At 45.5% G+C, this 72,089-nt stretch overlaps 1 long non-coding RNA gene across 1 annotated transcript; it reads left to right on the forward strand.

Moving 5' to 3' along the window:
- Positions 1–14,177: 14,177 nt before the first annotated feature.
- On the forward strand, positions 14,178–51,102 carry LOC126539234 (uncharacterized). Its single transcript, XR_007601267.2, has 3 exons — positions 14,178–14,279; positions 22,537–22,603; positions 50,799–51,102. It is a non-coding gene; the product is annotated as an uncharacterized lncRNA (long non-coding RNA).
- The last annotated feature ends 20,987 nt before the right edge of the window (positions 51,103–72,089 follow it).

The following is a 72,089-nucleotide window of genomic DNA, read 5'->3' on the forward strand; positions in this document are numbered from 1 at the left end:
TCATTCCTGCTTTGTCATTCGACGCTCGTCATGCTGTCATTGTCATAGCATCGTCGTGATACAGTCGTCATGCATTCGTTGTCAGACCACCATACTGATACCGCCGTGGCCGATTATTCTTCGTTATTCAAGCATCGTGATATGGCTGTCATCATGCTGTCATTGTCACGCACTACTCCGACCGAGCGGTTCAAGTAGTCTACCGCATCGGCAGACTAGTTATGAGCAACTGGCTGCAATGCGGTCTACGCCGCTCCACTGTATTCATTCCAGCTTCGTGATATCTCACTCTCGTTATGCCGTCGTAATCACGCCTTCTAACCATAATCTGGGGGCCAAGTTGTCTGATAGCTTGGGACGCTCAGTGGGCGAACCATTGTGCTGTCGCACAAGCTCACATCACAGATTCCGTGCCCGAAACATTAAAGCGCTTATGTTCTGAAAAAGTTGCATCAATGTACCCGACCCATTATCAGTTCCATCATGTGGGAACAACGCTGAATCTTGTGATTTCTGGACAGCGTCCTGCCCATAGTTATTACCTGCAGATATTCCTACAGGACGTTCTTAATTATTGTTTCTCTAGTGTCAGCCCTGCCGGTTTCCACATCATTGTTGATGCTGGCATGTATTTTGTAATTAGCAGAATTTTCTCCTCATAGCCAACCAATTGTCATATTTCCGTAACAAATTGCACACGTTTAAGTTTTACCAGTCCTAATACGCACATGTTTGAGTTGGATGGATTAAGCCTGCAATGGCAGGGCAAGCTCTCTCAAGCGCAACAACCCCTAGTCGGAGCTATAAAAGTACCGCTCAGCTACATCTCTCTGACCGCTGCGTGGGATGCCAAATTGAGCTCCGATCGCATCATACCTGACGCGACAATGAGGCCATCTGTGCGCACTACACAAGCATGATCGAGTATTGGAGAACTTCGTCCACGCAGCGATCCCCACGTAAGGCGACTGACATTTATGAACGCATTAAATCCCGACATTTTTTAAGTTAGGGTACAACTAGTGGATGTTCTGCTGTCTAATCTAGCAGTCGTGCCCCCTCCCTATTCGTGGAAGACCCGTAGTTGGTGGGTGCTGATTGACATCCCCCTTTGTTGCTGCGCTTTGTCTCTTCCCTCCATTTATGAACCGTACGTGCCAAACGCGGGGGCACCCTGCGCGAGCAACTGTCAAATTGCTGCAACAACTTCCACACTTTTAAGCTCTATGACTCGTGATGAGCGCATGTTTCAGTTTCATGGATCATGCCTACAATGCCTGACAAGGCTCTTTCAAACGCGGGGAGCACGACAATCCTATGTTTCAGGCGTGTTCTGAGACTACGTCTGCTCCACTTCGCAGTAGGTGCTCGATCTCCGTCGTCCCCTTGGTTACCCAGAGTGTAATGTCGTCTGCCTATAGGGAGTGCGATAGGTTTCGTATTCCTTTGAGCAGCTGTGCTATGCGTTTGAGCTTGACATTGAAACGGAGGGGTGAGAGTACCAATCTTTGTGCCGTTTACCTGTTACCTAGTGTGAAAGGGTCGGATGTGAGCAATCCGAAGCGCATTTCCGCCGTTCTAGCGGATAGGAAGACTTTGATGTAGGTGTGGGTTCGCTCGCCTACTCCTAAATTTGAAAGGGCTTCCGTGATAGCCTGGTTCTTGACTTTGTCGAATGCTTTGGTTAAATCCCGAGCTAGGATTTCTTTGGTTCGTTTGCTGTGAACTGGGTATATGACCTCCACCGATAGTCTGCGCATGACATCTTGTGGGCTGAGGTGCTGTTTAAAGCCCAACATTGAGCTGGGGAAGAGTACGTGCTTCTCCATATGTTCTTGCAGGCGATAAAGAATCACATGTTTTAGCAATTTGCCCAAGTATGACGTGAGGTAGATAAGTCTCCAATTTTGTATTTTTAGACTCTTCCCTGGTTTCGGTATGCAGGTTGTCTTCGAGTGTTTCATGCCGCCGGCAGCTTGCATTTTTTCCAGCATTGGTTAAGAAGTATTGTGATAGCATTCATTGAATCCTCATCCAGGTTTCTCAAAGTTCGGTTTGTGATTCCGTCCCCTCCCGGGGCAGAGGATGTGCGAAATTGCTGTAGCGCCGCCCTCACCTCTGCCGTCGTTATTTCCTCGTCCATTCCTGGATTCTTGGGTCCTTTGTACTCGGGAAGCGTTTCCTTGTCGGACCGTATCTAAATATCTGCTCCTGAGTTCGTCGAGGAGTTCGTCGTCTTGAAGGGGGTGTTCGTGTATAATGCGGCCGACGTTCTTGTTGTGTGCCATCTTACAATTTGCGGAGTCTAGGAAGTACCTCAGTAGGTGCCACGTGTCTTTTAGGCCCAGTTTTCCATTCATATGGTCGCATGTTTGACCCATTGTTGTTTGACCAGCTCTTGTGCGTGGTGTTCTATTTCTTTAACTAGGCGAATAATTTTAAGCTTGAGTCTTCTGTTGTGTTTTTGTTTGAGCCATCTCTTTTGAAGGTTTTCGTGTACTTGCCACATGTGTAGTAGTGTGTCGTTTTTGCGTATGTTTCCGCTGTGACTGGTGTGCATTCGGTCTCGGTTTTGACGTCCTTGCCTAGCTGTTCAACCCATTTGTCGAGGTCATCTATGGTGGTGGGTTCATCTCGTGCTCTGATGAGTCTGAATTTGTCCCAGTCGGGGATCCTGATCTCTTTCCTCCCTTTCTTTTTAGTGATGTGGCCGGGTTAGTAGTTTCGATAATATAATGATTGCTGCCTAGGCTGCAGGCGGCGTTCCTCAATTTCTCTTCTCCCACGATCTTGCTGAGCGTGAGGTCGGGGCTGGTGTTCGTCTGCACACTGTTTCCTATTTGTGTGGGTTGCAGCGGATCGTTCAGAAAACTTAGGCCTTCGTCTTGGGTGTAATTCAATATTGCCGTGCCCTTCTTGTTGTTTATTTGGTAGCCCCAGGCTATGTTTCTGGCGTTAAAGTCGCCTACTTTTAATAGCGGGTTGTGTCCACAGAGCCTGAGTGTTTTGTTAACTGCCTCTATTATCGCGGGGGGGGGGGGGGGGCTATATGTCGGTGTGGAGGCGCTATATATCTTGAGAAGAAATAGGCTCGCTTGTCCACTCTTCTGTGGAATTACTTCCACGAGGAGGCAGTCCGCGACTTTCGTGTCTATTTCGTGTTCGACAGCGGTCAGGTTTCTGTGGACCAAGACTGCTGCACGCGGGTTTTGCGCTCCCGTTTTTTCATATGCTTCATAGTTTCTGAGTTTGACTTAAGTTAGTGCTTCTTGCAGTGCTGTGATGTCCGGAATTTCTGGCTTGCCCAAGTTTTGGATGAGGAGTTGTAGGTTCTCCCGCTTTGGGCGGAAGCCCCTGCAGTTCCAGTGCCAAATTTTGATTTCCTTAAGATTTTCCTCCATATTGGTTTGCTCTTTGTACCTGAGCGTTCATGAGACCGGATTTGGATAGGGAGATCGCTGCAAGTTCCTCAGCATGATCTGTGAGCTGAGTTTGTATCCTGGCTATGGTAGCCTCTGTTTGGCTTAGTCTGGTCTCTAGGGCGTCCATGCGCCCGTTTAGCTGCGTAGCTAACGCTCCAATTCGTTCCTTCATGTCTGCCCTTATTGTGTCTTCGATTGCTGCTATCTTCTCCTCCATGTGATCAAGTCGGGTGTTCTTGCCTAAGATTGGGTGAATTACATCATTTAGGGTGGGGCTTCCCGCGTCTTTGACCGTTTCGATTGTTCCCTGTTGAGACGGGGGGCTTCGTTGTGGTGATGAGGCACGGGAGGTTTTCTTCCCCTGTAGTTGGGTCTTCTGAAGCGGGCCTAACAGCTTTTGGTGCCAGTGAAATGGTCTCCGTTGCACAGGATGCATTTTTGAGTGCAGTCCGGCCTCTTTACCCGGGTGTTGCATCCCGCAGCGGTTGCATAGGTTGGTCTTTTCTATCGCGAAAATGTCAGCTCTATGCCTGGTCCGTCGGCAGTTAAAGCAGGCTTCTGTTTCGGCACGGAAACGGTAGCACAGGTATAGTCCTCCGAACAAACGGGTTTGGCTGGGTACCTTGTGGGTTCCAGTAAAGGTTATCAGTAACGATGACGTCTTGTCTAGCCTTCTTGCTTCTGCAATTTGCATCCTTTGTTGAGGTCCTGGATGTCTTCGACGATTTCCTTGTATGCTTGGTCTTCGAGCACGTTGTAGGAGATTCCCTAGATGTCTTCGTCCGGGGCCGCAATGTATGCATGGACAGGGTATATCTGGTCCATGATTCTGAGGTTTCGTGGACTCACGTATTTCTTGAATCTCCCTGCTGATGGAGAGCTCACGGTGAAAGAATTATTAGTTCGATTGACACGCACCTTGTCTCTCTTTCGAGCGGTAGCGATGTCCCTGTCGGACCCCTGGCATACCGTTCGCAGGAGGGTGGTGGCGGTTTGTGAACGGAGATCGAGGCCTTCTTTCGGTCGGAAAACCGCTTAATCATCCATGGCCGGGAGGCGTAGAAGCGTTCTCCTTCTGATTATTGGTCCGCCAGCGGCCGATTTCTATTTCTCGGCGGCCTTGTCGTTGCCGTCGTCGGGCGTGATGGATGACGCAAGTGGTGCCGCAGTCTTCTTATGGTGGATCAGGTCCTGGGCCTTGATGGCTAAGGTCCAGAGCTTTTCGGTGGTGTACTCTTCCGGGGAGATATCCTCCCCTTCCACAGTACACTCCATCCGGGTTCGGTGCCGGTGACGGCAGAGAGAGGCCCTAGTCGAGCTAGGCCTAGAGCAGGCCCAGCTCGACTACATGCGGCTTGGGGGAGAAGTGCATGAAATTGGGCTAGGAGCAGGTCTTGGCTCCAAAGAACGTCGCTGTTGGGTGCACAGCAACCTCACTGACCTCAGTGTGACACTCTCGGGCCCTCGCACTCCGTAATGTCGCCAAAAATTGGTCGAAACTCGGTAGCCCAAGCGAATCACGTCCGCTCTGCTCGGCGGCAAGATGGCGACTTCACTGCGGGAAGCAGCTTAGATTTTCAAGGAAGGTTAGCATTTCAGTCACTTGCTTCTTGCTGCAGGACAGTACTTTCGGTTCTCTGGGACAGGCGTGCGCAGAACACTGCTTAAGAATACGCTGCAGCGATTGCAAAAAGAAATATACATTGTAATGTTCGGAACAATTCGCAGTTTCAACGAGGCTAGCGCGCTTGTTTTCTCTCGTAGCGGTTACAAACGTCATCACTTGTGAGTCACACCTAAGCGATTGTTCGTTAGTTTTTAATTCATCTTCAGCAGCTATAGCAGCGAATAGGTCAAAATGGCTTTTAACTCATCCCTCGAGGAGTGAATGAAGAAGTCCTGGTATTAGTTATTTTTTCGCAGACGTTGACGCTTGTGAGGGCGAACGCCAGAAGAATTAGTCGGAGCCTTTCTGTGTAGCAGACGTCACTTACAGCGCATACGTAAGCCAAGGTACAAAAAAAAATGACGAAAACAAGCGCTGACTTCCAACTGATTTTTATATTGAGAAACAAACATACATATATTGAGAGACCAAGACAAAAGCGCCCCCTCAAAGCATCAACCCTACATGAGTATGCATTCAAAATTCATGGCCTAAGATGAACGAAAGCGCATGTGCGACCTCAGAAAAACAAGTTCTTTGTCTGTTAAAGCAATTGATGGCTTGCTTACTGAGTCATCATCGGCAATCGATGCTGCTTCAATGATGAGGCTGGTGCATTCATTAGAATGCCCAGCTAAGATAGTGGTTTCTGACGATTGATACCATGGAATACCAACTATCCCGTACACAAATCTTGCTTCAGTATATTTCTTAGTAGGCCAATATATATTCACTTGACTTTGATAGAATTTGAAGCATTCTTAGAACACCTATGCAAGTTTTTAGCCAGCTATGCATCTCATTTCAGTTTGAGCGGCATATTACGCAACAAAAGAGACCAACATGTCCGTGCAAGGCAAGCAATTTTTCGTGGTGGTAACCTTTGACGGGCGTGTATGTGTCCCGAGTCCGGGATAAATTCCGCCAGTTTTCGACAGTGATGAAGCTTGAAAGCAAGTCACGTCGATCAGCTCCAGCAGGGCGCTGCTATGGCGCCAAGTGAAACGTGACATTTGCTTTATTATTATGCACTCCTTATTTTATGTTTATTGCTGTAGCAAGCGACGAAGCTTTCTTATTTATGCATGCCTCCATTAACTTAACCTCTAGATATTTTCCATCACGTTTGTGTGAAAGCCCTTTCTGCATTTCGAATAAGTAATGTCTGTGACCTTTCATTTCTTGAGCTGCAGCGAATGTTTCCACACAGTGCAGTGACGGCCAAGAGACTAATTGGAGTAAGGAAATTGAAATAAAAAGTCTGTGGAGAGCGCCGCTCACATTTCCTCCAGGTACTCACGTCACGCTGTTCGTACGTGGCGAACGCGTTGAGCTGACGTAGACACGAGAGATAGGAACTACGTGCCCTCCCGTTCTTCGGAGCTCTCGTGACGTGCGTACCCTTTCCCTCCTACCCCCATCCTGCTCGCCGGAAAAGGATAGGATTCGAATGGCGAGGAGGACATTGTCCTAGCTGAAGGTAAAAAGGTATAAAAACGCGCCACCAGGGGAGACCCTCTGGTTCTGACGCCCGACTCCTAACCTGCCGGACTGCATTACGTGCCGCAGCAAGTGAGTAACCTCGTTTGCCTATCCCAGGCACCGAGGCAAGCCTATTTATTACTCATTACAGAAAGGACTTCCCTTTGACAGTGTTCTTGTTACTTAATTGTAACCTTGTTACAATTGGGGCCGCTGGTTGCCTTATTCGTTCGAACCCGACGTAGCTTCTATAGTTTCATGCCTTGATATCGAGAATGAATCTCACGGTGGTTGCTTAGCTACCGCAGGGACTTTGGTGCTTACATTAAATGAAGGGCACTAATGTTCTACATCACTCAATACACATAGAGTGGCGAAAGCGGATGAAAGGGCCACGCGTTTGTCATGACGCCGGTGACTAGAAGCCGCCAGGCCGATGTTTTCATTTCGTCTTCATAACTGAAGTCACCGCGAGATTTAGAAATAAATAAGGTCGGTGATAAACCCATTCAGCTTGGCTGTGGCACCCGCTTTGTCAGAAAACAAAGGCGTAACTGTACCGTATAAGGCAGAAAAAGAGGCCCTTGTGCAATGCAAACAGAAAAAAGAAAGGAACAGAGCTTCCTTAAGCAGGAATGAAAATAGAGAAGACATTCGAGATTTTTAGAAAAGCGCGAACATGCTGATTTTTGTAAGCAAAGTAATCTCCCATGTAGATGCTTTGAGCTCTCTTCTACTCTCTATGCGTTCTTTTATAAGCCCGTCTGTTTGCGTCCTCTAACTTTTATTTCACAAACATAACCCTTCCCATATTGCTAGCAAGGCGCACGAAAGGCGAAAGCAGCACCTATGGGTCACACCTGCTTCGATAGACATAGCTCGAAAACTGACTCGCAAGCGCGTCGGGACGTGGCTTTGCGACGTTGCCGTTTTGAGTTAGAAGGGAGAGCAAGAACTAACACATACAGCCAAGGGCGAGTGTTGCTCGAGTGTTGGCGAGGGTGAGTTGGATCCACAATTTCGAAATATTCCATTAGAAACTGACTGCTTAGGTAGTTCGAGTTGTGTGGTGCCAAGAAACCATGAAGGGTTACTGGTCACTCTGATTTAGTGAAATAACATCGCCGGCATAACACGCAGCGTTTTCTTCATACGATGGTGTGGTGTCTGACTCAGACCAGACGCAGGACATTGGAACACGCAAGAGCAGTATGTACATTCCCTTTATTCATCACAGTAAAGCCACTTATATTGAATGACGATATGTACACTGAAAGAAACGAAACTGATACAAAAAAGAAGGACACAACATCGCCTCGCGCTTGTGAATAGAACATAGTAATTTGTAACAACCAAAATAATTCGAACTAAACACTTATTGTTCAGGTAAAGAAAACCCAAATTTTTCGACAGGTCGGCGTACCCTAGTGCTGAGACGCAAAGGTTTCTCCAGAAATCCTCTAAAGGAGCCACCAATTATTCAATAAATTGAGCCCTTATTTCCGGCGATCGCAACATTTCATACTGTTCAGCGTCTGCGCACTTCTGTGCGGCTTTCAGCCGCTGCGATACCCGAGTGATCATGACGAGGCAATTGTTCCTATTGTTACCTATTGTTCTGTTGTCTGCGATTGGTTGCACGGAGCCCGAACTAGTTTAGACGCGTTCCAGCAACCACCGTCACTCATCAAAAAGCTACTTTTGTCTTTTCGGCCGACAATCTTGAAAGGTACCATGTAGTTTACCGAAGCTTTGCCAGCGCCTGCTGACTTGCGTACACGTACGAAGTACCCCACACAAAACGCTGGCCTTTCCGCATCTCGCCTCTTGTCCGGATACTGTTTTGCATACGTCTGCTTCGCCTTAACCCTAGCAGGAACATTTTTATTCGAACCGGCACGGACACCCGCTCTTGTCGGCAAACCCACTGTATTGAGTCTTGTCCTTGGCTGGCGCCCGTGAAGCAACTTGGCTGGTGACACACCTGTTGTCGCGTGCGGTGTCGATCTATATATGCCGAGATAGTCTACCACAGCAGCCTGGAGGGGCCGTTGTTCCAATCGGGCAACCAGCATGAAATCTTTCAGCACGTGACGAAAGCGTTCAATCGCACCGTTTCCTGGTGGATAGTACAGAGAAGAAAAACGATGCGCAATACCCCTCTCTCTCAAGAAGGTTTCAAACATTTGCGACTTAAACTGATGCCCATTATCTGTGACAACTTCTTCCGGATAGCCTTCTCGGCTGAACACAGTCTGCGAAAACATCGACCACACTCTGGGACGTCACTGCTGACGAAAAAGCAACCTCAGGCCACTTGGAATGATAATCGATCAGCGATATCATGTACCCACAGTTTGAAGGCGCACAATCAATCGGTCCCACTACATCAGTTGCTAACTTCTGCCATGGTAGCGCTGTAAACGTCACCGGCTGCAGTGGTGCAAACGACGGTTTAGCGGACTTGTCCACGGCCTGGCAGATATGACAAAAATGGATTGCTTCTTGAACCTGTTTATTCAAATGCGACCACCAGTAAAGATCACGTAATCTCTGCTTCGTACTCACAATTCCTGGGTGACCTTCGTGCGCAAAACCAACAAGGAGCGAGGATAATTCACTCGGAACAACTACCTGCTCACCGCGCATCAAAAGGCTATCAACGAAAGAAAGCTCTTGCCGCACGTTAAAGTTCGGCATTATTTCTGCTGACAAAGCTTTCCTAGGCGCCCAACCATGTACGTTGTGTACAACAACCTGTTGCAGTGTGCTGTCTGCCGCAGTGGCCACATGCAGCCGGTCCTTTGTTAGGCACTCTTACAACGGGCACAATTTCTTTCTGCATCGTCTGCTCCGAATCACAGTCAAGAGGTAGGCGTGGAAGCTCATCGGCCACGACATTCTGCGGTCTTTTTTGATATTCTCTGTCGAAATTAAAATACAAAGGTCGAGCAGACCATGTGGATATACGCCAAGGTCGGCGTCCTGTACCGGCAGCGGACAGTAACGTCACCAGTGCCTGATGGTCCGTACGCAACAAAAATTTTCAACCCCACAAGTAGACATGCCAGTGCTCGCACGCGAACAGACAAGCTGGGGCTCGCGTTCCCCAGCAAAGTATTTCCGCTCAGCAGGAGTCAGGGCCCGCAATGCAAAGGCCACCATGCATACGCTATGACCATCGCGTTGCTGAGGAACGGCTCGCAGACCCTTATCAGAAACATCTGTCGTTATAATTACGTCAAGGTCTGGGTTGAACATTTGTATGACTGGGCTCCAAGACAAAGCTGTCCTAAAAAGCTGGAAGCTACGCTCAGCCACATCATCCCATGTGAAATGTTGACCAGACCGCAGGAGCCTTCTGAGCGGCTCGACCAGATCAGCGAATCGCGGCACAAACCGAGCATAGTAACCAGCGAAACCCAAAAATGACCTCAAAGTGGGAACATTGTGAGGAGCAGGCACTTTGACAATAGCGTCAACCTTAGACTGCAACAGGTGTGAGCCCTTTTTAGCTCACCGTATGCCCTAAAAGGATAGTTCTGAAAAAGCAAATGTGCATTTCTGGTTGAGCTTCAAACCTGAATCACTGATGCGTTTTAGCACCTGGTGTAGATTCTTGTGGCGCTCCTCACGGGTCTTGCCCCACAGAATCACATCATCAATGTAACAAAGTATACCTTTACAATCCTTCAAAATATGGTGCATCATTCTCTGAAAGGCTGAAGGGGCACATGCAAAGCGAAAACACACTCTTGAAACGAAACAACCCTTCGTGTGTGATAAAGGTGATTAGTCCCCGACTTTCCAGAGTCAGTTCTAGCTGGTGGTATGACGACGCTAAGTCGAGCTTAGAGAAGCACGTTCCTCCGTCTAGTTCATGAACTAATTCCTCTGTTGGCGGGGGAGGGAAAGCATCGGCAATTGCCTTTATGTTTGGATGAGGAAGAGGAATGATCTCCAACAAGAACGGGAAATGAAACAGCTTGCATTCATTCAAAAAATATTATGCTCGGCACAAATGGAGTTTGGCAAGGCCATGAAGCTGATTAAGAAACGATAAGGTGAGGGAACTATTTTGGCCAGCGTCGTCCGTACTTGTTCAAAGGTTGCAGGTGCATCTGTGCACGCAGAGGTGTTTTTTTTTTTCAGGTACCTGGAAGACTCGACCGATATCCGCGCTGGTGGAATGATGGCTGAGGCTCTTTCCACTCTTGACACAGTATTCCGTACGCTTAATATCTTATCAGAATATTTCTGAATCAGCTTCTTTGTTTGTGGTGTAAAAGCCTTGCGAATTCGGATTCAGCCCCTCCCTATTGGTGTAGATTTGGGCTCCTGTGATGGGAACTAAGATGTGCTTGGTGTAGGCTCTGTCGGAGCAGAACAGTAACACATCATATGCAGCACCGATTAACCGAACGCATGTAGTGTTTGCTTTGATGTCTGGACCAATTATGCTGAACTGTAAACATGAACAAACATTCCTATCAGCTGCTGCAAACAAATGACATGCATGTCAAGACTAGCAAGCCAACACAGCATTTAACAAGCATATTTATTACTGAACCCGGTTTTGTTCACCTTGTGGGTGCAGCAAAATTCCTCACAATGGCCTTGTTGTAGCAGGCAGTAACTTGCCTTTAGTGCGTGGCGTGTGTTGCTTTGCACTGTGGCAATCTCTTTACTGCATGTCTGGAATAGACATTTTGACTGCACCAGAAATTGAAGAAACAAAATTTTGTAATATGAAATGCAAAAAGGTGTGACATATATACTGTAACGATTTGTGATTGCACAACACGTGCGGCTGTACACTGTCTATTCTACGGTTCTTAAGCAGCATGTTAAGTAAATATTGTTACTGTCCATAAAATTTATGTCGGCCTAACTACACTGCATGTCAACATCTTAAGTATTATTGGGATCACAAATGAGAATACGTGTGCGTTCATTTATACACTACATCACACAGCTGGTTCTACAAGCGAATGCATGAAAGACGTCAAGCTATCACAAATGATGCATTCTGTTGCTGCACGAACGTGATGCACCACTTCGCTACTGCAAAAAAATAAATGCCCTCAGGTAAATCAAACTGAACAGCAAGAACATTTACCACCAACAGTTACAAAATATGGGTGAATTAGCATGCGTGCAACTGTTTAATACATTTCATTCAGGAGTTTACCTTCAATTTACCAGATAGTTATTTGGTGTTGTGCGCAAAAGAAGTTGCCGGCGGACTCAAATATATATATATCGATACGGCTACTCATTCACCCATGGCTTACGGTTACAACGAGATGAAAAATGTGACGCACGTTCCGATACCGCTATCTTTTTCGTGATAATTTACATAACGATTGCGTTGCAACTAAAACTTCATTTCGGAAACAGCAACGGAAGGTCCCGAGTACCGGCATGTAATGCAGCATCTAGTTCGTTAACTTGTCTCCGCCTGTATATTAACAAGACGGATATTACATAACGATCAAAGCAGCGATGTTAAACAACTCATCGGTATTGCCGCCATCATGGCAGCGGAATACGGCTCCCATTGCAATGCAGAGGTGTTCCGCATGGTTCAGGACCGAAACCTAGCTTTCGGAATGGTGATCTCCGCTCGCAAACACGTCGCTTCACCCTGAGTTAAATAACGCGAGACAACGAAGCGCAATAACATGGTCTGAGCACAAAATAATCAACCCTCTTAAGTGTACGAACCAATGAATCCGTGCATGCCGTGCACGCGAACAGACCGTTAAAATTTAAATCCAGACCAGAGGTAACGGGGGAGGTCGATGCTGCTTAATGTTAATTTGCGTTTACAATGGCAAAAAAAAAAGCAGAGCAGGAACTAAAGAGTACAATGTATCATTAGCAATTATAAGTTTGTGCTATTCGTCATGTAATAACACCGCTTCGATTAGTGTCGGAGAAAGTTTCAAGCTTAACATGGCTTTTACTATGGCGTCTCCGGCGGAAGATATTGAGCTTACGGGGGAACCTTTTTAATTCGTGTACTATGCCAGTTTATTTAGCAGCCCCTCACGGTCTATTTTGTCGCCCTCTGTGGCAATCTGTTGAACTTGAGAAATTGCAGGACCTCTGGTACCGCGGACTGATTTCAGCACCAGAGGCCACGGACGAGCGTTGCCCTCCCTACCCCGCGCCACCCTGACCCTGCCCCCCCCCCCCCCCCACCCCTTCGGAAGCGCGGATGAGATCGCCCACGCGGCTGCGGATGCCGCGGTCACCAGCATCTCAGTGCATGCGCATGTCGGCTCCGCTCCTTCTCCGTTTTCCGCCTCATGGTTCCGCCTGCACCCTCCTCCTCCTGTCTTAGCTTTCTTTCATTAAGCGCTGCGCGCCGCGTTCGCTTTCATTCTTCGCTGGTTCGCTCGGATACGCCGCCGCCGCCGACGCTTGCAGCAGAAACGGGCTACTAAGAGCAGGTCTGTGAAAAAAAATGGCTGTGGCTTAGCTAAGGTTAAGCCCAGGATGCGAAGCATACTAGCCTTTATTTTAGTTGTTGAACCACTGTTTAGCCTGGTGAACTGCTGTTGCTTGGCTATATTTGGTTCGGCTAGACGAAGAAACAACTCATGCGTTGCTTCGCCTTCAAGAGTGGAACGCGACAGCGTTCCCGTCGTCCCGCCAGGGGGTGTAAGACAATGGGCTACGGCGCAGCGACTACGCGCCCCGCATTGGACGCGGTGAGCGTCGAGCTACGCAGCGTTCGGCGCGGCAATGAAATGTGCGCCTGAGCAAGCGACGCACGCCTGAGCCTTAGAAACAGCTCGTTTCTAAGGCAACACCGCATTCACTAGAGGCGCTTTTGTACCGCTTTGAAGCATCGTACTAGTGGCTCAGTACAATAAAGAAAAAAAAAAAAAAAAACTAGTGGCTCAGTGGTAGCGTCTCCGTCTCACACTCCGGAGACCCTGGTTCGATTCCCACCCAGCCCATCTTGCAAGAGTTGAGCCAAAGCCACTAGTATATATATATATATATATATATATAAACGAGAAGAAAGAGGTTGAGGCCCGTTGTTTATTACTCATATCATAAGAAGCCAGCAAACACTGACACCAAGGACAACATAAGGGAACTCACTTGTGCTTAATCAATGAAATAAAGAAACCATATGGAAATGAAAGTGGATGAAAAAACAACTTGCCGCAGGTGGGGAATGATCCCACAACCTTCGCATTTCTCGTGACGCCTGCGTCAGAAAGAATGTTCCAAATCCGCCGCCAAGGTTTGTGTGTGGTGGAGCTGGCTAAAAATCCCAAAGTATTACTAGGAATCATAAATACCCAAGAAAGTGGATGGCGAAAGGGCGGCGCGATGGCTCACTTGGTAGAGCATCACACGCGAAATGCGAAGGTTGCGGGATCGTTTCCCACCTGCGGCATGTTGTTTTTCATCCACTTTCATTCCCATTATTATATCGTTTCTTCATTTCATTTATTAAGCACATGTAATTTCCCCTATGTAGCCCTTGGTGTCAGTGTTTGTTGGTGTCTTATGATATTACTGTGTATATATATATATATATATATATATATATATGGTTTGTTTTTGGCGCAGGACCCTAAAGTTTCGATAGACAAACAAGTTCGAAGACTCTGAGGACCGGAGATGCAACTTTTCCATAGTGCCCTTGTGCTCGCAGCTTTGGTAGACATCTTTTTGCTGCCATGGTAAGTGTACTGAAGGCGATCCCTTTGCACGGCTATGATCTAGCATACACAGCTGTATATTTTTTGTGCTGCATATTTGCACAGAAGAAGCTTGAATCTAAGGGCCACACTCTCGCTTTCCTTCTCCGAATATTGACTTCAATGCGCATTCCTAACCTAGGTCAACAAATTACGACCATAAAGTGTTGATACTTCAAAGCTTCAAGTCAATAATAGAAAAGCGAGACACACTATCGTATGAAACTCATTTGAGAACAGAAGTTCCACTTAAAACCCTTTGTTTCAGAGGTCACCAATACCGTTGCCATCAGTTTCTGCACGCGCTCATACGTCGCTCGTCCATCGCAGTGCGGACGAAACCGCAAGCTCGTAAGAGATCGAGGTAAACGTAGAAACGTTGCTCTAAGAATTAAGTGTGCAAGGTCACCTGTGACGCAGGCGTACACTGCCATCGAACGTCGACACATCACAATAGATGTATACATGGCATACTTAGACACATAGCCATGCAGAGTTGTCGTATAGCTTTCGTTTTTTTTTTTTTTGTAGTGTGTTTGTAATACTCCTCGGCCTTCTTTTCTTTTTATTGTCCCTTTAAAGCCTAATATACGGTGTGTTCTACCTGGAATCGACAGTGCCTTTGAAAAAATTTTGGAGCCGTTCCATCTTGTGAAGACTGATTACCAGTGAAGCTGTAGCACATCAGACAGAGTCAAACAAGGGCACTTATATTTATTTTTATCACTTAGTAATGGTAGTGACGATAGCTTTGTGATTACTGTGCTACTCAATGATTGGCTCGCCTACAACCTTAGACAGATTCATGGCCAAATTTAAATCTATGCAGGATCGTTGAGTAGTTGAGTGACTTCGATTGGTGCGGCACTTCAAACGAAACTCTTATAGCACAAACTGAGTGAACCATTTCTTGTCTGATTTTGAAATATCCACATTGAAGTCCCAAACGATGATAGCAGGCGTAGTGTCATCACGGCTAGCCCATGCAAAGTGCGTGGTCATGAAACTTCTTTATATCACACTTGGGTGTGCGTGGAGATATATACACAGTGGATATCATAATCGCGTCTTTCGTTTGTACGGCATGGGCATCCCCACAGTCGCTGGCAGTCTCCTCTTGCGAGTCAATGTGCTGTTCGGAAACAATTCCAGTGTACCCATCGACTTCAAACAATTATTATTATTGTTATTACTATATTATTATTAGCGACGAGACACTTCAAACAACCTGGTCCATTATTTACATTATATCAAAGCGTATGGCTTCTACTTGAGTGCACCTCCGTCACTTGGGGCGGCACTTGTAGGTAAAATTGTTAACTTCTCGAAAGTGTGCGAAAAAAGTTCACATCTATATTTAAACATCTATTCTGCAAAAAAACATTCAATCTCTGTAGAGCTAACACAGGCACTAACTTTACCTACTCTTACCTGTACATGTAACAAATCGGATATTCTTTTTCTCAAAAAATAATACGTGCAAAAATCAGCTGCTTCAACTTGCTTTCTAATGTGCGCTTTTATATTCCACAGAAGAGCACAAGAACACAGTGCGCCTTTCAGCCTTCCGATTTTTGTGACCCTCTATCTAAAGTGCAGGCGACATATAACGCCCATTCAGAGTGCGTGAATATCTTCATGCCTAATTTTAATATTTTCCTGAAAGGAGTTGCAGAGGGATTTCAATAGCTGCACTAAAACTCTCATCTGTCGTACCTTCCATCCTTCTGTAATCTTTTTCCGTTTCTCCACTCTTGCTTTTTCTTCTTTTGATGTACAGATTTTATACACTGTTAAAAGCTGCGTTCACGAAGTTATTCATTTGTGGGCGCGCGTGTGTGTATGTGTGTGCGGGTGTGCACTGTTCTTCCTTTGCATTGTCTTGCCAAGTCCTCCTGCATCAAGACCCTCAAGGTGGTTCCTGGAAACTTTAATAAACACATATATTTGGTTTGATTTATCAATTGATTATTATTATTATTATTATTACTTCCGAGTAAGGAAACCCGCATGTTGTGTTCCCGACCTTTTTTCGGCAAATAGAAATTCGTTCCCTGTGTTTCTTGCGGAAAACGTGGACACGCGAGGTGTATTGTGCGGCCGGCAAACAACAACGAGCAAGCGTTCACCTGTTATATAAACTGCTATATCGACTAATGGTAACTATAATATACTCATAAATGGTGATTATAATACGCCTGACATTTTCAGGAAAACTGGTGAAATTTCAACCCGTTCTTCTTACTTACTGTCACTTTTTTATTAATATCATTAGAAGCCAACAAACAAAGATACTAGGGACAAAACGCAGGAAATTACTTGTACTGACATATTGAAATAAAGAAATTATAAATTAATAGAATTGAAAGCGAATGGAAAAACAACTTGCAGCAGGGGGGGGAACAATCCCGCGTCTTCGCATTACGCGTGTGATGCTCTACCAAATGAGCTACCGCGACGCCACGGTGGCTTAATTCAAACTCAAACATTTCTTCTTGAATACATAAAACAGCGTTTATTTAGGAAAGTAACTGGAACACCAGTGCATTTCTCCGCGAAGTTCGGGAATTATTATCTCCAAACTGGTGTCATCCTGAGAATTCGTTCCAAGCGGATCTGCCTTGCGAGCTGCACGGCTGGAAGTTCTAAACTGCAATATGGGCGTAAGGTAAATAACCTAAATTGTAATTAATAAATTGCTGCAATACTGAATTTAATTAGTGAACCGACGGTAGTACCGACTCGCCTGATACAGCGATTCATGGATTCCATGGTCCAGTGCGAGCACGACTTCATTACGAGGATCATAGATGGCACCGTATTGATTTGCCCAAGTCAGGAGGGATGTCGGTGGGGGCCAGCTGCAGCGGCTTGTCTCGCCGTGAGGATCACAAGTCGGCTGCATAATCTATCAAAGCTCGTCAATGGAGCTGTGACAACGCTTGAGCTATGATACGCTCTGAGCATCGCGCATATGTCATCCGCCTCCATTCGAGCGCGCAGAACTACGAAAAATTCTACCTTCATAGTGAAGAAAGAAAGAACGTGCTAAGATTACACACTACAATTTTTCTAGTAAATTATGCAAAGTTCCGGGCAGCCTCTTCATAATTTGCGCTTCAAATGACCTGTACGTATTAAAACGCTGTTTTCTGACAGAGGAGAATACCACGTTCTTACTCTACCAGCACCTATCTTATTCCGTGCACGGAACTGGACACTCACCTAGAATCCAGCAAGAGAAGTTTTATGGCGCATTTGGGTTCATGGGTCGCTATATCAACGCGTCTGCATAGCTGTTTTTTATGTGATAGCAATATCGACCCGCAAAGTGGCGTCTGCCTCAGCAGTCGTTTGGTGTGTTGCGATGCCACGTACCCAAGAACATAAGGGTTGGACCCTCCCGCGTGTAGCCGTGCGCGGCTTAGCCATGTCTGGGCAAAGGGGGATCCTGGGAGTTTAGCCAATGCCGGGTGTCCGGACCTTTATGCCCCCCCCCCCCTCCTGTGGAGGCAACACACCTCTTTCTCCTATACATGTCCATCACATAGACGGCACTGCCGGACTGACCCACCTGGAGGTAATTGTCAGTCGCTTTTTCCTGTCCTCTTCAGTTTTCGTGTTTCTCACTCGTCTTTTCGTCTGTCCTGTCTTCTACACCCTTCTCACTTCGAAATTTCCAGGCAGCAATGGTCAACCTTGTGTGTGTAGCCAACCTTGGGCATACCATATTTGGTTCGAGTGGTAGCGTACAGCTGGCGCTTGCAGGCCCTGTACTTTCCAGGTCCTGCAACGTCCTCTGTTGCGCGCCGTGGTCGGTGGCTGGTGTTGCTGCCGAATAATTTACGTTTACATATGACAAGTTCATACCCCCGACTCCCTCATCGCTCTCAGAAGCCAGGGTGCACTAAAGGATCTTCATGTTTTTGGGCCGAAATACTGACCATTTTCCACGATTTTAAGTAACCAATTCTGAGAAAAAAGTAAAGGCAGCGAAAGTGATCTCACCTTTTCTGGTATTGAAAACAGTAGCGCGGCAAGTTGGGTTACTTGGTGTAAGTTCATATTGTAATAAGGGGGTACTGCGCTATAAACACCTGGACGACAAAAGTAGATGTGGCTCAGTACCTGCGCAGACTCACAATTGCCTTTTATTGCGTGAAAGATGACACACACATATATATATATATATATATATAGATATATATATATATATATATATATACAATGATCAAAATGATGTCATCATGCTGATAGGCCATCCAAAATCGCTGCCGTTACAATCATGCGTCACGATATTGTACCTTACAATCAGCAAGCATACTGGTAGAATCGCTAACACATGCAGGCGCTTTCTTCTTTATAACATAGGCGTCGAACAGCTCCCGTGTACGACGATCCCTATGACGGTATGGAAGGCACCTTCTTTGTCTCTTTTTCACAAGCCCTGGAATGTTTTGCTACGTGGTAATTCTCGTCAGGTGACTTATTCCATAAAATTTCATAATAAGCCATCAAACAATGACACCAATGAAAACACAGCGGAAATCACTTGTACTTACTAATTGAAATAAAGAAATGATAATATAATGGAATGGAAAATGGACGAACAACTTGCCGCAGGTGCGGAACTAATCCACGTTTTCGCATTACGCGCGCGATGCTTTACCAATTTAGCTACCACGGCGCCATCTTCCCATCTACATTTATGGGTATTTACGTGTCACTATTAGAACACACCCTGGGAGTGCTCGCCAGCACCACCACTCACACACCTTGGTCCACACGTGCTACTGAAGGCATCAATGTTGCCGGATTCGAGGCCCTCGTTATGTAATCAACGACAAGAAAGGGGTTAACTGAGGGGCCCGATTAACAAAATCGGGCCCCTCGGTTAACTTCCTTTCTTTTCGTTTATTCTTAGAATGTTCTTTTAAACGGACAATAATACAGCGTTCGGTTTGCCATCATACATATATATCTCACATTTCACAAAATAAAATTCAGTTGTGAGTCTGCGCGCATCCTGTCCACGTTGTCCGCGTGCTTATAGCGCAGTAGCCCCCGTATTACAAGATCGAAAACACTGACTGAAGTTTTTGGTCCAGGTTTTAAAGCCTCCAAGTTGGCAAGCGGTGATCTCCGTCTGGAACTCCGCGAAAAGAAGCAATATGAGAAACAATCTAACTTAGTGTAATTCGGGGCTCTTTCAGTGACAGTTACACCACACCGCACTAATAACACCACCCGTGTAGTCGTTTCTGATGTTGATCTAATGGAGCTGACTGAAGCTGAGCTAATACAAGGCTGGAGTGATCAGAATGTGATCTACGCCCATATAATTAAGTTGAGGCGTGATGATACATAGATAGAAACGAAGCACCCAATTCTATCTTTCGAATCAAGAGTGCTGCCTAAGACCATTCAGGCAGGATACATAAACATACGGGTCACACCCAACATCCCCAAATCTCCACAATGCTTTAATTACAAAAGATTTGGCCACAGTTCTCTAAAATGCCGAGGCTGCAAGACTTGTGCTAAATGTTGTGTCCAAGAACGCCAGTCCAACAATTGCGAGAATGCTACACACTGCCTCAACTGGGATGGGGAGCAGGCGGCCTACTCGCGGTCCTGGCCATCCTGGAAAAAAGAATGAGAATAGTAACAATCAACGTCAAGTAAAACATATTGTTCAAAGAGGCAAGCAGGCAGTTAGGGTACCTGCAATATAACAGATTTGCCGAAGTGATGTGTCACTTCGGCAATCTGTTGATGTGCCTCCGGCCGTCACGGCCTCCCCTCCCACCGATGCCTGCAGCTAGCGCTGCACTGCCGTCTCGGAAGAAGTGGCCCTTCTCCTCTGGGCTGGTGGCCTCAAAAGGCTCGTCACCTGAGACGAAGCCTTCTCGTCAAACACATTGCTCGCAAGAGAATAAGTCCTCTATTGATTTAATATGTATAATCTAATGAGTTGTCACTTCACTTGCAAGGAACATGTATAATCTTCGCATATTCTTTCAAAGTTCAATATAATACTGAACACCGTTGTTATAAAACCGTTATTGTTTAACATGTGCCAAAATATTTCCAAATCGACCTTCAATGAGAAAAGCTTTCTCACTATACGTGAGGAATTTGAGCGAGGCAATAAACATGCCCCTGTATGTGCACCCACTGATGACTCCAACAAGGCTGTTTTAACGCGATAGCGTTAAGAAGCTCGTATCACATAAAAGCCGGAAAAACACAGACCCCCTCCTCGCAATGTGCGGCGCTGCCCCTACAGGTGGTGCGCCACTCGCCCGCGTCTCCACTTCATGTCGTTTGTGCGCATTGGGGCCGTGCGGGGACCGGTGTGCAGGTGCCCCGTTACCCTTGCGTTTAATAAGTTTTCTCCCTCTCTCGCCTTCCAACTTCCAGCGTCCGTCACTCGAACCCTCGTGTTTAGGCGATGCGGCTCCTCTTTCCGCTCGCAGCGCGATTCCTAGGAGCAGCGTCCGATGCGGGACGCCGCTGACGTGATTGCTGCGCCGTAGCGCGGGTGGTGGGAAAGCGTCCCTTGCGATGTGTGCCGTGCTGCTGGCGAGGAGTCATGCATCTGCGTGGTGCTCCCAAGCGAGATAGAGGACGATCCCATCGAGGCGTCAGCCCCATGATCGCGTCCGTCATCATGGCGCGTCGCGGCCCGGCTGTCCATGCCGATCACGACGTTTGGCTCACGCCGATCGTTTCTCTCCCCGAAACACCAAGTTCTTTGGTTCGTTCCGCTTGCTCAGGCGCACGTATCGTCTTTGTGTGACTCAAGAGCATGCCGAGCGAATGAGTGGGCGGTGCAAACGGGGTGCGATAACGCTATCGCGTTCCACTCTTGAAGGCAAAGCTTAAGCGTCCTCCAATTTTTTTTTATTCATGCATTCTTTATTTACAGCGTATTTTACAAAATACAAAAGCATTACTTGGCCCATAGTTGTTGGCTATTCTCACGTTCATTGTCGACTTAGGTTATAAAACGCAAAACGCGAGCAAACAAAAACAGTAGACGTAATACCTAATAAAAATATCAGCATACATAAGCACGAACGTAAATGTAAATTTATTGTTATTTTATCCTTCACGCACGCGAGCAAACAAAACAGACATAGTACATAGCATTGAAATTGACATGCACAACATAGGCAGGAATGTAAATATAAAGAAGTGCACTTTTATTGGCTGTATTTCTTCAAAAAATATTTTCTCACAGCAGACTTAAAGTTACGCGCTTCTTTTATATGTATTGGTAGATAATTTCAAACTAGTGCGCTTTTAAATTCCACGAGTCTTTTCCCGCACAGATTATGACATGGAGGCAGATTAAAGTATAGTGGCTTTGGGACTGATAGAATAAAACACGTCCTTTGTGGAAGTTACAAAGCATGCTCCAGAGATGCACATTCGTATGCACTTTCTGGAATTACATTCGAATTATTGCTGTCCAGAATTTTTCACCGACCCGTCAAAGTCATCCAATGGCATGTGTGTGTGCGTGTGTGTGCGTGCGTGCGTGTGTGTGTGTGTGTGCGTGTGTGCGTGCGTGCGTGCGCGCGCGCGTGCGTGTGTGTCTGTGTGAGCGGTACACAGTTCTCGCAGATCGTGCAACGGTCCACCAAGTGAAGAGTGAAGTCCTGAAATAGGTAATTAGTTCAACACACAAGTTGTAAGTTCTAATAATATTCTGGGCTGCTAAGGACGACGCTAAATTCAAGTGCGTGCGTGCGTGCGTGCGTGCGTGCGTGCGTGCGTGCGTGCGTGCGCGCGCGCGCGCCTGTGTGTCTGTGTGAGCGGTACACAGTTCTCGCGGATCGTGCAACGGTCCACCAAGTGAAGAGTGAAGTCCTGAAATAGGTAATTAGTTCAATACACAAGTTGTACGTCCTATTAATATTCTGGGTTGCTAAGGACGACGCTAAATTCAAGGCTGCTAAATCCCGTCTCCGGTGGCCCCATTTTGACGGGGGCGAATTGCAAAAAACACATGTTTACTTAGATTTAGGTGCACGTTAACAAACCTCAGGTGGTCCGAATTTCCGGAGTCTCCCACCATGGCGTGCCTCATAATCATATCATGATTTCGGCACGCAGAATACCATAATTTTCCTTCTTTTATTATCCACATTGTCGCTATAGCCTTTTTAAGCGCTTAATGCTGACGCGACATGTAACCACATCATTTCTTGTCTCTTTGTATATTCTACAGCTCTCGAGCATCTTGTCCCGAGAAGAACCCAAAACCACCTCTCCAATTCTGTGGAAAGAATCGGGAGGTAAATACTCTTGATGCTTTCGTTTTTTTTTATTTGTGTTGTAATACAGTAATTTTTACTGTAACTAAAGCATACCGACCAAGTCTGATGTCAAAATTGTGGAAAGTTATTCGTTTTATTGATACAGATGCTCCAGACGCCTTCACGCCGTCGGTGCCACTGTCGCCGATGTTGTCATGCTGTCCCACTAAAGGCAGATGCGCGGCTCGTGCACGCAGAGTATAAAAGGGTCGACAGAGAGGCTTGGCATGTTTACCTGCAAGAACACCGAAGCGAACTCAACGCCGAACCATCAATGCTACCTTATATGCTACAATGGCGGGGCAAGGGCAGTGCTCTGCCTGCCTCCGTTATGTGATCGGTGTTGTGCGCACGCACACTATAACGAACTAGAGCTCCAGCTGAGATGCTGCGTGTTTATACTCTGTTCTGTGCAGTAAACGTCAAGCTAACGTTATCTAACGTTATTATAGGTGCTGCGGTAGCCTAGAGGTAGAGCATCCACCTCGCATGCAAGAGGACAGTCATTTGATTCCCGGTGCCGCACAATTTTCCACCGGATTATAAAAATCCCCGTGTTGATTAAATTGCATAAACCGGCCTGGAGTGCGGCCTGATCCCGGTGATCAGAACCAGTAACGCATTCCCCCTCCAAAGAAGGATTGGCCACCCTGGTGCAGTACTTGGCCACAACCTCCTATATGAATACAACAATCAAACCCGTGCCCTCAGTCCCCAGCAGCTGCGAACCAACTGACCACGGCGGCGGTCAGACCTGCGACGCTGCAGAGGGTGCCAAGAATACCTGGTTCCGGACAGGCACCCATTGGAATCTCAATCTGGCAACGTTTGACGCTAGAACGTTATCTAGTCAGGCGAGCCTAGCAGTGCTATTCAAGGAATTAGAGGGCAGAAAATGGGATGTAAAGGGCTCATGGAAGTTAGGAGGACAAAAGAAGCATATACAGTGCGAAAAAGCGGGCACGTCCTGTGCTACCGGGGCTTAGCGGAGAAACCAGAACTAGGAGTCGGATTCCTGATTAATAAGGATATAGCAGGTAACATAAAGGAATTTTATAGCTATAATGAGAGGGTGGCAGGTCTTTTTGTGAAACACAATAAGAGGTACAAACTGAAGATCGTAAAGGTCTACGCCCCTACATCCAGTCATGATGACCAGGAAGTCGAAAGCTTCTATGAAGACGTGGAATCGGCGATGGGTAAAGTCAAAACAAAATACATAATACCGATGGGCGACTTCAATGCCAGGGTAGGCAAGAAGCAGGCTGGGGACAATTCAGTGGAGGAATTTGCCATAGGCTCTAGGAATAGCAGGGGAGAGTTATTAGCAGAGTTCGCAGAACAGAATAATATGCGGATAATGAATACCTTCTTCCGCAAGCGCGATACCTGGAAGTGGACATGGAGGAGCCCGAATGGCGAGACAAGGAATAAAATAGACCTTATACTCTGCGCTAACCCTGCCATCATACAAGATGTGGACGTGTTCTGCAAGGTGCGCCGCAGTGACTATAGGACGATGAGAACTCGAATTAGCTGAGGCTTAAGGAGGGAACGGAAGGAACTGGTACATAACCTTAAAGTGTATGTTCTCGATGAATTTATCTGTTACATAACGAACAACACAGGCGCTAGTTCGTTGCTGCAGTAGCTATGTGACACAGGGTTGGAAGCATTTTTCTGGCGTCCTTTTGTTCATATTTTACTACTTAAGCCTTCAGGCAAACACGTTGAATAAAAATAATTTTTTGATAACTTTATCTCGTTATCGTGAATACAGGGGCTAAACTTGAAGGGCAGATCACGTGGGAAGGGGGAAACGGGAAATCAACCATTGATTATTGTCTGATGACAGAAGAAATTCATGATAAGTTGAGAGAAATGGTAATTGATGAAGAAGGGTGTAGCAGCATAGGGAGTGACCTTAAATGCACCATTTTGAAGATGGGATATGTAGTTAGGAAAGAGAGCAAGGAGTGCAAAATGACCAGTCCAAATTTGAACACAGAACAAATAACAAATATAGTCCCTAGATTCAAGGAAGAATTTAGCAAATGGCCAAAAGGCGGAATACAGTGAACTTCTAAGTGTAATAAGGACAGAAATACGTTCGTTAGAAAGGAAAAAAGAAACCGGAAAGCTGGTAGAATGGCAAGATACGAGAAGCGATTGCCGAACGACAGAGCGCAACCGTAGAGCACAGGCAGGCAAAGAAGTTGCAGTTACCGCAGGATGAAGTAGCCAGTAAATGTGAAATATACCGGGGAAAAAAGTCTCTGGCTCAAATAATGGTACAAGCCAAAATAAAAGGTGAAAGTTAACGTTGATTGTCAGAAATACGTGAGAGAAAGAAGGCCGCACCTAGAATATTTTGGAACCACATAAAATTATTAGGCAGGAAGTCAACAACAATACAACAATATATCCTAGATGAAGTTAGAAACAAACTAGAAGGGAAGGCGGCTTTAAATTACAGCCGAAAAATAACAGCCGAATCTTTCGAAGGCAATGACGAGGTGTTATGCGAAGAAAAAAGAGCATCAAAGAGAACCATATGGAAAACGAGCTGGTGCGGACAATTTTCAGCTGGAAGAAACCCGAAGAGAAAATTCCTCTGCGCACAACCACAGGGCTAGAGGAGGTTCCCGTTAGGCTGATTAATGAACTAGGACCAAAAAGTAAGAAAGCGCTGGTGAAAACAGTGGAAAAGCTTTAAAAGATAGAAGAATACCAGACAGTTGGCGACAAAGTAGGATGAATATATATTATAAAGGTAAGGGTGAGAAAGATAGTATTCACTCGTATAGGCCATTGACCTTTACATCGGTAATCTACAGGCTACAGCAATGCAGGCAGTTAAATTTAAGCTGCAGGAATGGGCAGATAATATTGGCATTTTGGGAGAACATTAAAATGGCTTCTAAATAGGTAGGCAAATGGATAATAACTTACTTGTTCTTACTCAGTGTATTGGAACATAAAGAGTAGAAAGCAGACCGTTTTATGTGGCCCTTTAGACATTACAGGAGCGTCAGACAACGTAACCGAAACATTTGGTGGGATATTTTGGAAGGACAAGGCCTAGGTGACGATTGTCTGCAGTTTTTGAGAGATATTTACCTAAAAATACCGTTTCCGTTGAACGGGAAGGCATGAGGAGCGAGGAGAAAGTTGGTATCAACAAGGGACTGAGGCAAGGGCGCCCTTTATCCCCACTGCTGTTTATGATGTACATGGTGAGGATGGAGAGGGCGCCAGAAGGAAGTAATATCAGGTTTAATCTCTCATTCAAACAGGCGGGTACAGTAGTTGAGAAGCATCCAGATTTATTTCATGCGGACAAACTTGTGTTGCTAGTTAACAAGCAAAGTTATTTGCAACGTCTGGCTAATCTGTGTACAGGAAGGCAAGAATTCAGGTATGAAATTTAGTGTTAGAAAATCAGGTGTTATGGTATTCAATGAAAAGAGTGTACAGACAGCGGCAACACAGGGCCAGGAACTATCTCGGATAAGAGAATATAAATACCTTGGTATATAGATAAACGAAGGCTGTAGATATATGGAAAGACAAGAAAAAACAATAACAGTAAAGGGGAATAGAAATTCAGCCACAATGAAGCACAGAGCGCTATTGGGATACAATAGGTGCGAGGTGCTCTGGGGTATGTGGAAAGGTGTAATGGTTCTAGGACTTATTTTTGGAAATGCGGTCGTTTTCTTGAAATCAGGGATACAATCAGGACTCGATGGGAACCAATGGTCAGTGGGTCGCCTCGCATTGGGCGCTCACGGGAAGGACTACAAATGAAGCTGTTCAGTGTGGTATGGGGTGGATTAGTTTTGAAGTGAGGGAAGCTCACGGTGAAATTGATTATGAAGAATGACTGAGTAATTTAGAAGAAAGTAAATGGGCTGGGAGGGTGTTTAGGTATCTGTACAGGAAGAACGTTGAATCACAGTGAAGTGCGCCAACTTCATGGCTCCAGACGTCTTTTAACGTTTTCCATCGCAACTTCATTTAGTTTTATCCTTATGTTTAAATCTCAAGCCATTCGACAGAGTACCTGAATCATTATTCACCATTATATGGTTGCTTCAACATTATGACTGTTCATACATCAACATGTTCCATAATTTCTGTGTTATATTCAAACGCTCTAAAGACGAACGGTCGACATTGTAAAATGGTCTCCTACATAATGCAACACAGCGTTCAAAGAAATATATAACTTTTTCTGCGTCTGAACAGTGGTGCTGAATGCTCTCAATTACCCTAAAGTTTCTGGTTTTCGTTTTCATTATTTTGTGTTCGATATAGTTCTACAACTCCATGGCCTCCTCTCCATCACCCCTATCCACTGGGCTGTTTCTCCGTCTCTGGCTTTAGGTTCAATACACTCTCGCCTTTCGGTGTCGATGCGTCCGTCAACGCAATATTTACTCGTAGTTTCGCGTCGCATTTGCATAGTTTCTACACTGAGTCGAAGTGCTTCAAAAGTTGCGGACGTTGTCCTATATATGTTCGGCGACCTCTCATGAGAATACAAAAGCTGAGTCCGTTGTCACATGTGGATGATCACTGATATTTCCAGCACCCGTTTTCGAGAATACTGTCTCATGGAAAATTACGACAAACTCTTGCCTTTGCTTCAAGTTGTTGACAAATTTGAATTTAGCCTGCCATCTGCTAGCTGCCTGGTTAGCTCATATGGTAGAGCGGCTGGCCTGGAAAGGCGGGGCTCCCGGGTTCGAATCGCGGACTAGGACGAAGTTTTCTTGAACTTCAAGGCTTTTCTTTCAAGGAACCCGCATGGGCTTTCATTGTAGCAGTTGCTACGATTGTGTGGATGTATGATTTTCCCTTTATTTGTTAGTTCTCTCCACCTTGTGCGTTTCCGCTAAACTATTATGTCAGACTCATGGCTGTGCTTGTATTCACGTATGCACATTTAGGTGAATTGCCATGCGTATATATATATATATATATATCTGCGAAGGTTGTGGGTTCGGTTCCCACCAGTGGCAAGTTGTTTTTTCATCCACTTTATTTTCCATTAATTTATCGTTTCTTTCTTTCATTTATTAACCACAAGTAATTTCCCCTATGTTGTCCTTGGTGTCAGTGTTTGTAGGCTTCTTATGATATGACTAATAAATATCGGGGCCCTCGGTTAACCCTTTTTCTTCTCGTTGATCCGAGGCTTGTGATATAAAAGTGGTTAAAATTGGCCTATATTTTTCCGATGTTATTTCTCTTTGCCTTCGATTTATAGCGAACTTTCAATTTTTATTTAAGGCGGGAAACAGCCAGTTTAAATGCAAAGATTGACGTCATATTCAGCGTCTGTCGAAAGATTACAAGAAACATGTTTAACATGGTGTATCTGATCATTGTTAGCACCTAATGAATTGCTGTTTTAGATCTCTATGAACGCTGACGCACTTTCTCTCTTGAAGGCAGCCTCTTTAAGAAACTTACGGTGACACCTAAATTTTTTCTATGTGAGTGGCATTACCTCGCAAAATTAATCAGTAAAGATTGTGAATTTTTTTGCAACACTATTTAAAGAAATAAATTATGTGGTTTTGCGTGCCAAAACCACAATCTGATTATGAGGCACGCCGTCCCAGGCCACGGGACGATCTAGGCTAATGTTAACAGGGGGCTAATAATAACCTCTTTTTTATCTTCCGTAAATCATTATCCACCTCCACTGTTCCCCAATCCTGGAAGCTTGCTACGGTCATTCCGATATACAAATCCGGTAACGCTCAACTTCTGCAGAACTGCAGACCCATTTCATTAACTGCCCACTCATGCAAGTTACTTGAACATATAATTTTTAAACACATCACGGAATTTCTTGAAAGCCACAATATCCTATCCAATTACCAACATGGTTTCCGTCGCGGATATAGCACCACTACCCAACTAAGCGAATTCACGCACGATATTTGTCAGTCATTAGATTTAGGCGGACAGATTGATGGCATTTTTGTTGACTTATCCAAAGCTTTCGACACCGTCCCACACCCAAAACTCATCTACAAGCTTAACTCCATTCTAAATAACCCTTCTCTGGTTGGTTGGATACATAGCTTCCTAACCCAGCGTTCTCAGTTTGTGCAATTTAACGCCTCTATTTCCTCTCCTGTTAGTGTTTCATCCGGCGTCCCACAAGGTTCCGTTTTAGGCCCGCTTCTTTTCTTATTATATATTAATGACTTGCCGCATTGCGTGTCCGTTAGTATTCGTCTTTACGCTGATGATTGCGTCCACTATCATAGTATTAACACACCAATGGATCATTGTTTACTTAATGACTCATTTGCAAAATTTTGTAGGTGGTGCAAGGAATGGCAAAGGAACATTAATTTCTCTAAAACTGTTTCCATGTCTTTCTCCAGACGCCCATCTCCATCACTTTTCACGTACACTTTCCATGGTCAAGATTTAAAAAGAGTAACCGAATTTAAATACCTTGGTCTTCATTTCTCCCATGACATGTCATGGTCGAAACACATTGACATCATATGTAACAAAGCTTTTAGACGTCTCGGTTACCTCCATCGTTCACTGCGTAAGGCTCCAAAGGATACCAAACTGATGACGTATAAAACCCTTATCCACCCCATTCTTGATTATGGCTGCATCATATGGAATCCTCATAAGAAATCCGATATTAAAAAGTTAGAATCAGTCCAAAAGAAATCAGTGCGCTTCATTTTTCGCATCTATAGCCGAGATTTTTCCCCTTCTTCCCATTATACAGCTACAGGTCTTGCAGTTCTTTCATCTCGCCGCCGCTTAGAATGCATGAAATTTTTACACACGCTGATTCATTCTGAGCGCCTTGATACACTAAATAATTATTTGAACTTTAGTCCACCTTCTATCACTAGGAGGTTTCATAATCTCAACCTTATCCCTTTCTTTTGCCGAACGGAGATGTTCAAGCACAGCTTCTTTCCACTGGCCATTGAACTCTGGAATGTACTGCCTGGAAGCATCCGCTCTTTACCTATGCAAAATTTTTGAAAACAATTACATATACTTCATATTCATATTTTTTTGTGCCTGTATCTCGTTTTCTTGCTTTCCTTTTTTTCACTACCCACTCCTGCAATAGCCTCACCGAGGCTGCAGTATCTATAAATAAATAAATAAATAAATAAATAAATAAATAAATAAATAAATAAATAAAAAAGACAAAGGAGAAGAAGGCGAACAAACGAAGGTCATGGTTGGTTTCGAGTCATCGCTTCCTGGGCCTGAGACAGCCCACCGTTGCCTCTGTGATTCCCATGCTGGCAAAGCCACTGTGTCAGACATCCAGCGCTGGCCCTGTCTTGCCGCTGAACTCCCGTAACAGGCTCAGCCAGGCGACGCAACTCGCTTGCCGTTAGAGAGCTGTCATTGGCTTTGTGTCTCTGAAACTTAGTCTGAACGTTCGTTCGGTGCTACAGGCATGCAACATTGTTTAGCAGTCCTGATATACCCGTCAATATTGGTCTGTCTAACATAACGGCATGTCAATAGTACTTTTCACGTAGCATTCGCTGGCCATTCCTCAAATATATGTTATACACCGCGCAATATTTATTTGATTTGTTTACTGATCACACCAACTGCGTGATCCTATTGGTCATCCCTTTTTTTTGTTTCTCACTAAATTATTAGGTATGTCTCAGTCAGTCAAGAACTTTATTGAAGTCCTGAGGAGTTTCAATCTGTTGGAGATCCCACGCGCGGAACTCCTCCGGCAGAAACCGTAGGCGACGCCCAAGTCGGGACGGGAACGTGGTGACGCTCCGCCAGTTCTTGGGCCCTCTGGACGGCCTTGAGTTGGAGTTTGAGGTCCGGGCTTTTGAGGGCTTCTTCCCATTCGGGCTCACTGGTCAGAGGGCCCTTTGGTAACGCGGTACATTGCCATAGCATGTGCGAGAGTGAGCAATAAGGTTCTGGGCAGTCTAGACAATTAGCCGGGATTTCTGAGTTACAGTGACTTAGTAGGCCTCGTGACGGGTACGAGCCCGTTTGTAGCATTCGAAACGCAGCCGCCTTCGCGCGTTCTAATTTGGCGTGTGGGAGCGGGAATTTGGTTCTACCTTCCCGATAGTGGGAGGTGATTTCTTGGTAAGTGAGCAGCGGGTCATTAAACTGAATGTCCAGCCCCTCGGAGGCCGTGGGACAGTCGCGGCGGCCAAGTTCTCGCGCACGGTCGTGGGCCGTTTCATTGAGGTTAGCTTTTTGCGGGTGAATGTCTTTCCCCATGTGAGCGGGGAACCAGGAGAGGCACCGTTTGCTCTCTTTTGAGCTCGCTAGTAGTATACGCGCTGCTTCTTTAGATACGTTGCCGCATCCGTAGGCCCGAATTGCGGCACGCGAGTCCGTGTAGACATAAGTAAAGGTGGGGTCTGCCATGGAGATGGCTACGGCTATTTGTTCTGCTTTAGCGCTGGTGCTCGTTTTAACCTATGCGGATGATCGTAGCGTTCCGTTGCCGACCACGACCGCTATCGCAAAAGTGGATGTGCTGCCGTACTGGGCCGCGTCCACAAATACGGTGGCTTGACCTCGTGGCTTGACCGCGCGGTGGCTTGACCGCGTCGATGCGGTCAAGGATCGCGCGGGCGCGGGCCCGGCGCCTACCCACGTTGTGTTGTGGGTGGACGTTTCTGGGAAACGGTGAGACTTTGTATTTGTCTCTAATTTCGCTCGGTAGGGTAACCGCGTGCTCGAGATAGGGAGAAGGGGAAACATTGGCTTCATTTAGGATTAGCCTACCGGCTTTGGACGAGGATAGGCGGAGTATTTGCGCCATAGTCTGAGCCTCGATCACTTCGTCGATGTTGTTGTGCATGCCTAGCTGGTCAACCTTTGCTGTACTTGCTCCTTGTGGAATTCCCAAGACCTGTTTGATGCTCTTATGCATGAGTGTGTTTAGCTTCGTCTTTTCTATTTTCGTCCAGTTGTGGGCAGAGGTGACGTAATTAATGTGATTCATAAGGAACGCGTGGTGTACGCGCAGAAGGTTATCTTCGCAGAGACCCTTCCTGCGCCCCGAGACTCTGTGTATGAGTCTGATCATGTTTTCGGTTTTGGCGGTTAAGTGTTTGATCGTGTGTCCGTGGCATCCGGTGGATTCGATTAAGAGCCCAAGAATGCGTATGTGGTTGACTCGCGGAATCTGTTGTCCGTCTCTTGTGCGTAGTGCGAGCGGATGTTCGTCTAGAGGTGTTAGGTAGCGGACTCCTTGGCAAGACTTGCGAAATAGTAATAGTTACAATTTCTTTGAGCATAGTTTCATTCCTGTGTTTAATAGGTACTGTTCCGTGGCATCTAGGGCAGACTGTAATGCCTGCTCCATGTCTGCCAGGGAGCCTCCCGGGCTCCAGATGGTAATGTCATCTGCGTATAGAGCGCAGTTTACGTTTGGGATGTATCGTAGTTTGTCTGCGAGTCCCTTCATCACTATATTAAATAGTAATGGAGAGATGACTGAGCCTTGCGGTGTTCCGACGGAGCCCAGCATGTAGGGGTCCGACTTAAGTTGCGAGACTCGCAGTCAGGCTTCTCTGTCTTTTAGGAAGGAGCGTACGTACTCCTGAAATATCTGGCCGAGGCCGAGGCCTGCCACAGACTCCAGTACGAAGCGGTGCGAGACGGTATCGAATGCTTTCGTGAGATCGAGGGCGAGGATGCCTCGAACGTCTCTTGTTTTAACGTCGAAGATCTGTCTCTTTAGGACTAACATTACGACTTGGGTGGATAGGTGGGGTCGAAACCCTATCTTGTTGGGTGGGAGGAGTTCGTGTTCCTTAATGTAGCGTGACACTCGGTTTTGAATTACGTGCTCGGCTACTTTACCCACGCATGACGTAAGAGAGATGGGTAGTAAATTGTCGAGGTTAAGTGGTTTGCCGGGTTTTGGGATGAGGACCACCGTGGCAGTGCGTCATTGCGTTGGTACCTCTCCTGTTTCCCACACGTGGTTGATGTCCTTCGTGAGTAATGTAACGGCTTGGTCGTCTAAGTTACGCAACAGTCGGTTGGTTACACCGTGGGGTCCTGAAGCAGACCGGCTGTTTAGGTTGTGTAACGCCTCTCGGACTTCTGCTTCCGTGAAGGCAGCGTCTAGTTCGGGAGTGGTTTCGCACTTTATGATCGGGTAATCGTTGGGGTGAGCGACGCCTAGCGGAAGGTGCCGTTTGGCAATTTCTTCCAGGAAGGACTCTTCCATTACCCCTTTCCCTTTATGTTAGTGTAGAAGTAGGTCTAGCTCGTGGCTTTGATTATCCTTCGTTTCGCTGTCGTCTAACATGCGTTCCAGGAGGTTCCACTTACCTCCTGTCCGCATGCGGCCGTCGACTGCCGAACAGAGTTCGTGCCATTGGAGTCTTGTGAACTCCGTACAGTATTCGTCTATGTCTCGGTTGAGGATCGTGATGCGTTTGCGCAGGCGTCTGTTGAGACGTTGCTTTCTCCATCGCGCAAGTATCGAAGCCTTGGCCTCGAGTAAGTGTGCGAGGTGAGGGTCAACCCTTGGGAATTCCAGTTCCGTCTGTATGGTTCTCGTGGCTCTGGTTACGTCGCCCTTTATCGCAGAGAGGAGTTCCTCGAAGGAGTCATACGTATTCGTATCTTCCTTCCGTAACCCACGGAAGGTATCCCAGTCTGTGAGGGTGAAAGATCGAAGTGGAGCCGTCGTGTTCGGTATTTCTGTGCGTATGACGAAGTGATCGCTGCCCAGGTTCTCTTGCGTGTTCGTCCATGTGTAGTTTGCAACATTTCGGAGTAACGTGAGGTCCGGCGTAGTATCGCGCTGCGTCGACGTACCCAATCTGGTGGGGAACCTGTGGTCCGTCACCAGGGTGAGGGACAGGTCGTCGATTGCGCGCGAGAGGTTGTTGCCGCCAGGCTTGATAGTGGGGTAACCCCACGACGTGTGGGGGGCGTTGAAGTCACCAGCGATAATGAGCGGTGAGTTTCGTGCCAATGACGTGGCTTTAGTGAGGATCGCGTGGAAGGATTGGTTGTAGTGCGCGGGGGAACTGTAGACGTTTGGTACAAAAACACTTTGTTTTAAGAATCGGTTAGGTACGAGCTCGATTAGGATCGCCTCGATGCGACTGTTTTTTGGTAGGACGTTGTGAACGGTGTGCGCGAATTTTCTATTAACGAGCGTGGCGATGCCTCTCCTGGCGTCCTCCTCTTTTTGAGACGGTGCAGTATCCTGAGAGCGTAAGGGTTTCGCATAGGGTTTCCTGTAATAGTATTACGTGCGGCCTTTGAGGTTGAATTTTGAGGCACTGTTGCAGCGAGGATTTGCGTTTCGCGTAGCTAGCGGAAGTCCACTGCCAAATTTCTAAAGTACCCCTGTCGTGTTAGCCATGATGGTTTTGGGAGGAATTTATTGGCGCCGAAGGGTGCGTAGTCGTGTCCATTTGTTGTTGCTGGCTAGCTTTGTTTTTAATTTTTATGGCGACTTTGTTTTCAACAACCTCTACACGATTTGCTAGGGTATGAATACTTTGTAGGTTCTCTCGCGTGAGGCGCACAATTTCGTCTAGGGTGTCTTGCGGTACATTACACTCTTCTTCCGTCTCTGGGAGCGGAGGTGGTTTGCGTTTCGCTGTGCTTACTTTTACATTTGTCTCCTGGGGTGGTGCTTGTTTGGGAGCTTTAAGGTTTTGAATCTCCTGTTTCGCATCATTAAGCTGCGCTGTAAGCACTTGTATGGTCGCTCGGAGACCCGCTAGTTCCTGTCGTAGGGCAGTGACTATCTCGCTCTCATGCTCGGGCAATGAAGACCGCGTTACCTGTTTGATTACCTGCATAACTTTATTGTGCAATCATCTGTGCCACTTACCGGTAATGCCGTTGGTAGCTGAACTTCTGTAACGATTGTGTGTTTCATTGCCAGTACAATGCGATCATTGTGCATGACTACGCTCTATATTATTTTTCTGCATAAAGAACATATCGCACCTTCTATTAGTGTCTCCTGCTGCTTGCTTTTTTATAATTGCGAAGTTAATACTCCGTTAGGTTTATCGATTGGGTAATATAAAATGCAAACGTCAGCGAACAGTTTAGCAGAATATTGAAAAGAATTCAAAATAATGTCTTCCGGCTGACAGTAAGGAATGACTAGCGTATACCACTTGACCAAACCGCCACTGGCCGTGCCGTTGAAGCTTTCCTGGACGAAGTGGTGCCAAGGGGTGCATCTTTATAGCCATTCTAGGACCACCATCCGCGCAGTATCGCCGAGAAGCAAGTGCCCTGTGCCAGCCAAGTGGAGACCTTGGTCCTGAGAAAGACAAGGACAGCTTCAACACTCTACGTGCACGGGGTGTCGAATACGTAGTGGGAGGTTCCGCAACCACATTACACACCTGGGCTTCTCTAACGTGCACCAAAACCTCAATTTGCATTAGGCCGAGACTATTACTTGGATGGCAAACACATGTTTTTGAATATAGCCAGCATTGTATCGAGGCCTACTTCCCAGATTTGCTTTGTATACTACTATGCTATTATCAGGATTGTTTTTGTCGCTAAAACGCATGCTTCGGTCCACTTACGCTTGACATACAAACACAAACAGTTTGGTAGCCACAGAAACATTGAGAATGCAGAAAGCTTTGTATGTATGTCGTATGTTGTATGTATGTATGTATGTATGTATGTATGTATGTATGTATGTATGTATGTATGTATGTATGTATGTATGTATGTATGTATGTATGTATGTATGTATGCATGTATGTATGTATGTATGTATGTATGTATGTATGTATTGTAACGGACAGTTAAGGGAGTCCACATACAAGTATTTATTGTGGGCTAACTTGTGCCCTGGGGGTAAATAAAAAGCACTGCCGCGTTCTAAACAGGGGATCGGGAATGCCTTCTTCTCTCTCGAGCGTCGCTTCACCTCGTCTTCTTCGTGTAGGCGCCGACAACGGCCACCAGCGATGCGAGTGCGTGCGGCGAAAACACGTGCCATTATTACATCGTCTTTTCCTCCAATACGCCGTTGTCCTCTTGAGGGGACGCACGAACCTGCGCGCTTTCTTTAAATATGTTTCTGCCTTGTATCATCATCACCCCTCCAAAACGCGTAGTCCCGATGCGTAAAGCGACAAAATTGTTCACAACCTGTTGTCCATACTAAATGGTATATGGCACAGAATAGATGTTTGGTCGAATATTCACTGCCTGTCATAATATAGCTTCACTCTGACCACATGTGCAGTTTCTGTGCGACCCCGGCATCGTGATGAGCTCACTTGTCCTTCTGGCGTAACTTCGCAGTTCAGGGGACTGATGCGATGAAGTACTCGGTAAGGGCCGAAATAACGGCGCAAAAGCTTTTCGGACAGGCCGCGCGTCTGCACGGGAGTGCACACCCATACTCTGCCGCCTGGTGCATACTCGACTTCCCTTCACCGCAGGCTGTATCGGTCCGCGTCGATGCACTGCCTTTGTTGAATGCGATGTCGCGCCAGCTGACGTGCTTCTTCGGCCCTCTGTGTAAAGTCACTGATGTCAGGGTTCTGTTCTGTACTGTCGCTGACAGGCAGCATTGCACCTACGGGTGTGGTAACTGTTCGACCAAAATCAAGTTGGAATGGCGTTACTTGAGTGGTCTCTTGCAATGCGGTATTGTAGGCAAATGTAGCATAGGGTAGAATCTTATCCCATGTACGGTGCTCTAAGTCTACGTAAATTGACAACATATCGGTCAGCGTCCTGTTCAATCGCTGGGTTAGCCCATTTGTTTGAGGGTGATAGGCAGCTGTTTTCCTGTGGCTGGTATGAGTCAATTTCATGATGGATTGCGTCAAATCGGCTGTGAACAAAGTTCCTCGGTCCGTGATAATAATTGCAGGAGCACCGTGTCGTAATTCTATCTTGGTGACAAAGAATTCAGCCACTTCAACGGCCGTTGCACTGATTGAGAGGATGTCTCGGCATATTGGGTGAGGTAATCCGTCGCTGCTACAATCCATCGTTTCCCTGATGACGATGTCGGAAAGGGACCGAGCAAGTCCATTCCTACTTGTTCGAACGGTGCTCCTGGGGCTTCTATTGGTTGAAGGAGGCCTGCGGGTTTTGATGGAGGCGTTTTGCGTCTTTGGCAATCCCGACATGTTCGTACATAATGCTTTACTGAATTCAAGAGCTTTGGCCAGTAGTACTTAGCATGAATTCAGGCGAACGTTCTGCTCACTCCGAGGTGTCCTGCTGATGGGTCATCGTGACAGGCTTCCGAGATTTCGGATCGCAAAGCTGAAGCAACGACGAGTAGAAATTTCTCTGTGCTGTGCTCAAATTCCTTTTGTACAGGACGCCATTTCTCATCACATACGATGCCAATCCCCGGTAGAAAACTCGCGGAACATGGACGGGGTGTCCCTCGAGGTGCCTGATGAGTAGAAGCAACTCGGCGTCAGACTGCTGGTGTTTGGCCATCTCAGATGTGGTCACGGCTCCAAGAAACGGAAAGTCGTGTCCATCTTTCATAGGAGCAGATACGACTGGCGCACGTGATAAACAATCAGCGTCACTGCGCTTTCTACCTGACTTGTACACGACCGTTATGTCGTAATCCTGCAGCCTCAGACTACATCTAGCAAGTCGTCCAGAATGATCTTTCAGGTTTGCAAGCCAGCACATTGAGTGATGGTCGCTGATTACTCGGAACGGTCTACCGTACAAGTATGGTCGGAATTTTCCCTATGGTCCATATTACTGCGAGGCATTCTTTTTCTGTGGCTGAATAGTTGGTTTCAGCCCTCGAAAGAGTGCGGCTAGCGTATGCAATCACTCTTTCCTCTCCGTTTTGCCACTGAACGAGGACGGACCGAGTCCTAAATTGCCGGCGTCTGTGTGGATGTCTGTTTCCGCTTCCTCATCAAAGTGCGCAAGGACCGGGTGGTTTTGAAGTCGCCGTCACAGCTCATTGAATGCATCTTCTTGTTCCCTGTGCCATACGAAAGGCATATCTTCTTTTGTTAATCGGGTTAACGGCTCGGCAATCTTTGAAATTTTTTTGACGAAACGGCTGTAGTAGGCACAAAGTCCTAGGAATCGCCTCACGGCCTTTTTATCGGTAGGTCTAGGAAACTTTTCTGCTGTCGCGGTCTTCTCAAGGTCAGAAAGGATGCCTTTGGAGCTAATCACATGGCCGAGGAAAAGGAGCTCATGGAAGCCGAGGTAACATTTTTGTGGCTTTATCGTCAGCCCTGCTTAACTAATAGCTTTGAGCACAGTCCTTAGTCGTTCCACATGCTGAGCAAAGGTGCTAGGAAAAATCACCACATCGTCAAGATAAACCAGACAGGACTGCCACTTTAACCCGGAGAGCACACGGTCCATCATCCGCTGAAAGGTGGCAGGTGCGGAACAGAGGCAGAACTGAAGTACCTTGAATTCGTATAGTCCGTCTGGTGTGACGAATGCTGTCTTCTCATGATCCCGTTTGTCCACTTCTATTTGCCAGTATCCGCTTTTGAGGTAAAGAGAGGAAAAGAATTTCGCATCCCGTAGTCTATCGAGGGTTTCATCGATCCTCGGAAGTGGATAGACATCCCGCTTTGTGACGACGTTTAGCTTCGAACAATCAACGCAGAAACGCAAGGTCTGGTCCTTTTTCTTTACCAGCACCACAGGTGAAGCCCACGGGCTGGTCGATGGTTGAATTACGTCGTCTCTAAGCATTTCTTCCACTTGTTTGCTGATGATCTCTCTCTCCTTCGGTGACACTCGGTAGGGATGCTGGCAAATAGGCCTCGCAGCTTCGTCGACAATGATACTGTGTTTGGCGATGGATGTTCTCTGGACTTTCGATGTCGTTGAGAAACACGAGGCGAATTCTCGTACAAGGTTCTCTATTTGCTGCTTCTGGCTCGGTGATAGTGCTGCAGATCTATGTTGACGGATGCGAGTATGGAGTCTACGTTGTCAGACTCCAGTAGTGCAGCATCGGAAGGGCGCAAGTCCGTAATCTGTTCGTAATCGTTAAGGCGGGCAATGACGGTTCCCTTCGCAACATGCTGGACTTCATTTTCAAGATTAGTCAGGAAGACATTTGAACACCCATCACGCAGCCGAACAAGACCCCTTGCCATACAGATCCCTTTTTCGAGTAAGAGCCCAGTGTTACTGTCTGCTATTCCTTCATAGTCGCTGAATACGGTCTCTCTTACGACGACACCTATACTGGATCTTGGGGGTATCGTGACGTCGTCGTCTATAATCTGAAGCGCATCGAATTGTTCTTCACACTCGAACGTCGCGATGGCGTGCTTCGTTGAGAACGACACACAGGATTCCTGCAAGTGGATAACTGCACCGTACACCTGCAAAAAGTCAATTCCAATAATTAAATACCTTGAGCATTCTGATAGGACAATGAAACTGGCGACGTATGTAAAGCCGTGTATTCAGATTCTAGAAGTGCATCTGCCCACCGGGTAGATAAGGTGTCCACCGGCGGTTCGAATCTTCTGGCAAGTACTTTACTCATAACGGAATGATCTGCGCCTGTGTCTACTAAAGCAGTAATTTTGCAGCCGTCTATAAACACACATAAATCGGAAGCTACGTCGCTCTTTTCGCAACTGCTCTCGCGTCCGTCGCCATATTTCAGAATCAGCGCTGTAGGTTCTGTTCTTGCGTCGACAGCGGCCTCACCTTCACAGGTCGCCGGTATCATCAGTTTTCCCGACGTGGGCTTTGGGGGGTGTCACCTTGGGGAGCTTGAGGATGGACGCGGGCTCGGTGATCGGTACCTCAGCGGCACTGTTAACCGAGGGTGATGTTGCTGTGAAGTCTGCGGGCTTTGGCGCGTTTACAAATACTCCTCGATTTTTAAATGGCGTTCACCGTTTCTTGGGCAAGGAGCGTTTACGCAAAACCCCCCGAAGTCCCCCTCTGCGGTATTCGCACATCCTGTAGAGATGACCAGCTTCGCCGCAGTGGTAGCACAGTGGGATTCTATCAGGAGTGCGCCATATGTCAGCCTTCCGGAATCTCGTCTCCGGCGGAGACGGTAAGAACCGAGGTTCGGGTACATGCGTAGTTGCCGCGACGAAAGTACGTCCTGGAGACCCTCTGAGTACCTCGGCGTCCGATACCGTCGGCCGTACCGGGGACGACGCTTGCGGCTGTGCTGGCGGTTTCGCGGACTGCTTGTCTCACTTCTTCGCGAACCACTTCTGCTAACGAAGAGACCGCTGTGGGGCCGTTGTTAAGCTGTTGCCTCTGGAGCTCTTCTCGAACCACAGATCTTACGAGTTCTCGTAAAACCTCGACGCTGTTCCCGAATATTGCCGACATCGCATACATAAAGGCGACGTTCGTATCGCGGTTGTAGAGTCTCGCACGCTGTTGAAGAGTCCTTTTCATAGTTGTCGCCTCGGAGCGGAATTCGGCGACCATGCGTGGAGGGCTGCGAACCAAACAAGTAAAAAGCTCCTGCTTCACGCCGCGAATCAGGTGCCCAAGCTTTTTGCCCTCGCTCATGCTCGGATCGGCTCGGCGGAATAAGCGGGCCATATCTTAGATATACATTGCCACGCTTTCGTTGTTTCGTTGGCTTCTTGCTTGCAAAGCGGCTTCAGCTCTTTCCCGGCGGTCTCTGCTCGGATACGTGGCCAACAGCTCCCATCGGAAGTCATCCCACAACCAGAGGACCGCTTCATGGTTTTCAAACCACGTTCGTACACAGTCTTGCAACGCGAAGTAAACGTTGCGGAGCTTCCGGTTTTCCTCCCATCCATTGTAGTCAGCGACGTGCTCGAAGCCTTCCAACCAGTCCTCGGCGTCTTCGAAGGTATCGCCGTGAAAAGGCTCGGGCGTTCGCGGCTGATCAACAACAATGCAGGTTGAGGCTGTCTGGGATGTCATTTCAGTATTGTCTGCTGCTGCTATTACAGCTTGATCCGGCAAAAGACGAAACTCAGGCGGCTCACCACGTAGGCGACGGCTCGTGCGCTGGTGAACAGGCGTGAGCTCGTTGGGTCTGAGATGGCGTGGTTCCGGGCTGCTTTCTCCAAATCGAATTGGGCTGGAAATCATTACCCCGCACCTCCACCAGAATTGTAACGGACAGTTCAGGGGGTCCACATACAACTATTTATTGTGGGCTAACTTGTGCCCTGGGGGTAAATAAATAGCACTGCCGGGTTCTAAACAGGGGATCGGGAATGCCTTGTTCTTCTCTCTCGAGCGTCGCTTCCCCTCGTCTTCTTCTTGTAGGCGCCGACAACAGACACCTGCGATGCGAGTGCGTGCGGCAAAAGCACGTGCCATTATTTCGTAGTCTTTTCCTCCAATACGCCGTTGTGCTCTTGAAGGGGCGCACGAACCTGCGCGCGTTATTTAAATATGTTTCTGCCTTGTATCAGTATGTATGTATGTATGTATGTATGTATGTATGTATGTATGTATGTATGTATGTATGTATGTATGTATGTATGTATGTATGTATGTATGTATGTATGTATGTATGTATGTATGTATGTATGTATGTATCATCATCATCAGCCTGGTTACGCCCACTGCAGGGCGAAGGCATTTCCCATACTTCTCCAACTACCCCGGTCATGTAGTAATTGTGGCCATGTTGTCTCTGCAAACTTCTTAATCACATCCGCCCACCTAATTTTCTGCCGCCCTCTGCTGCGCTTCCCTTCTATTGGAATCCAGTCCGTAACCCTTAAGGACCATCGGTTATCTTCCCTCTTCATTACTTGTCCTGCCCATGCCCATTTCTTTTTCTTGATTTCCACTAAGGTGTCATTAACTCGTGTTTGTTCCCTCACCCAATCTGCTCTTTTCTTATCCCTTAACGTTACACCCATCATTCTTCTTTCCATAGCTCGTTGCGTTGTCCTCAATTTAAGAAGAACCCTCTTCGTAAGCCTCCACGTTTCTGCCCCCTGCGTGAGTACTGGTAAGACACAGCTGTTATACACTTTTCACTTCCGGGATAATGGCAACCTGCTGTTCATGATCTGAGAATGCCTGCCAAACGCACCCCAGCCCATTCTTATTCTTCTGGTTATTTCAGTCTAATGATCCGTATCCGCGCTCACTACCTGCCCTAAGTAGATGCATTCCCTTACCACTTGCAGTGCTTCACTACCTATCCTAAACTGTTGTTTTCTTCTGAGACTGTTTAATTTTTAGACCCACCCTTCTGCTTTGCCTCTCCAGGTCAGTGAGCATGCATTGCAGTTGATCCCCTGAGTTACTAAGCAAGGCAATATCATCAGCGAAGCGCAAGTTACTAAGGGATCCTCCGTTAACTCTAATCCCCAATTCTTCCCAAGCCAGGTCTCTGAATACCTCCTGTAAACACGTTGTGAATAGCATTGAAGAGATCGTATCTCCCTTCCTGACGCCTTTCTTTATTGGGATTTTGTTGCTTTCTTTATGGAGGGCTACGGTGGCTGTGGAGTCGCTATAGATATCTTTAAGTATTTTTACATACGGCTCGTCCACACCCTGATTCCGTAATGCCTCCCTGACTGCGGAGGTTTTGACTGAATGAAACGCTTCCTCGTAATCAATGAAAGCTATATATAAGGGTTGGTTATATTCTGCACATTTCTCTATCACTTGATTGATAGTGTGAATATGGTCTATTGTTGAGTAGCCTTTACGAAATCCTGCCTAGTCCTTTGTTTGAAAGAAGTCTAAGGTGTTCCTGATTCTATTTGCGATTACGTTAGTAAATAATTTGTAGGCAACGGACAGTTAGCTGATCGGTCTGTAATTTGTCAAGTCTTTGGCGTCCCCTTTCTTATGGATTAGGATTATATTAGCGCATTTCCAAGATTCCGGTACGCTCGAAGTCATGAGGCATTGCGTATACAGGGTGACCAGTTTCTCTAGAACAAACTGCCAATCATCCTTCAACAAATCTGCTGTTACCTGATTCTCCCCAGCTGCCTTCCCCCTTTGCATAGCTCCCAAGGCTTTCTTTACTTCTTCCGGCGTTACCTGTAGGATTTCGAATTCCTCTAGACTATTATCTCTTCCATTATCGTCGTGGGGGACACTGGTACTGTATAAATCTCTATAGAACTCCTCAGCCACTTGAACTATCTCATCCATATTAGTAATGATATTGCCGGCTTTGTCTCTTAACGCATACATCTGATTCTTGCCAATTCCTAGTTTCTTCTTCACTGCTTTTAGGCTTCCTCCGTTCCTAAGAGCATGTTCAATTCTATCCATATTATACTTCCTTATGTCAGCTGTCTTGCGCTTATTGATTAACTTGGAAATATCTGCCAGTTCTATCTTGGCTGTATGGTTAGAGGATTTCATACTTTGGCGTTTCTTGATCAGATCTTTCGTCTCCTGTGATAGCTTACTGGTATCCTGCATAACGGAGTTACAACCGACTTCTAGTGCACACTCCTTAATGGTGCTCATAACATTGTCGTTCATTGCTTCAACACTAAGGTCCTCTTCCTGAGTTCACGTTGGAGCTTGGCCTCCCCAAGGAATTTGTCGAGGGATCAAATACATGAATAACAACTGCATTGCCATCGCCAGCAGTGGCGTAGCCAGAAATTTCGTTCGGGAGGGGGCTCACGTTGGAGCTTGGCCTGCCCACAAAATTTGTCGAGGGATCAAATACATGAATAATAAATGCATTGGCATTGCCAGAGATGCTGCAAACAAATGCTTGAACGCTACGCACTGTCAAGACAAGTAAAATGTAGATTTTTTTCATAAAAGAATATATTCTTTTGTCCTAAAAATTCTGGCAAAAATAACTGATATCAATGCTTCCATGTTGTTTGTCTATTTATTAACCCTTTCAGATGCCTATTTATCCCGTTGATTGAAAACTTGCTTTCACCGCATCTCTTGCACCTTAATAATCATAGAAAGTGTACTTCTTCAGAAAACATTAAGAATGGTCAATTGTTTACTGAGTTTTGTCAAGTTTACAGAATTTCGACTTCATGCGAAAGCTCGCTACATTAACATCAAACATGAGAACATAGCCTATTTCGGGTTTTGAAAAGCTTGAAGCACTTATGCAGCCACTTCAAAATTATGACTCGTGCATGACATTGTGAAAAACAGTGAAAGAAGTGCACCAGCTACATACAACATACAGACACAGACAAAGAATAAAAACACCCAACCGTCTACTTTCCCTCTCATTTTGCTTAAACATGCTGCACGTTATGTGTTGCATACGTCTAGAAACACTTATTGTTGGAACTGTGCGGCAATGTTGCTTAAACATGCTGCACGTTATGCAAAATCACGGCACAGTTCCAATAATAAGTGTTTCAAGACGTATGCAACACATCTTAAATATCATTAATCATTGTTTTTGCTGTTGATGCACTATCTTGCTGTACACAATTGTGCAGACAGCGACTGGAAAGATTAAGAAAGAAAATATCACGCGAGCTTTAGAACTATATCAGTGCGAAACCAGCAAAGCAGTGCATGCCGCTGATATGATAAATGTAAGGGCCGTGAAATGAACAGGTTGAGGGCAAATATGTTAATGATACTATGTTATTTGAAAGCCTTGTTTACATTTTTGTACATATGCAACGAACAGGGAAAAATCTCAGTGACGCTGTCCTTCGTTCCAATGTACTGTGCAGGAGCAGCTGTCACCAGTTGCGTATTGTAATTGCACCGAAATCGTAGTCCCAACAGAGATCACATATATAAAAAGCAGCCGTTCTGCAAAATATAAATTAGAAATTCGAAGTACAATGGAAAATACAAAGGCGAAGATTGCTAAAAAGCAAGAAAAGTGCCTCTGGAAACAAAGTTCACTGCATGTATCCACAATATCTCGCAACAAGATATTTGAATATACGCATAAGTAACCAATAAATCTACGTATCTAAGCAAAAGTCACTTTATGCAGGGTGTTCCAGCTAATTTTAGCCAGAGTTTAAAGATATACCGATGCACTCTAAGACGACGCGACCAAGTGCATGTTGCTCACTTTTGTACGCAGTGTGTCACACTATATTTTGTATTTTGCTTAATTAGATTTAGTCAAGATTAATAAACCAACTTCTGAAGTAACAAAGTTAGGAAAAAATCAATTCAGAAAATTGCAGAGCGGTTTGCGAAGCGTCCGAATAAACAGTTCTTGTCTTTCTATACATATATATATATATATATATATATATATATATATATATATATATATATATTGGGTATTAGTTTATTTCCGCTTACTGATGATACCCGCGAACTACAATACTACTGACATGCCCGCTTGCGCGTCGTGATTGCACTGCGCCCAACGTTCCACGCACAAACAGCCATAGGTGCGCTACCACTTAAAGGCGACAGGGCAACCACGTAGGCGTCGGCTGTGCCGTTTACGCCAGAGATGTGCTGCGCTCGCGAAAGTTCGTTATAGCGATAAGCAGACGCAGTGGTTATCGCTTGTGCTGCCGGAAGCAACAGGTCCGTCATTTCGCGATAGGTGTAAGCAAATTTAACATCCCTAAATAAAGAAAAACTCAATTTTCAGAAGGCTGAAAATGGTAGAATAAGAGTATCATTAAAGACAAGACGCAGTCTTTCACTGAATTTACGTTTATTTTTCATGCAATTTCACAGCCAGCGATCGAAGAGGTCACCTTCTGCAGCGATACAACACTGGGACCTTTCAAGAACGCTTGCTGTCGCTGCCTTGAGCACCGTCGGTGAAATGCTGTGGCAGACTTCAATTATCGTCTCCTGTAAGGCTTCTGGAGTCGTCCTTTCCATCGTGTATACGTGATCCTTATTATAGCCCGAGAAGAAAAAGTCAAGAGGTTTGAGGTCAGGTGACATTGCCGGCCCCAGCACAGGCCCGCTTCTCCCTATCTATTGCCCTGGAAAGGTAACATCAAGCCTTGCTCGTGCTTGGCTGCAGCTGTGGGCTGGGGCCCCATCGTGCTGACACCCCATTGCGTCAAGCTGGGCTTGTGGCTTGTTGCAGGAGAAGTCTTCAACCTGCCCTTTGAGGAACTGTCATACCTCTTGCCGGTCAGAGTGTCGTTAAAAACACTGGGCCAATGACTGTCCTGTCATATATTCTGCACCAAACGTTAAAAGACTACTGATATTGGTGGCGGGATTTTCCTAGCCAGTGGGGATTTTGCTCACTTCTATAGTGGGCATTGTGGATATTTACTTGGCGATTTCAGGAAAAGTTCATCTCGTCAGTCCGGATACCTTGGTGAGAAAGTCAGAATTCTGCTCCTCCTGAATCAAAATCCAATTCTTAAAGTCGAGTTTCTTCTGAAGATCCCTTGACTCTGGGCATTGATGTAACTTCAGGTGATAAGGATGCAGTCCAACTGTTTTAACAATTATCCAGGCAGTTGAATTGGACAAACCGAGCTGTGCGCTCATGTTGCGCGTGCTAGCATGTGGATTAGCCGCCATGAAATACAATACGTTGGAGCGAACCTCATTATTTATGACTGAAGCTCCCTGCCTCTTTCTTGTGAAGCTGCCGGTTTGCTTCAGCGACTCGTAGGTGTTGAATATTGTCATCGCGCTCAATCGCGTACTCGCGTGCCAGCTTCGAAATATTCTTGCAGCCAGCCGTCTCTGTCTTCCTGCAGCTACTAGGGCAACAATCATGTTTACTTTTTCCTCGTTGGAAAAAGGCATCACGAAATTGCTCGCGCTTTAGCAGCCGATGCACGATAGTCTGTTTATCGCTGTCTTGAATTACCACCTACCAATACAACCACGTCCGTCGGTCGCTTTACACAGCGCAGGAGATAACGGTTGCTAGCGTAAATCGAACAGCCAACGCTTGCGTCGCTGCTCTGTCGCTTTTTATGTGCCAGCTAGTGCACCTATGGCTGTTTGTGCGCGGAAAGCTTGGGAGCAGTGCAATCACAACACGCAAGCGGGCATGTCACGTTGTGTTCTTGTATTTCGCGGGAATCCGCAGTGAGCTGAAAAACGCTAATACTTAATAGACAGAAAGACAGAAACTGTTTACTCAGACGTTTCGCAAACCGCTCTGAAACTTTCTAATTGGAATTTCTTTTCCTAGTTTCTTTGCTGCAGAAGTTAGTTAACTAATCTTGACTAATTATCTAATTAAACAAAATACAAGAATAGCTACACAATGCATACAAAAGTGAGCAAAATGCATTTGATCACGTCCTCTTAGAGTGCATCGGCATATTCTTAAACTCCGGCTAAAGTTAGCTGAAACGCCCTGTATAATGCGTCAAACAAGGCAAATAAACATGTCAATAAAGTTAATAACAACATTAAAGCCACAAAGATCCGGAATTGAAAATGTAAAGCACGACTTTGGAAATTTAAATGCACCTTTCGCATTAAAACTTTATGTTATCTTTATACCTCTAAAGTTCCTTAATTGAAATCCGTGCGCTCCGTAGATTCTGCGGCCTCTGCGAGATGCCGCGACGAGCCCGCTCGCCATCAAAGCATCCTTGAATCTTTGTGCTCGGATGGGGATCTTTGTGTTATGTGACTCCTGGTGCATGGGCGTTGCCACGAAATCCAGCCCGAGTTCAGAACCTTCGCGCCGAAATGTCTTTTCGAGCGCGAAATATACATTCTAGAGAAAATCCAGAATGATTTCCGGGGCCGTGGGTTGTTTTGGTTGGCGGTGCATCACAGCACGAAAACATTTTGGGTATGTATGTATGTATGTATGTACGTATGTACGTATGTATGTGTGTATGTATGTATGTATGTATGTATGTATGTATGTATGTATGTATGTATGTATGTATGTATGTATGTATGTATGTATGTATGTATGTATGTATGTATGTATGTACGGACGGGATGACGGACTTTAAAGCAGCGTCCGTGCTTGTAACCCTTCCATTTATGGTTGGCGTAGCAACGAAAAATTTGGTAGTCACAAAAACATTAGGTTGCATATAGAAAACTATAAATCTATACATAGGCGGAAAGTTTTCATTATTCCGGAGCGGTGGGGGTGCAGAAACATATATATATATATATATATATATATATATATATATATATATATATATATATGTTTCTTGCATTTCAGGAAACTTCATGTGACCTTGAAGAATTGTTCACTTAAGTGACGGCCTTATATGAGAATTACAAGACCTCATAGTAGGAGACAATTCAATTCGAAGAAATGTGCCTTCGTGTAATTGTTCTATACTTCGCTATCACTAATGCTGCTTCGTCTTTCCGGCGAAACTGTGGCCTCTCTCTTCTTTTTTGCACTTGGTCTGTGAGACCGCGTATTTTTTTTTATTCAGATGTATCCCCGCGTAGCCCGAAAGCGTTACAGCAGGGGGTTTACAAACATGAAAAGAATACATCTTGATTGACATTGCACACCTGCCTACATGACATTCTATTCCACTGAGCGATAGTTTCAACAAAAAAATAATTGGCATACAGGCCCGTCCTAGCCCGGTATTCTCCAATCTTGCAGTGGTGGTCAGTGCGTGCCGATATATAGTTTTGCGGTTTTAAGTACATTTACCTATCGATTACAGTTTTGTTACGGTAGATTTCATACAGAAGCTTTAGCCGCAGTTTCTTTCGGTATAAACGCTCCTGCGCATGGCTGCTGTTGACTCTCGTTTCGAGTGAGTCCGGCTTGGCCTCATTTCGGGTACTGAGTGAATTATACAGTGTGCCCCAACTATCGTGCACGAAGGCGCTAAAAAGAGCACTTGCGTTGCTCGACGAAAACCTGGGGTATATTGTTTCCAGTACAGTGCAGTAGCCGTCAGTAATTCTTTCGTTCCTGAAATTTAATTCGACAATTGCAGTTAATTATGTAATTCGGGAAGTACTGTCCTAATTATTCAAGTGGCGATGAGGCATTTGCAGGCACCCTCAGGCACCTCCAAATGACATCTAACTGCTGTGTTTTAAGCGACGTACTAATTGCGTGTAATTTTTTCCAACTTGCAACCAAACTGACGAAATATGAAAAATACCATGTGACTGCGCTCTCACACGTATCATAAAGCTGCACCCTCGAATAAGCTGATTGAAAGCAACTGCATTGCCTGTCACAAGCGCAACGAGACAGCGCATCACCTTTATAATTGTACGGAAGGAGCACCAACAGCAGGCTTTGCAGCTATTCCTTCATATCCACGTCCCACTTATTATCCGTCCCTCAAGGCCGACTGATCACATTGATAACAAAAGCCCCTTTACAACGCGGCCGAAGCGCCTCTCTGACCACACACAAAGTACGAAAAGCAATGTAATAGGCATCGCATGTTTCAATATCCCGGCTTTGCTCGCACCGTATCGGCAGAGTGCGCGTGCAGCTATATTCCACGCCAGAAACTTTCTTAGGACCAAAGCCCAAATAAAGTGACGGTTTTAGTTTTCACGAGAGCGTATACATACTGCAATAACAGGTTCATGGAAGAAAATAAAAGCGAAATAAATAAATCGGGATGCGACACACGTGTTGAGAAAAGGCAAAACTGATGCGTTCAAGAAAGTAAATAACCACTTATACATGAGCCGAATTGGCTACTGGGACGCCTTCACACAAAAAAAGAAAAAAAAAAAGATTTCAGTAGGATGTGATTATCTATGAATACTTCAGTGCCGTTGAACACCAGCTGCTGCCTACAGGACGTGCTCGAATAGGTCTCCTTCTGCAGTTACGTAGTACTGAGTCCACTTTATCACACCTTCAGTGGCTTTCTTGATGACCGATGCTCGAATTCTACGGCAGAAATCCGTTATCGTTGTCTCGAACTAATCAGGCGTCAGTCTCGATCACGTAACCGCAATCTGTCACATACCCCAAAAGAAAGAAATCGAGCGGAGAAAAATCAGGTGATCTAGCTGGCCAACTTATAGGCCCATGACTTCCAATCTATGGCGCATGAAAAGCCGCATCCACCCAGTTTCGTGCTCGGCTGCGTTGGTGCGCTGGTGCTCCATCTTGCTCATACCCGAAGGTGGAAGCCGTGAGAGCGGGACTTCGCTCAGAAACTCATCCACCACTCCATCAAGGATTTCATCCACGTAAAGCTGACTAGTCAGTGTGTGATCGAAGAAGAATGGATTGATTATAGAACCGGCGTAAATACCGCACCCCACATTGAACGACGACTGCGCTGGTGCCGATTGCGCTTTACCCAGTGTGCATTCTAGTCACTCCAATAGTGTGCATTATGCAAATTTACCTGGGCGCTTCTCTGAAAATTGAGTTCATCTGTTCACACATATAGTTGGGTCACATCTGTATGAGTGGCGACGATGTATCCATCCCTAATAAAAGTTGTAAATTAGTATAACTGATTTTTTAATGAGCCGTTAGCTTTGCTTACTGGAAGGAGAAGCGATACTGTGGCGCATATCATACAAGTGCATTTCACACGCCGTTGATGAAAGAGTGCCGAAGGGCTCCTTAACGTCAACAGATTTCCTTGCGGGTCAAAAAAGCACGCAAAGCATTTTAAAGCGAGGAGAACATACAGCAACATATTCATTCTCTAGCATAAGCTATCCACACCTTTAAAAATATTTGTTAATTGGCTACCTGCTTCTCTTTAATAATATATTTCACATTTTCCTGCGTATATATTTAAATACGTGGTGTATGTACATGGTGCTTACAGTGGAAATTTAAAACAATATTTAAGTGTTAAAATATGGATGACACAGCCGCCGCAGGTATTTCTAATGCGCTTAGTCAGCTACCATCAGGATTTGCAGAAGTAAAGCTAAGTATGAACTAAAATCCCTGCACGTCCGCGCCAACAATGATGCAGTAAGCTAATACCCACAATAATATTTTAAGTGAAATGGTCGAGGCAAGTCAAAAGAGACCTCAAGTGATATGGGTAACGCTGGTATGAACGTCGTAGGTGGGGGTTGGGGATAGGTTTTGGTATAGCAGGGTGGCTAATCCCCCCCCCCCTCCGGCCCGGAAAACTCCGGAGAGGGCTCGGGCCCCAGAGCCCCCCCCCCTCCCTCCCCCCCCCCGCAGTAGCCAGTAGCGGTTTAAAATTTCAAGTTGCTTCGCGCTCAAACTTACGTTTAAGTATTTTGCTATAATATGCAAACATTAGCGTGTAGTTGCGAATGGGCGGAAATTGTTTACTATTTTGTTTTTTTTGTTTTCTTCTTGCAGGGCTGTAGTCCAGTCACGACATGCACCTGGCCATGCGACGTTTGTCTTGGCTACCAAGGTGGCGGCTGCGTTGGCGTATGTGTGTTCAACGCTTCAAAATTCCGGGGGAAAATTCGTAAACGAAATAGTAACAAGTAGTACGTGAGATAAATAAAACAGTTCTCCCATCAACGTTAACCCGCCTCTTGTTGAGTGATACTTTGTGCGGAAAGTGCCGCGATGTTCAGTTGAAGGTTGTGTCTTCAGATGACATCAGAGTCGCAAAACTGTGTCGACGTACAACAGTGCGGCCCCGTAGATGTAAGCAGGCCTCCAAGGAGAGGAGGCAGGACACCTCAGCAATGTGCCAGGCTTGGTTTTAAGCCGCCGAACGATAGCCGGCGCTTGCGGGTGCCGAGCGTAGCACCGGTGCTCTTAAGGATGCGAGCGTCTGCTACACATGGCCTGCTACTTTACTCGTGCGATGCCGATGCTGATGCCACTACTAGTTAAAGGTGGCTGCGGTCTTCCCGCCATATTGGTTGATTAGAAACGACCCGCAGAGGGTGATGGCCTCAATTCGCAGGTGCTTCAAAAAATCTCGAAACTTGAATATGGTGAGCTGTTTACCAGTCCTTTATCCACAAAAGCGAGTCGTGAAAGTAAATTCCCGCATCAAACTGCCACGTTCTACTAACAAATTTTCTTGCACATAGCAGCCCTTTCCGAGCGATTCAACCATACATGTTTCCAGCGTATTAAGTGATGATCGAGGTATTTTGTATACTTATCATATGAGTGGAACATATGGTGCCGTCTTTATTGTATGTCTCTATCAAGCTTGCTTTAGCGAAGGAACTGAGTAAAGGAGAATACCAGCCATACAGCTGTAGACATAACTTAAAGTGCGGCAAAGCTGCAGTACTGTGGTGTACTAGTACAATAACGAACCTCCTCGACGTTCACGGCACTCTATGCGAGGCGTGGTGCATTGTTGTAACAACTGATCTCAAGCCCTCTTGTAGGTCTCTACCCCATATAGTAGAGATCAGTGGTTGTAACCCCAGGCCAACCGATGCCACACAATGGTTCTTAACACAAACAATTGTTCTTAGAAATGTCAGAGTTCCACGCTGTTCGATGGCGACCATCTCTATGGGTTACTTATTTAGAAATCGGGTCAGTGGAAACCTGAGACCATCATTCGGATCAGTAAGCCTTATGTCTTATGTCTGTACAAAAATGAGCCTTCGATTGACGACTGGAAGCAAATGAAACTTTCACAGAGTAAATGTCTCTCCTCATCGCGCACCGAACCGCTGCTTCTTTTTACTTGGTGACATTTGAGAAGCACATAAAGGCGATAGCCACAGCTATAACTGCGGCTTTTCACGGCATCCGCCGGCCTTCCACTAGTGTTACTAACGTGAACTCACGCCACGGCTTCCGTATCATTGCAAGAGAAGGCCGACTTCTCGGGTAGCTTTCTCATATTTTTTTCTCTACAAACATTGTTAATGATGACCCATGACGTGCAGCATTTCGTGTATGTTGTTGCATGGTGTGCCTCGAGGAATATCGAGGCACACCATGATTATTCCGACTAGTTCGGTTCACCAATTAGTATGGGCGTGTGAATATTCTAGACTATTGAATAACAACTTGAAAAGTGTGTGTGTACGGACGGATGGACGGAATATATTAGTACGCACAGATGGATGGAAAAATATTCGCCTTTACGCGTAGTGACTATCAGATTCGGTCATCGAATCGTATAGTCGCTATATGTAAAGGCCAATACTTTTCGAACACTTTTCAAACACTTTAAAAGGTCAATTGTGCCCGATTAAACATAATGTTTTAGCTAGAGTGCGACAAACCTTTGGCCTTGCGGGCAGTATAGTCATAGAACATGGAGACTTGCGTTGTGGAGAAGGCTACGTCGTTCAGGTGGCCATACATTAGATGCTATACAGCGATAACTTGGTCTTTCTGAAGAGTCGTGTGCGTGCGTAGGAAGCATTTACTTGTTTCTAATACTCCATTTGTGCTCTTAATAAACAACGCTTCATAAAGTACTACATAATTACAGAAACTCTAACTTTTGGAATACTAGGATGTGACCAGCTTATATTCTTAGTTTTGCAACGATTGTTCATTATTCGAATAACATTTGATATTCAATTCAAATCGCTTCTAGTACTGTTCGATTCAGTCTCTAAAATTAGTATCCCACACCACTGCCGATTAGGTAATTGCAACAGGTGCAATGCATGCAATACTTGCTGCACACTGAGGCATCCTTTAAATAGTGAGTCGCGATGTGTCTGGCCACTCAATGACTGATTCGTTGCGTGAGTGCACGAATATCTAGGCAGGCTATGAAGACTGAAATTCACACACAAAAACAAAAACACTGACAGGTGGTAAGACTGCAAAGTACTGTGTACATTTAAGCCGGACTGGGCCTCAATTAAGTCACAATACCCTGCCTCAAGATTGATGTACAGTGAAGCAAAACTACGAGGCGTGCTAAGGCACCGTCACGGGCTGAGCATGCATCGCATTGTATGCAACCGAATGTGGTTCCCTGCTTTGGCAACGAGTATAATAAATTGCAGGTGCGCAAGTTCAGTAGTATCATGTGTGTAAATATGTGTTTTTAATGCAGGAGCGTTTTAAAAGTACTTCGCTTGGAAACTTGTCCGTCTCTCTGTAACGCCTGACCAACGCGCTCTAGTATAGATTGGGCGCTATAGAGGTCTACATGGGAATGCTATGTGACCGTCTATGACTGCTGAGATTTATGGTTATGATGTATACAAGGTAATTCAGCGAGTATTTTTAAAAATTCGTAAAGGTGACCTGCGGCAGATGGCAGAAATCTAGTTCTTGAAGTGGTCTACTCCAAGCAGCGGACACTACTTGCAGAAAAATCTTAAATGCATATAATCTACTACTTAGCAAAATTCAATATTTATTTGTCGTATAATTAATTTATGGCCCACATTGCAATTTACAACTTATAGCGGTGGAGTTCGCCAGGTGCATCCACATGTAACGAATTCTCAGGATGACAGCAATTTCGAGATACTAATTCCTGAACTTTGCGGAGAAATGCATTGTCGTACCAGGTACATTTCTGCGTGAATGCATAAAACGTCTCAGAAGGTAACTGGAACGCCAATACATTCAAATCAAATCAGTTTATTATTATTGCCTCGTATGTTAACTACAGCATATAAAATATACAGACGAGGTACGAGACTGCAACGGGACCCTCGTTAAAGATTACATTTAAATAATAGAAGGATTAGCAGCAGTGCGAACAATAGAATAGATATATCAAGTAAGAAATAACAGTAAGCACAACGGAATAGAAAACAAATAAACGCCTGAAAGCAATAAATGAATAATTGGAGAAATAAATATTGTATTTAAGAACATGAATCTAGTACAACTCAACAAGCAAGAACATCAAAAACTTAACAACTAGTTTTTTAATAATTTCTCGAACGAGATTAAACAAACTTTGGATTTTAGAGGCGTGGGTAAATGATTCCATAATGTGATCACGCAGAAGGATGACGATGCTTTACCGTAATTATTTGAAACGTTAGGTAGCAAACGATTATCCTTAGCAGCAAATCTGGTACAGTTGGTATTTACTAAAAGGCCAGCATCAATGCAATTGAAAGAAAGTTGATTTCGTACTTGTTTGGGCAACAACAAAATTAGATTATTCCGAAACAGGCTATTACTAGTTAATTGAGGGGCTGTTCCAACGAAGAAAAACAGACGCGCTGCCGTCGCGATGACAGTGAAAAATAATCCGAATAGCTCAGTTTTGTTACTGCTGAAGGTTTGAAAGATAACATTGATAAGTACTTCTCCATGATACGATGCCATAACTCATATGAGTATGAATGAACGCGAAGTACAGAAAAAGAAGAGTCTGATGAGAAAAAATATGAGCCTGCGTTAAGCAGTGTACGAATGCCGAATGCTGCCATCTTTCGAATATGAGCAATACGGTTAACGAACACAAAGAGACACTAAGGTCAAAAATTATTTCTTCTGCATCAGCAAATTTCCGTACTACAACACCAAAAACACCACTCTTACAACTCTAAGACATTTCGTAAGCCAGAAGGGAGGAGGAAAGAGAAAGTAGAAGGCAGGGATGTTAACAAAAAGCGCAAGAACGAAATACGGGTGGCGACGCTTACATAAGCTCCCGCATCTGGGGGCTGTGACGTCTTGGATTTTTATGGCATCTCCTAGGGCCTACTAATTATATATAGCGGTACAGATTGATTAAATTGTGTTCTAAAGGAACGAAATATTAAACATGGCAAGTATCGAGAACCTTTATTCAGCCAACGCGGCCCAAATCCGAAAACATACTTTGGAATCCCTGACGTCACGCTGACGTACAGGTGCTGAAGTTTCGGCGCGAAATTCAAATACTGATACTTGGACCTTCATTTTCTCATCTAATAATTAAACTATTTTTTAATGACTGCCTGCAGGGTTCTCAAACAATTCTTCATTAGTCTAAACTGATTTATTGCTTAGCTTTCGTGTCCCTTTAAGGTAAGTGTCGAGGTGAACGCCAAGGAAAGATACACTATCACGGGCACAACTGTAATGCGCTGTACTTATCTCTTCCTTTTCCCCTTTAAAACCACTCACACAAACGTAATGCGAGTCAGTTCTGAAACCTGGTAATTAGGGTAACTTAGGTTTAGGTAACCTAAAAACCGGTAATTTAGATTTATTTGGAATAATAAGTAAGCCGTTTTCGTGGCACCACTTGTACACACCACAAAGAACAGTATTTATTGTGTTAGAGCCTTGTGTTAATACAAGTATCAGCAAAGGAAATAGTGGCGCCGTCGGCATATAAAACACAGTGAGCCATGTTTACACTGTCAGGAAGATCACTTATGCGATGTAAAAGCAGTAATGGACCGAATAATGAGCCTTGAGGCAACCCTTCGGTAATTGTTTTAGTAGCGAAGAAAGAGCCTGAAATGTGTGAAGTATGCCTTCTGTTCAGCATGTAACTTTTTAAGAACTTGAGGGCTGGACCTGAAATACCGTATGCTTTGAGTTTGTTAGACAAGGCGAGATGATTAATGGTGTCAAATGCTTTGGTGAAGTCCTAAAATATCAAGCCGACTACGCATTCTGAATCAATAGAGCGTTTGATGTAGTCAGTTAGGGAAAACAGGACAAGGGTAGCGGAACATCAAGCTCGAAAAGCAAATTGGCATGGCTTGAGTAAATTAACGTTTTGCCGGTATTTGTTAAGCTGAATATATAAATAATTTTTCGATAACTTTACTAAGGGAAGAGAGAAGTTGGAAGACGGCAATTGAAAACTGTCAGTCTATCGCCCTTTCTATATCTCGGAAGTACTTTAGCCATTTTTTAGAAAATTAAGGAAAATGTCCTCCGTCAACGCAAGAGTTACAATAACAAAAAGTGGTTCAGAAATGATATCGACTACAAGTTTTAAGCGCCGTGATGAAATTTTATTTTTACCGAGGCTGGCCTGTTTAAGATTTCTTATTGCTGTCGATAGATCAACAGGGGTCACTGGAAAAAGAGAAAAAAGGAGTGCTTATTATGATTTACGTTCCAATGTCAAGTGCTGTGTCTTTGCCTGAATATTTCGAAAAAGTAGTCACTAAAAGTGTCAGAAACACAGGTATTGTTATCATGTATAATGGAATTATATATTATTCCTGCAAATATGAACCCTGTGGTGATCGATTTAAAAAAAATCGTTTAGAGGTGTCATTTTCTCTAGAACTGTTTGAGACATTAGATAATTGATTTTCGTAATATATTTTTCTTGTCATTTTTTCGCAGACATGAAACAATGTTGAAGTATTTCTTATACACGAAGCTAAAGCTGCGTTAAATGGTTGCCTTCTAACTTTTCTGTAGAGATTATTTTTCTTCCTCATACTTTTTAGGAATCCCTGCGATAGCCACAGATGCTGACGATATGTGTATTTATTTTTACATATTATTGTTGACGTTCACTGGTCCACGACTTTGAGAAAAAGTAAAGAAAACTTGTTAAAGGCCTCATCTGCACCGCATAACGATGTAACGCTAGACCAAGTGCAGTTATGGAATTAAAGAACGATTCCTGGCGATATATGGGAGTAACATGAGTAAGTGCTCTAAAGGGTTTCACCATGTTCAATGCAAGAAATATGAGATAATGATCAGTAATGTTCACGTAAATTACTCCATCATAAGGAGGAGGCCAAAAATTACAAAGCGCATGGTCCAGCGATGAAGCACCACCAGAAAGAGGATATATAGTGGAGGACGAGAGGAGAGACCCAAACCATACCCACTGAAACATTCAGAATATTCTCTGTACAGGTAGATTTCAATATCCAACAGGTTAACGTTGATGTCTCCAACTAAGAGAACAGGTTTGCTTTCAGATGATAACTGATGCAAAATAGTGTCCAGGCTTGAAATGAAATCCCTCACGTTCGAGGAGGAACAGCCGTAAATGTCCCCCAGAACCCGTTGCTGCTATCATTAAAAAAACAATGATATAACTCAGTCCATACGGATTCACAATGTGTGACGTCTAAAGAAAGGTCTTGTGGGCGGGTGTAGGGTAGATCTGGGGCGATAAAGATTGCTGAGCTACCATATAACTACCTGATGAGCGGTGACAGTATCCAGCTTCGTAGGATGACATCAAGGTTTGTAGGATTCATCCGCAAGGTTCAGTAACTAATATCTCGAAATTGGTATCGACCTGAGAATTCATTACAAGTGAATCCGCTTCGCGAATTCCATGGCCAGAATTTGTACATTGCAATATGACCATAAGGTAATTAATTAAAAACTTAGTGATTTTTGCTAATTATTCGAGTATGCATATGAATTTTTTTCAACTAATGGCCGCCTCTTCAACCAGACCCACTTTTAGTCTAGAATTGTGCAATTTGCCACAGGCAACCTTTAGGAAAGTTTGAAAGTGTTCGCTGAAGGAACCGGTGTAGCTAGTGCTGAAGAGGTAATAAGTGTACTTAAAGTTAATAAAAAGCTAATGAGATTAAGTATCGTGAAATAATCAACAATAAGTAAAAGTACTTAAGACTAATGAAGATTAAGGAAGCCTAAGAGAGACCAAGCATTAATTATTTGCCTAATCAATACAAATTAGGCTAAAATATTTAGCGTAATGAATTATAATACAATGTACTTAAGTTTAACTAGGCCTAATTTCAGTTGCAGAACAGTGAAATAATTAAGGCTAATGAAAAATCATTAGAGGAACTTATTATGCCTTAAGCCGAATTTCGCTTAATTAAAAATACATTAAGCATGCTTTATCCACATCGTGCGCTGGTACTACTAGTGCCATCATGAACCCTAGGGGAGAAGCTTTCGCCTGTTCCCTATCAGGCGCTACCAATATGCTAACATACGAGAGACACCATTCCAGTTGCTACGAAAAAATTGCTTCGGCAACGAAAAAATTAGCGCCATCCTTCAACCATGCGCGACAACTTCTCTCTATGACAACGCTCTTGATGGTCTCGCAGTCTACTTAGGCACTCTCTTTCCCTACGTTCTTAAAGATTTTTGGCTACGACAAAGAGCGATGGCGTAACCAGCGGCGATGTCTCTGCGTTGTGCGGGGCTTCGTTCGATTAATCGGCGGTTCGGACGTTTAGCGATTATTTTGTGCTTACACGCTAACCATATATAGGACTGTAACTCTCATTCTTTTATTGGCTTTTAATGTTGGTAATTTGTAGTTTCTTGTTTGTAATTTCTAACGATGCACGAGCGGTGCATTTAGCACTCACAAACGTGAGCCGATACCGAAGTTAGCGCAATACTGGGCCGACCTGCGACGGAGGTGACGCAGGCGTTAAGCACTCTACATAGGTGGGTCGATCCCGAAGATTATTAGATAGCTGCCCGACCCGGTGTGGAGGTGACGCAGGCGTGAAGCAGTCCCCATACGCGGGCCCAATCCGAAGATAGTGCAATACCGGGCCGACACGCGGTGGAGGTGGAGCTCGCCATTAAGCGGCCCACATATACAGCCTCACTCGTCATCCTTCTTCACAGAGTGGAAGGAAACTGAGTTTTTGTTTTCTCTTGCCGAAGTTTAATTAACTACCTGGTATGAAAATGTGGCACTTTTTTCCGGAAGTGCTCTCACTTGTGCGTCCTTAGCTTTCCATTCATTACCACAGAAGGTTCGCTTAATACAGAAGGTCTCCACCGACGCGTCATGCTATTTCATGCAAAAGCGATGAACCCAAGGAGAAGTACCGTGATGCTTTGCTAAGTCGGCTCTGCCGGATCCACGGAAGCGTTCTGGATTCCTCTGCTGCCACAGGTGTTGTGTAAGCACTTATAAACGTTTCTGCTGGGCAGCCAGGTGCATACCACACCGTGACGCAACCACAGATATGAGCGAAACGGACAGTAAACGTCAGCATAAATTTATCCTGGCTTCTGGCAAACGCCGCCATCCTTCCTTCGTTCTCGTCCCGTGCACCACCGAGGTGCGACGACTGTAACGCACGCTGGCGACGTTCCTCCTCACACCAGCGTAGGGAGCCTTTATACACAAAGACAACTAGCGCAGGTGTGCGTATGAAGGCTCCGTTGCCATCGTAAACGGCCTCGATAGCAGCGGTGCTATCTACGCGTCCTACGCCAGGTTTCTGGGACACCTTCAGCGCAACGTTAAAGCTTGCCATATTTTTGAGTGCTTCTCGTTCACACAATATTGTCACGTGGTGGTGACGTTGAATAACACAGTAGCAATACTGTGAACGACAAAACAAACTTTTATTGGGCGAGCCTGTGCCCACAAAACAGGCTACACTTAAAGCCCAACGATAGCGGCGAACACGCTCGGCGATCGTCGAAAATCTGATCAGCGGGTCAAGCGCGTCGGCTTTTATACAGAATCGTCGAATGTTCCAGACTAATCGTTGGGACCCGCGTGCCTTCCACAAAGTTCTACAACATTCGCGTCAGGCGAATAAATCAGATAACACAAGGTTCGGCGACAACAGACTGCGGATAGAAGCATCGATAACTTTCCAGAAACTTCCGATACATGCAAGCGCGTCCCGCGCTGTGCGATAAGATTTGTTAGGCGGCGAAACGTGGTCGCCCGATAAATATAAGTACACGTGTCAATATTTCTCATGCCTATTTGAAAATGAACCTTCCTTTGCCTACCTTCCCATGGTTTCACCTGTGTCCGTCAGTCAGTCCCTGTTTGTGTTCTCGCCGTGTACACTCCTCCTCACTCTTAAGACTTAAAAACAAGAAAACAACCGTGTCCGGTGGCAGGAATTGAACATCGGCTCCCCAGAGCAGCAGACCGATAGTCCAAGCATAAAGCCACCATCAGACGTTCTTTTTTTTCTCTTTATTACATGAAAAAGCTACACATGAAACAAGTGCAAGCGAAAATTCAAGAATACTACACCTTACGCAATATACCTGCCAAAAAACCTACCTAAATATTACAAAGGATGCCAATAAATTTAGCCCCTCCTTCAAATCTTCCGACTGCTCCTGAGCAGCATACACACTTCTTACAATGGCCTGCTGAATCCCGGAAACAGTATCTTGTAGATCTCGGGCTTCTAGCATGCTTATTCCGTATCCTGTTTAATCACAGGTTGTCAGGTCAGTTGAGGTCAATTTATTTCCTTAGAGGCCCCTTTATCAGGGGTGTGACATAAGGGGTGGGGTACATCTTGCAGCGATAATTCAACGTGATAATAAACGGGACATTTGAAAAGTGGTAGATACCCTGTATAAACAAATACATAATCGCGACAAATTGTCAATTAGAAGGAAAAAAAATGGCCAGGCTTAGCTTGGTTAAGCCAAGAATGCGTTGCATATTGCGCAGTCTTTTTTTTTTTTTGTTTTAGGGCGAGGTATTGCTTGGCGGCACTCGATTTTCTCGGCAATACTTGGTTATACTTGGATTTACTCGGTAATACTTGGTTTAGCTATTTTAATCCTTGGTCATTCTGTGTGCAAGTACCCTAGCGGGAGGAGCGGGAGTCAGGTGGTGGCTGCGGCCGCGCGCCACCCCGCGAGAGTTGGGGCCCAGCTTTTCCCCCCGGCTGTCGTGACGTCACGTCACGTGGTTGCGCTAAAGGTCAATGGTGGCTGCCCGGCCGCGCCCAAGGGCTGAACTGAGTGACTGCAATATGCAACGCATAAAAAGCAGTTATTTCGGCCGAAGAGAAGAAACATCGGCAATGGACAATTCACTTTAGTAACTACTGGAACATTTGAAAAATAGGCAGATACATTGCATACAATCGAAAACGCACAGTAGATGATGACTTGATACATGAAAAAGTAAATAATTTGACAAAATTGAAGCAACATCAGCAATGAACGCATGGTGATTATTTGTATATACAACATGGTGGGGAAGGGAATTCCAATGAGTTGTTGTTCGAGAAAAAAAAAAGAAGCAGAGAAGATAGTTTTGTGTGAGCGCGGTTTCAAATCTTGGAGCGGATGACTTGTGCGTTGTGATATTCTTGCGGGTGGAATGATGTACTGCACATGATTCGGTGAACTGTAGAAATACTTATGAAAAAGACTAACGCTGGCTATCTTACGGCGGTGCGAAAGCGACTGTAACTCAGATTTCTCTTTTAAGGATGAGATTCTTACGTCATATGAGTAGGATGAGTGAACGTATCTTGCTGCACGATTTTGGAAGCACTCAAGTACGTTAACGAAATTTTTTTTATATGGTTTCCAGATTGGTGACGCATATTCAGCTTTAGGCCTGATAAATGATTTGTACGCCACAAGTCTGACATATTGAGGCGCATGACGCAAGTGGCGCCTCATAAAGCCGAGTGTTTGAAAGCCGAGAATAGGCGTTTGTGAATGCCACGCCGAGCCACAGGCGGCACAGAAGTGTTGCTTCCGCACGGGGTAACCCTGTTGGAAGAGAGAGTTGCAGACGTGGATCCAATCTTTGGAAACGTGCGTTCGTGAGTTAACTGGTGTTCCACAAAGTCTGCGTACGCTCGTGTACGAGAGAGCGAAGACTTGTGGCTGCATCTGTTCTTGACAGTGGTATTGGTATAATATAGCCACCGTCGTGGGCCGATCGGGTAGCATCATCTGAAAGGTATTTGTATAGCGTAACAGAACAAGGACACAAGAAGAAACGAAGACGAAGGCAAGAGCTTGTCTTCGTGCTCGTTTCTTCTGCTACCCTTGTTTTGTTGCGCTAGACAGATACCTTTCAATGATGACCGACCAACAAGCTAGTATGACCATCCTAAGCGTCATCTACACTCTGATTTCCTGAAGTTGCGCAGTTAGCCGCTATCCATTGGTAGATGATGTTGTGCTTTTGTGCCCTTTGTCGATTGAACGATTGTGGTGTAGTCGGATGTCTGCGACTAATCGCACGTTAGGTCCGCGGTTGAAAGGGGACTGCGGACACTAGAGAGCTGTCTTCGAGCCACAAGAGATCGACCATGAATTTGATTATTTGTGACCAATATACTCCAGAGCAGCACGGATAGCCGCGAGTTCTGCAGCCGCCGATGATGTAATGTGAGACGTCTTGAATTTGATGGTGACAGATATTGCAGGAATTTACACTGCTCCCGCTGAACTTTTGGACGAGCTAGAACCGCCCATGTAAACGTGGATGCGGCCTTTGTGCGTCTCATGTAGGAATGAAAGCACGGTTTGTTTGAAGGTCTCTTTTCTGTTTCCCTTTTTTCCTTTTATTTTTGCCGCCGCCAATGACAAGAAGGACCTTGAGTGGGTGCCAGCACCACAACGGCAGAGATGGTCATGCTGCAGGCGGGATGTTTGACGGTAAAGTCCCAGGGGTGAATCTCCGCATGGCTGCCATTTGCTGTTTTATGGCAGACGCCCTTTCGACGCTAGTGCCAAGGTCTCCTTCTGTTACGGCCCTAGGAGGCGGACGATACTTTAACAAAATGGTGGCGCACACGATTGTTTACGTTGTCATGGCAAGAGCAACAGCAGCCGCGCGGCGCGGTGCGGCGCTTCCTAACCCTAGCGCTCTGTTTTTATTTTTGTTTTTATTATGCCGACACGCTCTGCTTCCTTTCCACCTTTCCCCATGCTCCACGCACCGTTTACTTTAGCTTTCTTTTTGCCTATCCGCGGCGAGTATATTCTTTTCTTATCGCGCGCGCGTGCTGCGCCGCCCTGTGGCCTTATTTGTGAACATGTGAACATGTTTGTGAAGAACGGTGTGTTCCTTATGTGTTTGCACGCACGCAGTCTTGTCCACACTTCGATTATGCCAGCATTTGCTAGACCATAAATCCGCTTCCAACTCAACAGATCATCAGCATCGTTTTGCTGAATTCGTTTCGCAAAAGAAAGATTTTCGTATAACTTGGTATGATACACGCTCAGAAAATGAACAAAAGTGAAAGAAGCATGACATGTACATGACTACTAAATCACACAAAAGTTCACAGATGGTCAAATAAAAAAAAATAAAGGCAAGAAAACACGGAAGCCGTTTCATTTACACATGCATGAAAAAATATTTTTATATAATGACTTAAAGAGCAAGGTGTAGAAGAGCTTCTGATATACGCACTGGGAGACTGCGCAAGACTGGTCGTGTATGTCATAGTCAACACAACTGAAGAAAGCGAAAATTCACTGGCAATAGGAAAAAGAATGACACTCAAAATACCTAAAATATAGAATAAAAAGCAAATATTCTTTTTTTGACAGCCATACCAAAAAAGGAAGAAAAACAGGAACTGACATACCTGCACAAAATATATGAAATGCGTGACATGTTCATTACTACTTAACAAAATTTAAAAAACGGACATGGCAGAACAAAAATATAATTGTTGTAAAAACTGAAATACACTGTATGACATTATTTTCCACTTGGCCACAACTTGATTAACGGTGGCAATGGGGAGCAGAATGTAGTGAACTTTTGCAGCAGCACATAGAAAACATTTCCAGAAAGCCATATTACTCAATCAAAGACTAGTGAAATAAGCCAACAACGCGATTATTATTTCCCTTGCTTAGCAGTAAAATTGTCACTTAAGGCACTAAGACATACCTCGTATATTAGGCACTACTTTGTGTAATAAACACGAACTGCAAAAATATGCATATAGGACATTTGCAATGCTTATGCTTTTGAGAAAAAAAAGCGGCTATCACGCCTGCACATGAACGTTCTTAGCGGGGTTTTCCCATCGGCAATTACTGAGGTAATAATGACAAACTGATTTTTTAGCTGTTAGTGCGTTTGTAGAGCGGTGACACACAGAAAAAGCAATGAGGGCGCTGTGGAGAGCTGGGCGAGTTACTGAAGTTGCAGAATGAGACTCGGCACAAAAAAACACAAGTCATATACAAGGTGACAGTGAGGAGGAACATCTTTTTGTCAGTTTTGCCCACTGGTAAGAGAGAAAGGTAGCACAATCAAGGCGCAATGACGTCCGGAGACTCATGGAACACTCATGCGTAAGGTTGTGTTCGTGTACATGCACCTTCTTGGGTGTGCGCACTCACCTGTTCTCTTTAGGCGCGCGGAAGAAAATTGCAGGGCTTGTTTTTGATGCATTCGTGAACTCCTGCACGATACACTAGCGGTGGGTAACACTGAGTTTAGCGTCACCTATTTCATCCCCTCCTCCTCTGCCTTCTGTATTGGATTGGCGCGGCTCACTACGTGCTTTCGCGCGCTTTTCTGAGTGCACATTGGTGTGCGCCTGGTTTTTAACCTGGGCTTTCAACAGATCACTTGCTGCTCACACTCGTATATAAGACGAAATGAGCGTCCGTCAGCGCGGGAGTGCTGTGCCGCGGGCGTGCCGTGTATGTAAGCGCGGCGCAGCAAGGCCGCAAAACAATCATACGAAAGCAAAGGGTCAGAAAACTACACTTTATTTCCTTTAATTTGTGATGTACCTTCACAATGGGTAGCGCCGAGCGATGGCTTCTAACAAAAGCAGAAATGAGTCCTTGCAGCATGTGTGGACCCTAATTGACTGCCACCACAACCCTGTGAGATGCGACACCAGCAGCGGTGCAGTCACCCTGTAGGCGGCGGAGAGGAGGTGACACTTCACTTTGTGCCTATAACATTCTGTTTTTTGCGTGTGAACGCTCGTGATCGGGGCCAGAAAGTTCACGATAAGGTTTGCTGTTTCCCATTGCAGATTGAGGCTCGCTCCGTTAGCATCCACTAACTTTGGGATGCAGTTGTATGCGGCCCATTCATCACTGTGAATGGTGGTCTCCGGTTGAACATTGGCTGCAATAATGGGACCTAGCATCGCCGCGTCTCGTCGGTCGACCTTGAAAAGTCGCAGCTCCTCGGTGGTCACGCAGATCATGCCGAATCCATGGTCCGCAATCTGCAATGCCATCGTAATTTTGGCGGCTCGTCAGAACGTTGTCGCCCGTCATCAGATGGCCTCAATGGTAGTTTCGCTTGCCGCGAAGCAGGCATTTATCACTTTGCACAATCTTCCCAAGGCCACCGAGTGAGGTTCGCGCCAGCAGCTCGTCCCACACGACCGTTCCTGAAATCGTCAATGACGTGGTTCGACAGAATAAGTAAGTCGCCGGTCATCTCCTTCAGAAGCCATGTGCCTATGTTTTAAGGAGCTCGTGTCGCAGAAAAGCGGGTGTCGTCGTTGTCGGCGTCGGCGGCGGTGGTCGTGAGCGAAAAATCCTGGAAGGCAATCCATAAACAAAAACAACTTGCAAGATGGGCTGGGTGGGAATCGAACCAGGGCCTCCGGAGTGTGAGACAGAGACGCTACCACTCAGCCATGAGTTCGATGGTTCGAAGTGGGACAAAAGCGCATCTAGTGGTTGCGGTGTTGCATTAGAAACGTGCCGTAAAAATTTATACTGCGGTGTCTATTGGTAATTATGAGCATGTAAATTACAGAAGTCGCACTTAAACGCGTAGCGAAGTACATTTCCACTACATTTATTCTGCGCTTGCCGCACACGCACAGCCATCTTGCGGCAAACACAGAAGACCCCCTACTCGCAATGTACGGCGCTGCCCCGACAGGTGGCGCGCCACTCGCCCGCTTCTCGCCTTCGTCTCGTTTGAGCGCATTGGGGCTGTGCGGGGACCGGTCCGAGGCGAGTCACGGCCCGGCTGTCCGTGCCGATCACGAGGTTTGGCTCGCTTAGATCGTTTACCCTCCGAGACACCGAGTTCTTTGCTTCGTTCCGCTTGCTCAGGCGCACGTTTCGTAGCCACGCCGAACGCTGCGTCTGTCGGCGCTCACCGCGTGATTGGTAGGTACTAAGTCCGATGCGGGGCGCGTCGTAAGTGATCGCCGCGCCGTAGCGCATTGTCTTACACCCCTTGGCGGGTCGACGGGAACGCTGTCGCGTTCCACTCTTGAAGGCGAAGCTTAAGCGTCCTCCAATTTTTTGCTGACTCAGTATGTGAGCCAAATCACTTGCCACCTGCAGACGTGGACATTCGGACTGCCACGGAGAGAGCCTCAATCTGCAATGGGAAACAGTAAGCCACAGCATGATCTTTGTGGACCCGATCACGGGCGTTCGCGCGCAAGAACTAGAAAGTTATTGGCAGAAAGTGAAGCGCCACCTCCTCTACGCCGGCCACAGGGTAACTGTACCTCTGCTGGATTCGCACCTCACATGGCTCTGGCGGCAGTTAATTAATGGCCACACCCGCTGCAAAAACTCATTTCTGCGATTGTTAGAAGCGATCGTACAGCGCTACTCTGTATGAAGACTTTCCTGCGCTTGTTAGAAGCCATCGTTCGGCGCTGCCCAGTGTGAAGGTACATCACAAGGTAAGGGAAATAAAGTATGAAGGTTTTCTGGCATGGGGGGGCTGCGCGCGCGTATACACGGTACGCCCGCGGCACAGCACTTCCGCGCTAACCGACGCTCACTTAGTCTATATATATATATATATATATATATATATATATATATATGTAGGCACGAGCAGCCAGCCATCTATTGAAAGCCCAGTGTAAAAAACAAACGCACACATGTCTACGCTCGGAAAAGTGCGCGCAAACACGTAGCGAGCCGCGGCAATACAATCCAGAAGGCAGAGGAGGAGGGGGAATAATTGGTGACACTAAGCTCAGTGTTACCCAGAGGGTTAATATAACCAACTCTAGAGGAAAAGCTGGCCCGAAAAAGTGGGAACCACTGGGGCCGCCCTGTTGCTACTGGACAACGTGGCCAGCGCAGCTACTATTGGAAGAGCTGAAAACAAGTACAGGTCACCTTATGCTTTGTCATTTAAAAACGCATACCTGATGGCTTTATGAAGGTGATGCGCTATTATTAAGTTCAAGAAAAGCACTTGCTAAGTGCGTGACTTATGTAAGTCACGATGTATGCATTCTTAGAATAAAGGATGAGGCTAATTTTCATTTCGAATCTCTGTTTTTTGGATGCGCAGTAATTTCGTACAGTTTAGGTTTGACATGCGGTCGTGCGTCCACATCGGACACTATGGCACATTCGTGCCTTTTGTGCCACCAAGCCTCTAAGTGCTCTGGCGTATACCTTCACGTGTAAGTAAACTAATCTATCTTCTTGTTCAGAACATCGCGCGAGTTGACAGCTCTTGTGATGCATCACAATCGTTTGAGAAGTGTCGCTTTAGAGCATTTTCTTTCACATGCGGTTTTTTTTTATTTGCAGGTTTCCCTTCAGTAGGAAATTGCTGGACAGGCAGACCAGCACGTCAGAATTGTGCTGGCGAATCCACAAGCGAGTCATAGAATCCGTTCAATTGTTGCACTTTGGACAATCATGCTTCTACAAAGGCCACAGCAGAAAAACAGCCTGATGCCGAGTGTTTCTGTGCCACGAAGAAATCATGAGGCGAGTGCCTAATACGGATGAAATCGAGTGCATCAACCCACATATCATTAGCGTAGGCATATTTATTAACTGCGCAATATTTTCAACACTTCCTTGAATGCCATTTCATGTGGCATATCTTTTCTGGTCACAAATGTGTGCAGCGAATCTATTTGCATGATCAACTCCAGACCTGTTGAACCGTTCACTTGCACTTGATGCCGAGTCTTTTACATGTATCCATAAACTGCAGATATGCATATCACAACCCTACGAGCATTTTCACAATTCAAATATTTTAGGCAACATGCACATATGCAATATCGAAATAATCTCAAATACCACTAAGCAGCTGGGATACATTTTTGCTGAGTATACACGCAGGTAAATAAGTAGATTATATGGACAGCTCCAGCTCATTTTCCTTAAATCAGCGTGTACAAGGGTTATGCAGAAATAATTTTTTTCTCGCGCACCGATTATTTTGGTGTATAAGCACGAGAACCCCTTCCGTTAGTGTAACATACGTTGTACGTCACACTAATGTGTGCTTTAATTTACCAAGTGAGATGAGTTATTTTTATGGCTCATTCAATCAAATCACACTACGAGCTGCATTCATCAATTTTCTATTGAATTTTGCAAATGTTTATTGAAACATGTTTCCCTGTTATGCAGATATGCAATGGCAAGCCCTTCTGTGTGTTCCAAAGGTAAAATTTAAGCTCTAAGTTAAAGAAGACATTTCGAGTAAGAAAGAACAAGCAAAAATTGTGAATGCATAATATCAGAAGCCCAAGATACAGAAATTATGAGAAGCGTCGAATGATTTTAAGGAAAGAATGGTATTTGAAAATGCAAGACATTTTAGTGGTGGTCAAGCAAGTCAATATAGGTAGAATACTCTGCGAAATTATGCGAGTACTAGGATAGCAAACAATGGGTAAGGAAATGCGTTGTTTCTCTGCAAAACAAAAGCTGATGATTGTCGTTACATGAGTCACTTTGCATCATGAGATTACTGCTTGATAAATTCAGAAACGAGCCAAAAAACAAGCCACACAAAAATAAAAAACGATGTAATGCTGCTCTCTCCACAGTGCGATAAACAAAAAGAAATGGATCACATCTAATGTGGACATATCAGACACCCTGTGAAACACTAAAGGAAAAATTCAGTTTCGGGCTATGGCACTTGCCGCACAGATGTGTGGGGCCTTGTACCAAGAGTGATAATTACCACTGCATTTAGAAATCGAAAGCATTCATACAGACAAGGATTATTCTTTATATTTTTTTGGCTACCACTTCAAATGCTTCCACAAAGTGTTACAATGCTGCACGCAGCTATAAAAAGGATCTCACAGCAACACCTGCAGGTAAAAAAAAGAGAAGTCAAAATGCTGGTGTATTCTGGACACTATCTTTGAAACATTTATGCAAGAACAGTGCAAGAAGAAGACATAACAACTGCAATAATTTCCATAATTGCGCATTTGAATCGCCTTTTCTATTTGCTTAGACAATGCCTACGCCTAGCCACAGCAGCTCCGTCATGGAGACTCCGCAAGCTAAGAGCCCATGGAGGCAAATGCTGGTAAAAGGCAAGAAGCAATAACACTGGTATTTACATTCATCAATTTTTTTTCTTTTTCTTACGTTTCGGCAGCCAGCACACCTCAAACAGCCACCTTAACAGCGGGTGTGTCACCCTTGTCCCCAAGGAAGCATTTGAGGGAAAGTGACAGGCAATGCATGGACAGCCAATTTTCAATGTAAATGATACTATTTCTCTCTGATGACTCTTGCGCCTCGCAACGCCAGCTCACCTGTGCAGACTCCACCAACAAAGATGCTGCGGAAGCACATGCGGGTCAGAAACAAGCAGTGGCACGGGTGTTTACATTCACCCAATTGCTTTCTTTTTCTTACGCTGAGGCAGCCAGCACAGCTAGAACAGCCACCTTGACGGCGGGTGTGTCAGCAGATACCTGTTGTACATATGCTCATAATACACTTCAGTAAACTTGAACTCGATACTAAACTTGAAGGCAAATGTGACATTGATGCATTGCTTTTTCGAACATTTAGTGTACACAAACAATATATGTTATACCCTGCAGCGCTACAGAGCGTATTTTGAAACTTCAATCTATGTTTTTCACTTTTAATTACGTATGTGTTGTGCAGCCCCCAATACAGTTCATGTTGTAGCAGCTGCTTTGTCTGTGTATTGCACACTGGATTAAGCTTGTGATATCCGCATGTGCAAAAGGCCTATGCTTCTCTCACATATACACAGTAAGGTTCTATGTAGCTTTCAGTTTTACAATAAAAATAAAAATAAACGATCCCATCGTGGAACAGGGTTTATTACAGCAATTCCTAATAGAGTTATTGACAAGTTGATAACTTAACTGGTCAATCCGCCATGGAAAGAAAATGTATGTATACTTATAGAAAAAAAAGGGGGCATGTGTGTGCTTGTAGGGGAAGGGGGGGTATACGATTAGGGTGGTAAGAAAAAAAACTTACCAACACCGTCCTCTAGACCCATCCCTTTAAGGTACCTTAACAAAGCGTATTATGCATAAAGTTAATACAACTAACTCTGATATTACTACGTACGCCCTGCGACGCGAGCTACATATGCCATGACCTGTATTCGCTATACTGCCCTGCATGCCCTCCATATTATTCTGGTTAATCGCGCTCACTGCACCGAGGAAAAAGAAGATCATGGGTGCAGGTGCCTTTAAGGTATCTCGACGTTTCGAGGCACCGCTGCGCGTACCAGGGGAGTTGTCCGTGCGAAAACTCCCTGGCAAACGCCTGCCTCCGCGGCGCGAACCTACGTACCATACTGCTTCCAGGTTTCATCCCCCCACTGTCCCTTGGGTGCCCTGGAGTTCCTGCGCCGCCTAATTTATTTTAACCTCACGTGCTCTCCTGAGACTTGTACGCACATTCGCGGTCCGCCTAGTACGCTCTGTAATGAAGCGATGGCATCGCTATACGTTCCGCTGCAGACATGACTGTTTTGCGCATGCTCAGAATATTTTTCGAAATCCTCTAATTTGTTACATGAAAACTGAGGAGGCTAAGAAGAAATGAACTATTTCTGCAGGGGAGGTGAAACTAAAAGCACGCAGGTACACTAGATGGAAAGCGCACCTGGTTCGCCACCTGCGATAAAACGGAGGTGTGGGACTGTGGGACTGGATTACCGAATGGTGGTCGGTAATCACGTGGCAGTATGAAAGCTCGGAGGCGCCCTATGTTGGCAAGACGTGTATGTGTGCCGACCTAACTGTCTTGAGCGTAGTTTATCACTTCTCCTCATGACGCAAAAGTGGCCCCTACGTTCAGTAGAGGGGTGGTCAGCGGCGCAAATTGTCTAGTACTTGTGGCAGACAGCGCGCAATATATAAGGCACGCAGAGCAAAAATTTGTCATGTGTAATCGTCAGTTTGCGCATTGAAGAGATACGGGTCTCTGTTATTGCGTGTCTGCAAGTTCGTAAAAAAATGTTAAAGCTTCGACGGCAAAAAGGTGCGCGGCATGGTTAGCGGAAGCTCATCTCCGAGGCAGAATAAATGGAGTCCGCACCGAATGGTGCTGCTATTCCTGTCGCAAAGATCAAGATGCACCCTTCTTTGATCGCTCTGAAGTGTAAGTGAGGAGCACGTAAAGCAGAGTCCTTCTCAGCGCCGGCAAGAGCAACAGTTGACACTGTTTTCGGGCGAAGGATGTTTTAAACACTTGCCCAAGAGCGATTTTGTCCATGTAGTCGACTAAAGGAGGTATACGAAATATGCAATAATATGCGGGGGGGGGGGGGGGGGGTTACTAGGGGGGGGGCATGGGGGGGGGGGCTGAAATCTATAGATCTTTCAGCGGCCACTCCCGTATTTTTAAGGAGGCGCTCAGCAGGACGATGAAGCTGACGGTCGAGAAAGCATGGGAATGGTTATTGTTATTCTGCCATCTTGGCGGTAGCTTCTCCGTATATATTTTGTAAATATAGTTTTGACTACTCTTTATCTAAGTCACATTTTGGTGGAGGTGCGGGGTAAGAACTCGTTACGACGGAGCTCCCCAGAGGTCGTCGCTTGGATTTTTCCACAACGGCAGAAGAGGCGGCCTCTTCCTTAGCGGCGGTAACGTCAATGGTTCACCTTTTTCGGAAGAGGTGGTTCCAATATAGAAGACTGGTCGGCCATATACGAGCGTGTAAGTAAAAAACAACCGATGGGACGATACGGTCACGCAGGCGAATGTTATATTTTACTTACAAGGTGCATTAAACGCTTGGTTCAGGAATCGTGAAGCTGAAATCGGAAATTGAGATTGCTGCAAAAAAAGAAAAGAAGACGCGGGATCTTT

Source organism: Dermacentor andersoni, chromosome 3 (assembly GCF_023375885.2).
Source record: "Dermacentor andersoni chromosome 3, qqDerAnde1_hic_scaffold, whole genome shotgun sequence".
NCBI lineage: Eukaryota > Metazoa > Arthropoda > Arachnida > Ixodida > Ixodidae > Dermacentor > Dermacentor andersoni.